Source organism: Erpetoichthys calabaricus, chromosome 2, assembly GCF_900747795.2.
Source record: "Erpetoichthys calabaricus chromosome 2, fErpCal1.3, whole genome shotgun sequence".
Taxonomy (NCBI): Eukaryota; Metazoa; Chordata; class Cladistia; order Polypteriformes; family Polypteridae; genus Erpetoichthys; species Erpetoichthys calabaricus.
This window is the reverse complement of record NC_041395.2, coordinates 158686188-158758276: the sequence shown is the minus strand read 5'-3', so window position 1 is coordinate 158758276 and position 72089 is coordinate 158686188. Positions and strand designations below refer to the sequence as shown.

At 34.3% G+C, this 72089-nt stretch overlaps 2 protein-coding genes across 4 annotated transcripts; one reads left to right on the top strand and one right to left on the bottom strand.

Annotated features, from left to right (window-relative positions):
- Nucleotides 1-33668: 33668 nt before the first annotated feature.
- Nucleotides 33669-37871, bottom strand: LOC114646480 (zinc finger protein ZIC 1). Its single transcript, XM_028794692.2, has 3 exons — nt 36648-37871; nt 35879-36042; nt 33669-35324 (listed from the first exon to the last, which is right to left on the bottom strand). The coding sequence occupies exons 1-3, from the start codon at nt 37612-37614 to the stop codon at nt 35127-35129; spliced, it is 1329 nt and encodes a 442-aa protein (XP_028650525.1). The 5' UTR covers nt 37615-37871; the 3' UTR covers nt 33669-35126.
- Nucleotides 37872-42875: 5004 nt separating this feature from the next.
- LOC114643711 (zinc finger protein ZIC 4-like) lies at nt 42876-54262 on the top strand. Of its 3 annotated transcripts, XR_007934071.1 has the most exons (4): nt 42876-44180; nt 50385-50869; nt 52270-52390; nt 53800-54262. XR_007934071.1 is itself a non-coding variant. In XM_051922439.1 (3 exons), the coding sequence occupies exons 1-2, from the start codon at nt 43037-43039 to the stop codon at nt 50819-50821; spliced, it is 1581 nt and encodes a 526-aa protein (XP_051778399.1). In that variant the 5' UTR covers nt 42876-43036; the 3' UTR covers nt 50822-50869; nt 52270-52987. The 3 variants fall into 3 exon arrangements, 2 of the variants coding, with proteins under 2 accessions (XP_051778399.1, XP_028648063.1); XM_051922439.1 differs by lacking the exon at nt 53800-54262 and having other exon boundaries at nt 52270-52987; XM_028792230.2 differs by lacking the exons at nt 52270-52390; nt 53800-54262 and having other exon boundaries at nt 50385-51767.
- The last annotated feature ends 17827 nt before the right edge of the window (nt 54263-72089 follow it).

The window sequence follows — 72089 nt, the reverse complement described above, 5'->3', positions numbered from 1 at the left end:
TTGGCTTCTTATTATGACAGTCATTAAACAGAGTAGCTGATTAGTTAACAGAATGTCTGTAACATCATCTTTAGGAAAGACTTAGGGTAAGAGGTTTTTTCTCCTTTCTTTTACAGTGCTAAAAAAGGCTAGAAATCAATAACCGTGGCCATTCATCAGTAATATTGAAAAGCAAACGCTAATGATACTGCTGAATAAACCCGGAAAAAGCAAGTGGTGAAAAAAGTTTGTAAAAGGAAGTATCTGAATAGTTTGAAATCCATGTGCTTTCAGTGCTTTCTTGTATTATGCGTTAAATTAAAACAGCTGTTTGCATGCTGTGTGTTGTTTTTTTTATCATTTCAATGAAAGAAGGAACATGAATTTATTAGCTTTTACATCTTCATTTCTGTCATCTGCACTTATTAGCCTCTTGTACAGGTCCTGCAGACGTTGTGCTCGTGCTTGACGTAATTTTTGAGAAAAACTGGTTTTCTTATAAGGAATGCATAAGTAAAATCTAATCATTTTCTTTGGCCATATTCTTGTAAATTCACAACATCTCATGCACTAACTACTAATTTTTAATGCTGAAAAACAAATATTTGTTTTATGATAATATAATGAAACATCAGATCCATTGTTAAAAAATAAATAAATACAATTTTTCTTCACATTCAGGCAAGCCAGTTTCTATATAAAGATCAACTTTTGACAAATCATAAGATGTTTGTAATAGTGCAGGTAAGTCCTTTGACAATATTTTTGTCACACAAACTCCATATTGGGTATAGGTAAAGAACAAAGGCATGTTAAATTAAGGCTTTGAGTATTTTATTTTAACACATGGTCTGATTTGACTCTGCAGTGTATATTGACCAGTTTTAATACCGTTTTATTTGCAAAATACAGACCAAAAAGATAAAACACAAAATTACATTAATTATTGGTAGTGTTTCATTTTTTTCCATTTTTGCTGTCTTATGTTGGCAGAGATCAAAAGCCTATACTAGTAGTAATGGCTAGAAAGCAGGAAAATAAGTCTGTTGAAGTGTATTATTATGATTATTATTATGTGGTCAGTAATCCATTCCTTGAACCCACAGTTGAAAGGACAAGCATGAGACAGACTGCAATTCCATGCATCACTATTTTTCTTCTTCTTCTTCTTATTATTATAAATTAAAATGGGCAGGGTGATGTTTCCTGTAATGAGAATAGTATGGTAGAAGCAACACTTAAACATACAATAAATTGAAATGTCCTTCAATGGAAAAATGAGTAACATACTCTATATAATTAGACCATATACCTTGACTTTCTATTGTATTTTATGGTACTCCTTACTGCAAAAACCACCTAACCAGTGTTTTTACTTTCTTGTATATGAAGTACAGTAATCCCTCGCTATATCGCGCTTCGCCTTTCGTGGCTTCACTCCATCGCGGATTTTATATGTAAGCATATTTAAATATATATCGCAGATTTTTCGCTGCTTCGCAGGTTTCTGCGGACAATGGGTCTTTTAATTTCTGGTACATGCTTCCTCAGTTGGTTTGCCCAGTTGATTTCATACAAGGGACGCTATTGGCAGATGGCTGAGAAGCTACCCAGCTTACATTTCTCTTTCTCTTGCGCTGACTTTCTCTGATCCTGACGTAGAGGGATTGAGCAGGGGGGCTGTTCCCACACCTAGACGATTCGGACGCTAGTCTAAAAATGCTGAAAGATTATCTTCACGTTGCTATCTTTTGTGCAGCTGCTTCCTGAAACGACATGCTGCACAGTGCTTCGCATACTTAAAAGCTCGAAGGGCACGTATTGATTTTTGCTTGCTTGTTTTTCTCTGTCTCTCTCTATCTCTCTCTCTCTCTCTCTCTCTCTTTCTGTGCTCTTGACGGAGGGGGTGTGAGCTGCCGCCTTCAACAGCTTTGTGCCGCGGTGCTTCGCATACTTAAAAAGCCAAACAGCCCTATTGATTTTCCTCTGCCTTTATGACAGTCTCTGCGCCTGACTCCTTTGAAGAGGAAGATATGTTTGCATTCTTTTAATTGTGAGACGGAACTGTCATCTCTGTCTTGTCATGGAGCACAGTTTAAACTATTGAAAAAGAGACAAATGTTTTTTTGCAGTGTTTGAATAACGTTCCTGTCTCTCTACAGCCTCCTGTGTTTCTGCGCAAATCTGTGACCCAAGCATGACAATATAAAAATAACCATATAAACATACGGTTTCTACTTCGCGGATTTTCTTATTTCGCGGGTGGCTTTGGAACGCAACCCCCGCGATGGAGGAGGGATTACTGTATAGTGAAAGTATTGTAATTGTCCAAACATTCGATGTCGAGATTTTGATGAATCTTGATGTTTTAGACCTCCTTGAGTCCGAAAATACCATTTTTGGAATTATGTCTGTGTGTGTGTATTGTGACAGATAGGGGGCGCTATCGACCCCTTGACCCCTAAGACCACACGTCAGACACCAGATAAAAGTCCCAAAACTAAATTTATTATTATAATAATGTGCACAAAACACTTCCACCACCACAATACTCAATAATCAACAGTACACTAAACAATAAATCCTTCTCTCCTCCCAGCAGCTCCGTCACACTCCCGGCTCACTGCTGGGATCTCCCACAGTCCTTTTATAGTCCCTGACCCGGAAGTGCTTCTGTCGCTCAGTCCATGTGATTTCATAGCACTTCCGGGTCAGATGAAGACTCCTTCTTTTCTTCAGCCCGGAAGTACTTCACTTCTTCCGTCCTCGTGACGAGGTAGTACTTCCGGGCTATAATGAAAATATAAATTCTTGTGCCTCCCTGCAGCGTCCCCTGGTGGCCCCCACGGTATCTAGTAGGGCTGTGAAGGAAAATTCCAACGTCCATGATGCCCAGTGGGAATTCGGGGCACCTCCATGTTGCAGGGAGGACTCCACCTAGCGGCATGGGGGAATTGGCCGGGATACACTGCCAGCCATAAATCACAGTATGTAAACATGATAACTTGAGTACACTTTCAGTTAGGTCAACCAAATTTTGCATACAAGTATTAGGTACAAGACGTAGATTTTTAACAACTTTTGGCCTATTTCTGCTAATTGGAAGTGGTACTTTACCTTTCATTCATGCAGCTGCATTGTCATATTTAGTCAGCTTTACTTATATAATGATTGTTCAATATATTATAAATTTGGTTTGATTTGTTGTTGAAGGTTCTTTAATGTACATAATATAACAACTATAATCATTGTCTTTCTGTTTGCTCCTCAAATATCCATCCCCATATCTGAGTATACAAGAATGTTTAGGGGAGACCACTCCCGATTTTTTAGATTAGACTATGTTGTAACAATAAATAACTTTTAATAGCAATGTAATTGAACAACATGTGAACTGGATTGGATTTAATAGAAAGTAAAGAAACTGGATTAGGACAACACACTTGCTGGCTTCCCACAGAGAAAATTACTGGTCTTCACAAAACTTTGAATTTTTTTTTAATACTCTATACAACGTGAAAAAAAACCATTTGTAGTATTGTTAAAAAAGGCATTGTGTTCTTGGAGTGCCCAGAAACTGTAAACAACTGTGTGTCAGAAGTGAGAAAAAAAGTCACAAAATGTCACACATATGTGGGGGATTATTATGTCAATGCTGTTAAAAATACGACAGCATTTAGTTTAACTGTTTTAATGTCATACTGGATGAAAAACTATGCTAACTCAGCAACTATTTTCTATTTTTTTCTTTATACACTGATAAACAAAGACAACGTCCTTAAGGAAATTAACTTTACATGGCTCCTTTACCCATCATTTATAAAGACAGGTTACAAAACTTTAGATGTCATATGTATTTCAAAGAATATTTTTGCATGATGGTGGCAATGAACACATAAGTTAGATTTCCTTTTTACATAAATTCATAATAATCTGGTTTATTCAGTTTAAAACATTTAGAACTCAGTGAATGTTCCTAGTGTAACTTAACAACCAAAATTGTTAAGGGTCATTGCTTTAGATGTTTGTCATGATCATTGGATTATGGCTGTAGCTTTAATTGTAAGATCTAGCTTGATCTTTTATGGGAGAAAAAACAAAGAAAATATTACATTACAAATTACATTTTTTCTTGTAATATTGACTATAAACTCTTTCCCTCTTTTATGAAGAAAGATCTAGATAGAGTGGATTGTAAAGGTATGAGTTGGGCTAGTGTGACATTACTGTAAGAAGTGAGCAACATTCATTTTGCCCAACAAGAATAAATAGTTAATCCAATATAATCAATGTTCCCTTTCAATGTGTATGCAATTTGGAATTCAACAGTCTTTTGTAACTTCTCTAGATATTATTATTCAGAAACCATTACTGCCACATCTCTTTTCATACATAGTCTATATTATCCATCCATTCTCACCATGCCCTCCCCTTAATTTTGCTGAAAAGAAATACATAAATTAAAGGATAAGGTCAGCATTTTGAAGTTAAAGTTATTTTTTGATAATAATGGCATACCTTGATTTGCCACATAAAATTTTTCTTAATTAAGCCTTTTACTATTAGGTAATGAAGTGTTGAACTCTGCTGGACCTTTTATATATTGTAAAACCTCACAATTTGTTTCCTAAAAATGAAATGGAAATGCTGTTTTAACATACTTACAAGCGTTCCTTGGCTGAAAATGGACATATTTAGTGAGTTTTAAGGCTTTTCTTTTGCATATGCACTGGTTTCCCACAGATGCCATTTTAAAAAGCAAGGCCAGGTATTTACTTTTTAATCTATATATAAAAAAAGCTTCAGAACACAATTTTCCATGCCAAATTAATGTATGTACTGTTATTGTGAAAAGTAACTTTGACTTCAAAAATACTGAACTTGCCTTTTAGCATATAACTTGTAAAGAGACAAAAAGCACAAGATAAAGGGTCTGGGACATTCTGAGGCAAACCCTATATATTAAATGTATGTAAAAAGCTTAAAATAAAATGTGTGGTATAGTGCAAAGTTCAGATGTCTTTGAAATAATCAATTGGCCTGTCCAAGATGGCATTGTTTCCCCTTAAGATGGATTCTGGGAGGAAGAGGCGGGTCCAGAAGGTCTGACCTCGGATGTGACATCATGGTTGGAGAAGTGTCAATCTTCCTTTCTTCCTTTCTTTTCCCACTGTACGCTGGGATCTTTGAAAGGGAGGGACTTTAAAATGTTTTTATATATTATGGAAATGCTGTTTGAGTCCTCAACACTGATCAATATTTTTTCTGAAATAGAGGTAGGTGGGAGCCGAGGGAAATTGGGCAGGTTCTGCTTAACAAACTTTCTAATTTGAAGGTAGTGCAAGAAATGTGTGGCTAGAAAATTAAATTTGAAGTATAATTGTTTGTAGGATGCGAAGACATTGTCTGTGTACAGATCTCTTAGTGATTTAATCCCGAATGTTTTCCAGACATTAAAAACTGCGTACGTTTGAGAAGGTGGAAAAAGGTGATTCTCGTGCAGAGGTGCCATTTTAGGTATTTTTTATGACAGCAGCAGTGCTGCTCTGTTGTCATCACATGATGACAGGAATTCACATCATTCAACAACATCACTTGAACAGTATTTAGGATGGTGGCCTCGTAATCCAGGCATCCAAGTTTCAAGACAAACCTTTTTGTGGTGCAAGACATGGTAATGATTTTAAGGTATTAATGTTTTAGTAATGATGAAGTTGTGCACTGCTTTTGGCTTCATTTTATTAATGTCATTGTTCCATTTTGTAATATTGTTTTTTAATGTGAGCCATTATTTTGAGATTCAGAAAAGTCTGTCTGTTAGGATCGCTTCTGTTTGTTACTTCATAATGACTGGAATTTGTAACATTACAAGTCATTATTGCAATGGCATAAATGTCAGCATTGCAAACTTCTTTGTTTTGCAGTTTGTGGTTAGAGTGCTGAGTATTTCCAGTATAATTAATTACTATTGCAGGTAATTAGGAATCTTTGCAAGTATCTTTTGACAACAAGTTTTGGTTAGTGTTTTGGGTTTTGACAATTGAGCTTTTTTGGCATTCTGGCAATTACTTTGCTCTTTACTTTTGACTATGTATATCCTCTCCTTGTTTCCTGATCGCATCTTTAAATCTAATTTTGCAATTTACCCACATTGGCCAAACCTAAACATGGACCAGTTAAAATGAATGACAACAAAAAGCAGGGAGTGCAAACAGATCAGACCAGTTCAGAATACATGGCCTCATTTCAATAAATGGCTTTAGAATTTAATAACTTCAACCAAAGGTTAGACTCCCTTTCAAACTCTCCTCTTCCCCAGTATTTGTGGATATTCAAGAAACTTTTTATTCCCCAGACCCTACTGACAGGTCAAAGGTAGCATCATTTTGTTATTAGAAAATAATTAATTGGACTGGGTGTCAGACCCTAACGATTCCAACTTCACTTGCAGTTACTCTTTTGAAGCATTTCCATGAGAATTTTGAGCTGGGATGAACTACAAAGAAGGAATGTGGTGATTAATTGGCCAGTAGATTTTAAACAAGATAGGAAAACTTATAAACAAATGTATTGTTACATTTAAGATAATTGCAGCAGATGTGGATTGAGAATTCACAAAAAGTTTCACTGTGAAATAATTGACAAAATCAAGGACAACCTAGCTACCCATGACATGGACAGTACTTTGTATGATATCGATAGCTATGCACTTAGGATAGGGATAGGCGTAAGGACGGCTAAAAATCCTGTACAAATCCAAAATGGAATTGGGAAAACCTCAATCAGTATTAAGGAGTATAAAAAGCATATTATAAAAAAAAAAGTTTTTTATTGTGGTCGATCAGAACATATGGTACTCAAGCTCCAGGAAAACTTAAAAAACAGGGGTCTGTTTCAAAAAAGGAGATTGTATAATCATGCATCTCAGAACAAATTAATAAAATAATACATTAAATTTATATAGCACCTTTCCCAAGCTCATGGTGCTTGAATTCCAACTTGCTATAGAGCAATTTTACACCAGCGGATTAGCCTGTTCCTGTACACCAGATTTAATTGGCTCATGCAATCCTGGATAAATGGATCTTGATTTAACACGCATTCACGGCAAAAAATATATACAAACCCTCAAGATGATCATTGATTAGCCGATTAACCACTGACTACAAGTCTGAGAAAGAGAGGGAACGACATTCACTCCAGCAGGGTAAGAGATAAATAATGGTGGCAGTGCAAGAAGGTTATTGGTACATCCAACAAAACAGGAGTAACACAGCATCAGCAGCCAAGGAAAAGGAGATGATGTGGAGGAATATCACTGATAACAGTGAATGCATAAACAGATAATCAGTGAAATCCCTGTAAATGTTGTGTGGTAAATTGTTGAATTGTGCAAAATGAACTCCTGATGATATTACTCTACTTGAAACATACGCCCTCAAGTAATTATTGTATTCCATCCATCCATCCATTTTCCAACCCGCTGAATCCGAACACAGGGTCATTCTATTATAAAACTCCAAATTTAAAATACATACAGTAAATGATGCAGTTGTTTAAATTTGATTGTCCTACCTACAGCTCTGTGGAGTTGCTCTTGGATGGTGCTTATTTATTTCTGTCTGGGGAACATGTCCTGTGCGTGCCCCTATGTGTGTGCCACTTCTATGTTAGAAACACTTTTGTGATTGCTGTACCAATGTATGTGGCATCTCCTATGTTGTGTGGAAAACCGGGGAATAGGAAATATCCATGACTTATACTGATGTCAGCTAAAAGCTAAAATGTGTGCCACTGAAGATGTCACATTTTAGAAGGTTTCTCATATATATTAAAGTCTCAGATGTAAAACAATAAAAATTTTGCCGACTCCTCTCTAGTCATAGCAGAATGTCTGATTATGGTCTGGTAATGTTTTTAGTTTAGCAAAGGAATTATGTTTCTGTGATGATTGTTCAGAGAGGGTAAGATTTTTCAACATTTAATTGGTGTTTTCTGCTTCTTAAATAGTGCAGCTGGGATCAGCATTTCTGGCAAGATATTTATGGACTTGATTTATTTATTTGATTTATTTATTGACTTATTTTATGATTCAATGCTCTGCTTCTTAATTATTAAAGCTGCAAAGCATTAATCCTTCAGATTATGCTTGTTTTTTGCCGGTTAGTTTCAGAGCATTGGTTGTCCCAGTAACTGAGCTGGATTTCATCAAATCCTTTGGCCTCATGGATCACATAATTCTGTTTTAAACTGTTTCTCAAATGCAGGTTTGGCTAAATCATTTTTTTATGGAAAAAAAACTACTCCAATTTTTGTGAATTTCGCAACTTACTTTAATTGGTTTTAACACTAATGCTGCTTTCTGGAACAGGCCCCCAAAAAGTCCAAACTATGTTAGGGTTTGTAGAATGGGTACTTATAGCCAAACCCCTATGGAGAATTTCCACTACAAATGAATACATCTTGCTGACTTAGATTCTAAAGTTGATAAGAATTTTATAAATTGCTCAGGTGGCTCAGGTACTTAGCAAATATTTTCTTAAAGGAAGATTTCCATCTTCATGGGTTTCTAAAATTCATTATTTTGTGCTGCGTTCCTCAAGTAATGTAATGCTTCTGGCATTATTTTTCTGCCCAAGATTTGCACTAAGATTAACTTATTGTCTTGAGGCCATCCCTATGGCCAGACTGAACACAAAGAAAATTTCTTTACCATACAGCTATAGACTTTTATCAATCTAATTGTGTGCCCTGTTGCTCTTAGCAGATTTTCATAGAACATATTGTTCCCAAAAATGAACAGTAAGTAGAAGAAAAAAGCATCTTTTCAAGACATAAAAGTGACTGTAGATGATAATTTTTAATAGGGTTGAAGATAACAGGACATGACCAAGACATACCTTGTTGTTTGTTGTTTGAGCTTGTGTATACTTTATGCAGCAGATCAAATGCAACATCTACAACAACACCAGTCTTGATCTTTGCTATGGTTCTCATCTAGTCTTTGTCAGACCTGGGGGGTATTTTTCGTACGTGGATTAGTCGTTTAGCCGGATGTAATTGTTGACGATTTGGCCTGATCCTGGATCTGTCGGTTTTTCGAAACTCTTGCTGGAAGTGTTGTCATAGCAACACATCCTAATCCTCAAGCCTGCTCGGAGCAGGTTTGTTCTACGTAAACAAGGATGAGTTTACACACGTAATCAGTGACGGTGCGTGGAAGTCATCCAGTCATGGCTTTGCCGTTCATGAATGAGCGACCAATAGATATTGGTGCGCAAATTATACGAAGAGAATTTCATATAGAGAGGGTTTTGCGCGATCGGCAAGATCCTTTCTTGCTCCTGGAGGAAATTCTTTTCGAAAGATACTGCTTTAGCTGAGGGGGAATATTGTACCTCAAAGATTTATTAGCACCTTATATTCGAAGTCAAATTCAGCGAAGTCGGGCTCTCACCACCACACAGACAGTATGCATTGCTTTGAGGTTTTTTACTTTTATATACTGGAGGCGATGCGGAAAATCTAACTAAAAGTGCAGTTTGCCAGGCAGTTCATAAAGTCTGTTTGGCTCTGAAATATTTCCTTCGGGTTTTCATAGTGTTTCCTGGACACCTGCATGTGCAGACAATAAAAGAGGCGTTTCATGCCATTGCAGGTAGGTAATACACAGGCTAAAATACCCACAGTTCCATGAAGAATCTCTCAATCAGCCTAACATTCTCATTACCAAGATTTCCAAATGTGATTGGGGCACATGGGACTGATCAGAGTGGAGTCTGATCAAACATTATTTGGAAAATGTACCTCTCCACCTGATGAATAATCAGACACAGTGTCTTCATCAAATATTTGACCTTTGTCAATATCTCATTGGTCAGACACAGGTTCAAGGGATATGACATTCCCTGCAACTGACCCAACAAAAAAGAGGGCTATATAGAACATACCTATGGCACACATGGAGGACAAATATATGCAATGACCATCCTTTACCTGAAATGAAGTGACCACTGCATCCTGCCACTGGTTCTGAGGAGGAGCTTCCCCCTGGAATGCCCTCAGAAACAGGTCGATGGGCATTTTGCTGGAGACCCAACTCTTCTGCAGGGGTTAGGTCTGGACCGCGTGGACCTCCACCTGTTTTTTGCTTGTCTGCCTTCTTATTAGCTTTAAAATTAATGTTTTTTATATTATATATGATTATTTATGTCAACAATTCTTTAAATAGTTATATACCAATATTTACCAGTTTGAAGTTTATTCTTGTACTTCACTTTAACCTGTTCCCATGTTCTCCTTGTGCTCACGTTTGATCTGGAATTATGACATATTAAATAATAATTAATCTGACACATAGGAAATGAAACGATGCATTCAGTAAGTACAATGCACACTACTTAGTGTTTAATTTGTCAGCCACTTTTTGCTAGCCGTCTTTTCTGGTTTGGGCTGCTTTTGCAGTGTTACCCCTTGTGCATATTAAATCTTGAAATTCTTCATGTCCTTTGAATAAAAGGTCTTGCGCTGCGTGTGTGAAAAAAAAATGCGCCCGTTCTTTCGTCATTTTGTTACAGCCTATCAAAGATAGCTAGACTAATCTAATACACGGCTGCGTTTGAAAAACCGACCTATCCCGGATGAGTTTCACTGGCATTAACTCATCCGAGATGAGGCACCTGATCACGGATGATTTAAGCGATGTACGAAAAATACCCCCCTGGGCAGCACAGATCACATTGTATTCCATTGTAAACTTACCTGTCAGATTTGCTTCCATGATGGACGAAAGATAAAAAAAGGTTAAAGTCGAAAATTGGTTTTAATAAAGACACTTCAGGACAGTTGTGAATATACTAATTGGGGTTTTCTCTCTGACAGAACAAAACAGAGGACAGCTGTGATTCACCAGTACATACCTTAAAGTACAAGTAAACATATTTCTGCAAAGTTATACTAATGTCTCTTTAAATGTTGTGCCAGCAAAGATGAGAAGAAAAGTGTACAAGAGGGATTAAGAACTAGTTTAAGAATATTATGCCAAGGTACACAGAGAAAAACTGAACCTGGCAGAGTTTACAAAGAAATTACTGTCCATAAGCCCAGTAAACTCTGTTCAAAGTGAATGTCCTTTTGCAAATAATCTAAAGTAGTTTCTACTGCTGAGTACATTTTAATGATTTTATTTTGGCAAAAGCAACCAATAAAGTTAATGATATTCCATGTGCTCTAGATATTAAAATATATATATGCTTAGAATACACATCAAAATAACACTGGGTACATGTGGCAGCCATGATGCATGCTCGTAAGCATCTGGGTGTGAAGTACAAGCCAGACCTTAGATGGTGAAGTGGTGAGTTATAGTTAGCCAATTAGAAAAGAGATAATTATTGGGCTAAAATGACCAGGCTGTGGTAGTTTACCAAGGACATTGGGATACACCCTGCTCATTATGAAAGATGCCCAGGGATCTTTTATGACCACAGAGAATCATGACCTTGATTTTCCATCTTGTCTGAAGGATGGCACCATTTTTACAACACAGTGTCCCCATCACATGTGGGATCCATATTCAGACCACAGCGTAAGCACCCTCTGCAGGCCTCTCTAGCACCTCTTCCAGCAGCAACCCAAGCTTTCCTGGATGGTCTCCCATCCGATCGCTGGCCAGTCCTGAACATGAAATGGGTTCATGTGAATTACCTGATCTGAAGTGCATGTAAGACAAAACAGACACTACCATCGTAAGATTGTGTTCTGTCACCTGTACTGTACATTTTGTACACAAATGAGTTCCAGAATTTCTTTCTTGTGTACAGTCTTAAAATTGCCCTTTATGACATACACCAGGCATTCCTAAAATCAGATACCTTAACCTCACTGTTAAGTGAAATGTCAGAGTTAATATGAAAAAAGTAAAGAGATGGTTAGAGGTTTCAGATAGAATAAATAGATAATAAATTGAACAAGCCACATCTTACAGAAAATTGAGAATCTAGTTTAAGAACCAATGATTGTGTCTTGACTACATCTAAAAAATTACTAAAAATAGTGAGTTTTTCATATGTAAACACAAAGATCGTGTTACAACTGTTCTATGTATGTGTTTTGTAGAGTGTTCTTTCAGGTCTGTTTTTGGAGGCATGCATGTTCAAAATGAATTTAAATAAAATGGATTGTTAAAATAGTAGTAATTTTGTCACCATGTAAACACTGTCAAAATACTGTACCTGCAAGTGTACAGTGAAATTTTTGCTTGCACGTCTAAGTAGCAGGCCGAGGCCTTTTGGGATGATTGGCTATCAGCGGAACAGTCATTTTTCCGTTTTATTCCAAAAAAAAAAAGATTTGGCAAATCCCCTTCTCGAAAAAAATGTTTTTCAAATTTTCACAAAAAATAAAATCTAAATGATCATTTGTAATTTCAGTAGTTATTCAGTTTAATGGTAAGAAGTAGCTTAATATAAAATGTAAGGCACATTGTATATAATTTATTTCCCCTTCTTTTGTATATTTATAATATATTTTTACTATAAATGTGATTAATTGAATTTCCTATGAAGCATAGAAAAACTTGCCTTGTGATGAAAGAAATGATATTAGCCTTTCAAAATTAGAAATGGCATAGAGAAGTGAGAGAAAAGAAAGTGCAACCAGAAAAAAAACACACTAGCTAACACTATAGAATGTATGTACCCTCAATTAAGGCAAGTCTTTGTGGAAAATGAATTATAAAATAAGATGTGATCTTCAGTTTACCTGTTTCATGCCCTTGGGGGCCAGGTAATGGGAAACATAACATAGAAAGTATCTTTCAGAATAGGATTGAACTAAATAAACATTTTAACATACATGCTTAATAATATAAAGCCCACAGTAGTGTTGTTCAGTGAATTTTGCCAAAGTGTTATTCGCAGTGAATTTGATACATTCGTCCCTGTTCATCAAATTATTTACTAATAATTTGGCTGTTTGGGAGAACTTTTATCCCTATAATGCTTTGCAAGGCCAGCATGGACATCCCCGGAGCTGTAACGACCAACATTGGATGGGACCACCCCCAGGTATGTAATTCTGATTATTTGCATTATAGACTCTGTGGGAATTAGCTAGTTCCAAGTCAGTATAAAACAAGGAGGCGCGTACCCTATGCATACATAATTAGCCACGTGGAGATCAAAAAACAAACCTTGAAGGAGCCTGACCAAAAACACTGCAGACTCTACGAAATAATAATAATTACAACTTATTGCTGTAGAGAAAAGCCAAGCAAAATGACACCTTTTATTGGCTAACTAAAAAGATCTTTTTAGTTAGCCAATAAAAGGTGTCATTTTAGTTAGCCAATAAAAGGTGTCATTTTGCTTGGCTTTTCACTACATTCATAATGGATAACATGGTACAACACCCTAGTACAACTTATTGCTATTTACAAAATGATTCTGTTTTTTTGATAGAAGAAAAAGTGCAAAGCATCAGCACAGACAGTTTGGAGAGCCTTCAGCATGACTTCAAAAAAGAGAACGAGCCTGTGCTCAGCTTCGATCATGACACGCCACTTTGAATTTTCTGCCTTTAAAAGACCTGAGAATGTTTTCTGACTTTTGTCTACGACTCGGCATTTCTGCTTTGTTTTGATGAAACATTTAATTGTGTGTCTCTGGCTGCATTCTTTCTTCTTTGATATCATGGAGGCATGGTGTTGCATTAGTTGGCACTGCTGCCGCACAGCTCAGATCACCATTTTGGCCATATTAATCGGTCCAGTATAGTTGGCAGACATTTCCCTAGCCCTCAGGGGCACTTTAAGATGCGTGGTACCTTTATAATTCAGTCAAATCTAATTCAATTTGTCCTCCCTTGTTGACTTCAATGTATTTTGCTGAGGTGTTTGGCGATAATCGCAAACACTTCCGTGATTTCTCTGAACTCAAGTCAAAACAAACACAGTGTAGTTCACTGTTTGCTCCTCACTAGTCCACTGTATGGAGAAGTAAAAAATTTTAGACATACTCATGGCATTTTCTAAATTATTGCATTTTTGTTGTAATTATCTAGCTATTTGAGAAATCCTACATGGCTCTGCAAGTAGATTTCTGTGTACAGCAAACATAGTGGACATTTGATGTATTTTAGTCTTTATGGTACTTACTTAAGGCTTCCACACTTTTTGTGTTTTCTTTGCTTTTTTACTTGGAGGCAATATTCCTTAACTGAAAAGATATAGGGCTTTTTCTGGTGTTCTTGCATACAGAATTCAACAAGAATTGTCAGATTTTAACTTCAGTATGATTTTTAAAATGACCTCTGAGACTTAACCACAGAACACAAGATTAATTTAACTCTGAATGTGCACTGAAAGCTATATAATATCTATTTTAATTGTATCGTTAATATCACTTTATTGGGCCTTACCTAGATATTGTTATTGTACAAAGTAGTTAGCTGGCTTCATTCTATTCTTACTTGACTCAAAAAATTAGGAAGTAGTAAAGCCTATAGTTCAACATATAAAATACAATAAATTAACTAAAAGAGTTGTAAATTAATATATTTATTATGCCTCTGTTGTTGCCTTGTGTAGCATCAGTCAAGCTAGACTTTAGCCACTATAACCCTGAACTGTACTAATGCATTTTACAAGGGATATGAGGAAGAAGAAACTCTTTTATACCTATTCATTATCAATAGAAGCTATTATAATTGAAGCAGCACAGTGTGACTGTGGATATTGCAGCATTATTACAGAAGCAATGTTATGAGTTTGACCCCTTTGTCTGGTCATTGATCATGGGGATTTTTTGCATAAACAAACTGTGTGTCAATGTAGGGTTTCCTACAATACTTTAGTTTTTTTCCTATATACTCAAAAATGTGCGGATTATATTAATTGTCATTTCTAGTTGGAGTTGTGGGAGTGTTGCTGTGTGTGAGTAAGTTGGACCTATTTTGCAAACAGTAAGAATGTGGTAGTTTAAAGGAATAAGGGATCAGGAGTTTACACATATTTGGGAAAACAGGCCAGTGTTTGCTAATGAGAAGCCTATAAACCTACTCGTCAAAGCCAAAATACTATACTAAACTATAGTCAGATATTCAAAAGCAAAAGGTCAAGAATCTGGAACACTAAAATACAACAAAAACACCCTAATGGTTTAATTGAATCTGTAATTTGAAGAAGCAGAAAGAGCATAATGCTGACATTTATACTGTGGCAATTGCAGAGAATTTTTCAAAACAAAACAAATCATAGAAAGTCCTATGATAGAATGACACCCTGTCCAGGGCTGTATCCTGATCTGGTGTCCACAATTTTGAAATGGATTAAACTGAATTATGTTGTTTCATTAAGTCAGAATATTTACCTCAGTTTCCTCATTATTGATTAAAGCATAGGGTTGCCATATTAGAAAATTAGAAATACGGGACACTCTTAAAATCACTCTCTGTATTACTATATATATAAAATTATACATGCCCCCTACACACCCAGACCAATATATTATATAAAAGTAGAGACATAAGTTAAAAACATAAAGCAAAGATTTTAATGGGTTATGAGGAAAACAAAAAGTAAAATCATTTGAAAATTATTTACTGAAGGTGCAACTGCATACACCATAGTTTGCTTCAAAACAGCTTCTGCCTTTTTTGATAAATGTCCATTTGCTGGAATATTCATCACGAAATTTACACTTGCGTTTAGGCACCTTGGGATGGATGGATGGATGGATGGATGGATGGATGGATGGATGGATGGATGGATTAGTTTTTAAGTTAGAAAAAAGTGGGTTGTGGCAAGTAGTAATAACACACTTTGTTGACACTGTATGTTGCAATGCTGATACAGAACTGGGAGGTATTTTCCGTACATCGCTTAAATCATCCGAGATCAGATGCCTCATCTTGGATGAGTTAATGCCGGTGAATCTCATCCGGGCTAAGTCGGTTTTTCACCATTCAATATCTGGAAAATGTCCAGGATTAAAACACTAAAGGGACTTGTATATACAGTAGATATGTCTTTGCATGCTACAAACAATTACGCTTCAAATGCAACCTCAAAGCCTCCACTACTTCCAAGATAGAAACTTTGCTAAACAGAACCTACCCAATTTCCTCACCTTCCACCCTGTTCTATTCCAGAAGAATTATTGATCAGTCTTGAAGACTCAGATAGAATCTCTACAATTTATAAATATATTTTAAAGTTTCTTCATTTCAAAGACCCTAGAGTACATTGGGAAAGGTTCTGTCACTCAGTATTTCAGAAAAGGAGTGGAAGGCAGCCATGCACAGAATACACTCGACCTCTATATGTGCAAAGCATTCAGTCATTCAACTTAAAATCTTTAATCGAGTACATTTATCTCATTTAAAATTGTCCAAAATGTTACAATCAAGCTCCAGCCTCAGTGGGCCACATGTTCTGGGTGTGCATCAAATTAAAGACATTTTGAACAAAAATCTGTGCATGTCTATCAGACAGCCTTGGTTTCACAACCACTCCTAACAGCTGTGTTTGGTGTAATCTCCGTAATCTCTGCCTTAAAGTGGAGAAGGACAAACAAACTAACTAATTTCCTTTATTACATTACTAGCATGTAGACTTATCTTGCTCAATTAGAAGAATCCCACTCTTAAGTTAGTGGGTAACCGATGTTCTTTACTACTTGAATTAGAAAAAAATCAAATTCACACTTAGAGGATCTGTTCCAAACTTTTTTACGATATTGCAGGATCTAATCAATAATATTTTAGAATGTGTTTTCCAGTCGAGAAGAGTTTTCTGAAGTCTCACTGGCTCTCCAGAAACTCCACAAAATCAACCTTAAGAGAAAACTGGTGTCTCTTCATACCACCTCAGGAAGTGGTACATCACATTTGCAATGAATAAACACCAGAAACACCAGACTACTGACACAAAAAGTGACATTAAAAAGAAATAACCAGCTAAAAACAAACCAAAAATGTTTAAGAGGTGAAAAAAATGAAACATTCAAGGCATATGATTTAGTGTGCCCTGAAATGGCCTGGCATCCAGCCCAGAGTCATTTCCTGCCTTGAACTGATTACTTCTTTGGCTTTGTTCGACACTGTAATGGATAAAATGGGTTAGGAAAATAAAGGGCTGTATAAAGTTAATTAAACTTTTCTACCCATCGCCACTCTTTTTTTTTACCATTACCATGTAAAAGTACTAAAAAGCATTTTTCAAAATACCTAACTTCCATTATTAAACAAGAATGCTGTATCTATTTACAAATAATTTGTAATTGAAAACAAAACCTATAAAATGCAACAAAACACAAACCTTAGCACAAAAATGTCAAGCAATATGCATTATATACATATTTATATATTTTTATAAAGAAAATTATGTTATTATTGCATCTACATATCCATTCATCTACATCAACAGATAAGATTTATAATGAGCCAAAACTCATACTATATCTTAATTCTAGAGTTAGCATAAACTTACAACAAACAAACTACAAGATATCTTTGCAGGATCTATTTTTTTCTCTGGAGGTTTAGCTTATTTGATTAACTTGCTTTTACAAAATTCAGTTCCTTTAATGTTAATTTTACAATCTGACTTGGTGGAAGTTCAGCCATACCTTGTTTTAGTTTTGATGCGTGAAATAATTAGAAGAGTAAAACAGTTTGGCCCAGCTTCATATAACCATTTGAAGTTTTTGATTTTTCTTCAACAAAACAAGTAATATATCTTTTTGGTTGTCTTTACTGATTTTACAGACATGTGAAATGGTTTAATTTTGTAAGATGTAACTGCTTGATGTTATATTCATATTTATCTTATATAATCTTATAAATATATTATATACAAGATTATTTTAATTTTGACCACTTTCTTATTTTAACAAATTAGAAAATGTAAGCATAGCATAACATTCAAGTGAGACTTAGTTAAATGAGTTGAAAGTTGGAATAGTTTCTGGTAGTTATTTGCTTCATCAAAGAGACAGATATCACATTTTTGCTGTTTAAATATTTTGCTACAGTGGTATGTGTGACGTGTGATAGAGATTGCTCCGACAACCACGCTGCTTTTTATACAAGCAGGCATAAGCACCAGGCACACACACACTACCGTTTCAATTCCTCGTGTTGACTGCTGAGAATCTGTTTCTCTGACAGGAGCAGCTATCAGATGTGTAAAAGAAGAAAATACTGTGGACAAAATATAGAAGCTGAAATAACCTCTATGAAACTAAATCTAAAACAGTAAACTAACCTGTAATTTAGATTGTACAGAGCATTTCCCTATCAGCTTTAACAATAGGCAACATGCAAGAGAGAGTTGCTTTGGACATGATGGATTATAGTACTTGTTGATCTGTCCATCCTCTAAACCCCCTTATCTAGTGCAAAGGGCAGCTGGAGCCTATCCCAGCAAGCAACAGGCGCAGCAACCCCTGGACAGGGCACCAGCACATTAGAGGGTGAATAAACGCATGCACACACATTAGGGGACAATTTACCATTACCAACTCATCTGCATGTCTTTGGACTGTGGGAGGAAAATAGAGCAAATTCATACAGACCCACATGCAAACTTCATTCATAGTTTGGATAATTCTTACCTCATCACCACCAGACTCCTTACTATGAGGCAGCAGCACTACTACTGTGTAAGAGTATGCCTAACTTGTTGCTTATTATCATATTAACTGTGGCCATTAAAAAACAGGAAAAAATACCCTCTGTTTGAGACTGATTTTAATAACATATTACATCTGTTGGGGGAGACTGGCCACTGTTTAAAGTCCATCCATACACCCAAAAATTCTCTGAATTTCACTCCACATTCCACCTTAGTCTGTTAACTTAGCATTTTTCCTTTCTCTCCTTGACACGCCACACATTTACGTGATCAATCTCTTCTCAGTTGTTTTCAGCAATGCTTAATCTTCTACCTTCAGTAGTCGCATCTCACTGACATTGGTCATACTGTTCCTCACATGGTGTTCATGAACTTTTGTTTAAATGGCAAGGAGACTTAGGAAGTCTGAATGAGAAACAGACAGCAATTTTTCTTTCCATGTACTTCCAAACCTTGGTTTTACTGTTGTGCCCGCACCTCCACCAGCACTGAACTTTCCAACTTTCTCCAAAACAATTCCATTATCAATATCTAAATTTAACTTTATTATGTCATCATTCTGTGCCCCACTTACACATATTCTGCAAAGGTCACACTCATCATGTATAGACCATGGCATCTTTTATGCACTGACATTTGACAACCTGTGTATTGGATTAAGATTTTCCCAATATCTCTGCTGCTCTTTTACCTCCAGCCATTACCTTGATCTTTCTTGCATTTACCTTGAGTATCTTTGCTTCCAAACTAACTTTCTGTTTCAGTATCTTCTCCTTCAGTTTCAATTCATTTTGTGCCATTAATGTGAGATCATAAGCATACAAGAGCTTTCATGGCAATCCTTCACACACATCTCCGATCAGTACTTCCATCACTATCAAAAAGTTCAACAGACTCAGCATTCACCCTTTACCTCAAAATTGTCATTATTCCCAAATTCTGTCCTGACAATTGTTTGTGCTCCTTTATACTGTGGCACCCGGCTGGGGTTCCTACCCGGATGGGATGCCCGGGGAGACAGGATGATGGCTCATGCCTCCTCCAGACCACGAGGGGGTGACCGCCCTGGTTATATTGGGGGCCACGGGTACAGGGCTTAGAAGCTCAACCCTGTAGGGGCCCGTGGCCACCGCCAGGGGGCGTCTCCATGCCTGATGGACCCTGGACCTCAGCACTTCCGCCACACTGGGGCATGTCGGGTGGAAGATTGCCGGCGCACACCTGGAGCACATCCGAGTATGAATAAAAGGGGCCGTCTCCCTTCATTCGAGGCTGGAGTCGGGGTCTGAGGACCCGGGTCTGGAAGAGGACGAGGTCTGGAAGGAGAGAGAAGGAGGCGGTCTGAAGGAAAGGCATTGTGGTATTGGCCTGGACTTTGGGGGAGTCTGTGGGTTGTGTGGCACAATAATTGTAAATAACAGTTATATAATAAACGTGTGTTGAGTGACAAAACAATGTCTGCCTGTCTGTGTCCGGGCTGTTCCCCACAATACGTTGATTGACTTCTTGTCCTGAGAATTTGTGATAGAAATGGGGCACTCAGAAACTGGATATACACATGCATCATAGGTAAAGACCACACCTGTTCACAAAACTTTTTTTTTTCAGTAATTTCATTTTAAGAATTTTTTTGTAAACTTGATATGTTTGATATATTCATTTCACTTTCAAATTGACTTTAATTTTAATTTACATCCCTTAAATTTCAATTTTTAAATTCGAGTTTTCTGAAAGCATAACAAAACATAGGATTTGTCTGTGCCTTACACATCATTCACACTTCTCATATGTAGGGTATCTTGGAGTTTTTGAATCATGATATAATAACATATCTAATGGAGCTCAAATTTGCTTTTCAACAATGATGGCTGCTGGCTTAGTTTGGTGTATTTATTCTACCTTTCTTGTTTTTTATTTTTTTTTTCTAATGGGCTTTGACTGAAATGTATTAGTAAAGATAACCTAAGATTCATTCACTTTACACACTGGCCCATTAGTCACATGATTTATCCTTTGGACTCCTTGATTTGGTGTTCTGATCAGGGAAGTCAGCATCCTTGCAGGTACATGTTGTCCAATAACATCATTCATTCTTGTTTCCTGCCCTGTGAACTCACTCTTAAAAAGGAATAGAACACTATCCCCTTTTTTAACATCTCAAAATGAAGGTCATGTGTAATTTTGGTGTATACAAATGCACTTTTTATTATAGTGGAGAAAAAGTTTACTATGGATTTAAGTGAGCATTATACTTTTTTATAGCTTATAAACCACTGAAAGGGTGATTATTGCTCAATAACTGCATTTGGGCGCTTTATAGAATCTAAAAAACAAAACAATTTTTTTTTATAAATAATAAAATTTATGAATGTTGTGTATTCTTTTTAAGTTTCAAGTATTAACAGGAATAGTAAATACTATCTACGGATGTCAAACATCTAAAGTTATCAGGTAATTGCTTTCTCTATTTTAATAAAACAAACATCTACTTTAGCAGCAGCTGCTTTGTTGCAAGAATAAGACATCTTATTTCTCATGCAATTAAACTAGTAACTCATAATCATAACAAAATCATAAAAAATTAAGTTGTGCTATTTCATAAACTGTTCTAGAAACAGTGCATGGAATGTTGCTGAATTTATTCACACTCTTGCTTAGTTAAAGTGGCATTAAATAAAGGAAAATTGCAGTCTGACCTGCTGAATGTGCATTGTATTCATTTGGTTTAAAAGCATGTTAATTAAAAAAAATATTCTGGAGTATATGGAAAGTGGAGAAAAAGTGTAGTGTAATTATATGAATCCTAAATTTGCAATAACATTTTTAGAGATTTTTGTGTAATTTAAATTCCATGAATACAGTCTTTTTCATAATATAAGTATTAAATAAAACTACACATCAGTTAGTACAGTACTTACCATGAAGGGAAGAAACAAATAAAGTATACATACTGGAGTAAGAATGAAAAAAAAAAATTTAAAAATCAAGGACGCTATAACTAGCCAGTCATTTTTTTAACATCTACAGTATTCGGGTTAGTACCTCCAACTTCCCTAAAACCTGTTCTTCAAACATTGAGTTACCCATGTAAACATGAGGGCTAATATATAAGAAATGAACATCAGAAATGGACTTGGCAATTAGGATTTGTGATTCATCAGCACCAACAATCTGGCGGTACTGAAGGTTTTTTTTAGGCTTGATTACACAGCCAGACACAGAAATTTCATATTATTATTCATTTTCAAATTTTAAGTACAAGTGAAAATCTGGTTCATTTGTGCCATTTCTGAGATGCACCCACCTTCCCATTCATACATTACAGTTGTCTTGGTTACGATATACTTTATATTATCCATGGACAAAGTTCTTGTTTCATATGTTTAAGTTCTTATCATGCTTAAAGGATGCAGCCATTCTTTCCTCAAATGTAAGAGACTTTTAGGTAGAGATAACCCTGCTGCTGGTCACTACGAGCGCAGTGCTCATTTCATCTTTACTTGTTTTATGGTGAGTCCATTCTTGACAAGGAATTTATATTATATCCAAAAGACTAGCCAAGGCACACATGAACTTGAACGGTGCCGATTTAAGTAACAAAGTTATTGATTCATAATATCAACTACCTACCATAACTTCCCACAAATAAAAAATGTGATTACATAATAATGATTGCCATAATGAATAAGCAAACATTAAAAAAATATTGTTGATGATATAATGGGCCACCATACCTATAAGCAAAATAAGTGATGGTCAGTTCTTTACTGTAAAGTATATTCTCCTATCATAAGTATAAATGAAAGATATTGCATTCTGAAAAGAAACACTCAGGAGTAAATAAATGAAAACTAATAAACCACATTTACCAAATTTGGTTATAAACATGTATGATAAGTAAAAATACAAAGTGTGTTTATACACTTTGTCTGTTTGTGTCGACGTGATTTCAGATAGAAGTAAAATGTGGGATCTAAAATCACTAGTCATTGTCTTCTTGTATGAAAAAATTCTACTGATTTATATACAGCAAATGCATAAAAGAATTTTCACATGCCAACACGGATAGATAGATAGATAGATAGATAGATAGATAGATAGATAGATAGATAGATAGATAGATAGATAGATAGATAGATAGATAGATAGATAGATAGATAGATAGATAGATAGATAGATAGATAGATAGATAGTAGTGTGTAAGTTAGTGATGCATGCTTGCCTGAGAGTAAAAGAAAATATATTGTAGCCAAGACGATTTGTATGAACAAGTGTATTTATGAATAGTAAGTTATGAATTTACCTGGCTTAAAGCCTTCAAATGTTACACGGACAATGAACATTATGAAATATCTATCTTTTATAGAGGTATGGTTATGACAGTTCTTCTTTATATGTTTCAAATACTTCAAACAGAGATTAACTGTATGACATGTCTCAACAAACATGTGTTTTACTAATTGAGCGCTTTGGCTTCTAGCAAGTATATTAACACCCCAGTAAGTAAATCCAGAAGACAGGTAATTTGATTCAGTTTTTGAACTAAACTAATTCTGAGCACATTCCTATATCAAGATTATCTATTGGTATACACCCTTTTTGCCGAAGTATCTGAAGCTTAACATTACCCAAAACAAGAATGATGCAATTTTCTAGACACCTGTACTCGATTACACACTGTGTCTCTTGGGAAATTTCAAACCATATATTTTTGACCAACTGTACTTTGCATATCCCTTTGTTCCTTTCAATGAGTAATATTTGAGAGAAGTTTGTCTTATCATGGATTAAAAAATCAGTCCACTTACTTGTCTAAAAGAATCATTCATCATTCATAATTAAAATTACTTCTTAGATTTAAAGAAGGAAAACACTGTCCATAATTTCTGACTATCACTAAATGTATCTTAATTTTTCAAAATTCTTTTCATATTTGCAATTCCCATATCAAATGAATTTCTTTCAAGGAAAACAAATACCAGTCACTGTCAACCTCAATTAATCTGCATTGTTATACACACACAAAACACTTTATATATAGCATGTGTGTTCAGTTCCTTAGTCAATTCACCAAGCTGTCTCCCTGAGTGCAAAGCAAGAGTTTGTCCATATACTGACATAACCACATAAATCTTTGAACTGTTGGAAGAAACTACAGTATCCACTGATAGCTTATCATGACATTAGGAAATTAGACAAACTCCACAAAGGCCACTGAGACGGTTGGAATGGGGTTTGGAATTAAAACCAGGTATCTAGAGATGTTGATTCTTAAGAACTGCTTTGCTTATTAAATTAAGCATTGTGAAATTTCTTGAGTCTATATAATACTGTGCCTGAAAGAGAGTATCTTCTATACTCCAAAACTTAACACGGTAAGGATTAACTGCTATACATTGACTACAGAGTAGTCACTGCAGTTCTCACCTATCTTGTACTTCATGTTTATTGTTTCAATTTCTCATATTTTTATTTTCAAATATAATTTATAAATATACTCCTGCTTACTTCATGCATAGTGAATGTCATTTTTATTGGAGCTCCAAGTGAACCCGGTCAAAATGGAAGAGCCCACATAGTATGGATGGTGGTTCTTGTTCTGCAAACTAACCTAAAAAGGAGGCTGTAAGGGATACTTTTAACTCATACTTCATAACATCTTAATTGCTTTCAGGGTGAAAAGCTTGTTAAGTGTAATACTTTAGTAATAACCCTGTTATAATATTTGTCGGATAGCACATGTCAAATGCAATGCTGAAATTTCCACAAAGGATTGTCAGAGGTAAATCATTTATTATTATTAACCCATATACAGTTGTGCAAATCAATCAGATCAATTTTGATAGAGTGATCTTGAAATTAAACATTCCATATTCTTGTATTCACTTACATTTATTAATTAGGCTAATTAGGGATGTTATTTTGACTAAGAAGTTTAAATTTCACTTTTTAAGATTCTGGGAAAATTGTCAGAAACAATGTCAGTTCATCATACACATCCTTGAATGGGTTTACATTCCTGAAAATATGGCTTTTAATAACACGGTTGAGAATTTGGCAGTCATTTTGCCTCATGTTAACCTGAAACTGCTGATTTCCAATTCAGATGGTTTATCTTTACTTTTTGGCAAAACAAGCTAATCAGAAGTTAATAACATGGACTTGTCTTGTCCATATATATTATGGTAAGGTAAAACATCTATCTATGTATTCATTTTCAGGTAATGCTTCTTTGGCAAAACATTTTGAGGAAAATGCAGAGCTGGTTCTACGATATAGATAAACTACGTGGCTGCCAAGGGCAGCAAATTTTAGGGTTTGAGGACATTTTGTCAACTATGATAGATGTTGGAAGGGTGGTGGCTTTGTATGATCCAATCTGACTTGCAAGGAGGTGCAAGGGGGGCAACCATCCCAACACAAAAAGCCAATATGCTACTGTACTACCCAAAATAAAAAAAAATTAGCAAAAAAAATTTGAAACATGAATATATTATTGCTCTTAATGAAGTAAGCAAAGTACTTACCTGGACAATGAGCGTGCAATGTGATTTAGTGGCTAAGGCTGTGAGCTTTAAAATTCAGCTGCTGCTTCAATTCACTATGTAATGCTGTGTAACTCACTTAACCTGTCCACGGTCCGTTTGTAAAAAAATATTTAGAAATTGTATTATGCTCTGGTTTTGCAAGTCACCTTGGATTGTGTGTCTGCCAAAAGTATAATAATAATAATATTAAATTAACTAATTTAAACAAATAGAATTACATTGTTTTTTGTGGTTTACTTTCATTAAGCCTTTCATTTAATCTGACTGGCAAAAAGAAATTAAACAGGACAAATGACAATAATTATTACTGACTCTGTGTCTCTCCTTGAGTAACCAATGTGAGTGTTTAATAAAAAATAACAAAGGCTAATAAAAACACACATAAGCAAGAAAGACTGAAAGTGGCTACTAAACTGTTATGTTTAAGGTCCCACATGTGGGAAGACACGTCCCACATGTCTGCATGTGGTTTACACATTGTACCTGCTGTCTGCATCAGTTTTTCTCCAGGTACTCCAGATTTCCCTTTCCCATTCCAGTGACACACTATAGTTAAATTAATGGTTGACTCTAAATTTTCCCAGGATGTGTAAGTGACAGTGTGAGTATGAGTGTACCCAGTAATGAATTAATTCCACATTCAGGATTGCCTCTTGCCTTGCCTACTAACATAGGCTCTGGCCTCCTATGATCCTGAAATGAATTAACTGGGATTGAAAATGAACATATTATTCTCTCTAATAATATATTGTATTTTCAAGCATTACGTTTAAGTGACACAAATATATTGTTAGCAGGACTGCACTAGTTACATACAACTATATATTCGATCTTGTGCATGCACTGCTATAAACGTCTGATTAAAGTTTGCTTTTAAGACCCTACAACTCACTAATTTCTGAAATTATGAGTATATGCTATGTAAATATATATTATTCTTGTTGATGTCCTTAGATGATGGTGTGCTACTATCATAAACTTTCTTCTCCCAGGATATTCACTCACTGTTCTAATGCACAGTCTTTGGAACCATTTTCTTGCAAATATCCACATGTACAATGTTGTAATCCTGGCTCCCTTTGGGTACAATGTCAGAAAAATATAACATTCACTATTTTATGACTTTCACTTGTACTCATTTTTGGATGTTTACTTTTACCTTTTATAGTAATTGTTGGTTGTTTTTTTTTTTGGAAACTACAATATCAAATAAGTTGTGTCCTTCACTAAATGAGAGAGACATCAATTCTGGATAAATTTATTTCAGCTTATTAGAACAACAAATAACACCAACCAAACACTAAAATCACTTCCATGCTCTCCTTTTCTGCAGAAAATTAAAAAATCTTATACTACTGAATATTCATATTCCAGGGAGGTTTAGCATTTTTTTCAAATTCTAAAACATCCACCCCTTCCTGAATGTAATGCTCTAGCAAAGATGGCCATATGATGGATATACTGAAATATGAGCAATTTCTATGAATCGTGCATTTTAGGAGCTGCTGTTCTGAGCCAGAGTATCAAATATAGGCGCAATCTAGAATCTAAAAGCAGAAGGCTATTTACATACATGCCAAAATTCCAAGAGTTTGAAATGGCATTTTTCTTCTTTTTCTGTTTCATAGTGTAAGTCGTTCAAGTTACAGGGCAATCACATCTTGTCGTAAGGAATATGAACTGTTATTAGTGCTTGACATCTGATTTAATGCTGGGGTCTGCAATTCTGAATGCTACCTCGGCCATCATTGTGAAAAGAAAAAAGTTGGAGCATATTTACTACATAGTGAAAACACGGAAATAAAAAAAAATCTAGAATGTCTGTGATATAAAATGTACTCTTATTTCTAAAAAAAGTGAAATCACTCTACGTATATAGTACTATCTGATTATTTATACAGTATGGAAAGATTAAGTTTCAGTATTGGCATTTCTAGATGCCAATAAAATGCATTTTCATTTTTCAAAAAAGCAACAACCAAAAAATATAATGTCCACCCTTGTTTCATGTATTTGAAAAAATATGTACTTTTTATGTGCTATAAAAACAAGCTGTGCTTTCTTTAAGCTGTTTTTCAGTAAAAAGTGAACTATTGCATAGAAGGCTTTGTATCAATTTGATTTCACAATCTATCACTGCCAAACTGAAAATCTTTAAAAAGTAATGATTTCAAGTTATCACTAAAAAAAAACTAACAAACTGCAGAGTTAGAAACTGTGTATATAATTCTTGTTACTTGTGTAATAAAATCTCAAAAATGAAATCAGCATTTCTCAGAAGAGATAAATAACAGCACCAACATTTCTGCTACTTAATTGTAAGAGTCACTGTCAGTCCGTCCATCCAGATAGATTAACTTTTCTCCATTTAAGATTTTGCCAGTAAATTAAATGTTGCAGAATACACGTTTATGCTGCTCTAGCTTAAGCAATCGCCAGCTTCAAATGAGAAATACTGTTACACCAGTGCCAAATATTGCTCTGATTTTATATATATATATATATAAATATATACGTCCGAGGTGCAGTGGGGGTGCAGTGAGTGTGTACGCTTGATGAGCCCAGAATTGGGGCGAAACACGTGTCGCGTACTCTTTGCATTATTTTACAGTAAACTATGCTATATATATATATATATAAATATAAAATATATATATATATATATATATATATATATATATATATATATATATATATATATATATATATATATATATAAAAGCACCAAGAACTATTGAATGCATATGCAAGTATTTCTGTATTAGATATAACGTTACAGTATAAATGTTGACTTTAAAAGAATATTTATTCCCTGCACTTCTGGAATTTCCAGCATAATCAAATTTATATTGAACTTGCAAAACATATATACTTCAGATTTTTGAAAGATTGACTAATTTTCATCTATTGTAGATGAAATAAAGAGGTTCGGATCCCACTGGGTGAACATTTTTTCCCAAGTGTTTAAAATAACAATGATTGAATATAATACAATTAATAATAAAATGCTAAATAAAGACGTTGAAAGGGTACGCCCTTTGGTATATATTGGTTTAAACATTAAGGGATTAATACTTTAAAAATATGAATATTTGATCATTTTAATCACTTCTGTTAGTATGTAACCCACTTTCGTAATACATAATTATTGTAAATCCAAAATAATTAAACATGTACGTAAACTATGATTTTTTATTTTTTTAATTTAAGCTTGCTCTAAGTAGTGAACCTTAAAAGAACACCTGCTCTTAATGTATTATTATTATTAAAATTATACGGACTGAAATAAGGGAGGTGTTGACTCCTCAGTTACTAAATAATGTTGGTAATATACTATAAAAAGTTTATTATTTTTGATGTATGATTTATTGCAGGGTTCCCTCAAAGTAAACTTAGCACATAGCGTTTGGATTGTAGATGATCATAAAAAAAACGGGACCTGTTATTCGCATATAAAATACTGCATTTCAGCTGCAGGTCATGTCGCTGCCGTTAAACCTGCTGAATAATTAACAATAGTTGCAAATATCTGAAAGGGAAAAACGCAACGTAAAAAATACTAACTCAAATTTCTTATAAAATATAAAATATGCACCGTTTCCATGAATTTTGACGATATGCAGATTATTCTATTTTATCGTGATGAAAATATTATTCCCCCTCTTACTTTAACTGCTTAGCCTTAATGAAAAAAATTACCGGACAGTCACACGATCTAAGGGAACTGAACTTCATTCTGAGGTTTGCAAAAATAAATAAATAAATAAAGAGGGAAAAAAGTGGGAAAAAATAACTAAAAGTCTAAACAATGTTAGAAATATAGAGATAAAGCGAACGTTTACAAGGTCAATGGAGTACAAAAAAAATTGACAAAACTTTGACTATAACCAACACAAACAGCAACAACCAAGTGGCATATTGAGTACAGCTTCGTCGTTGTCAGAATGATCACAACTCGAAACTATGCGAGCGCTTTACTTTATGAATGTGCATTATTCTGATGAGCAGCAATTAAAATAACAGCTGTCCACAAGCTGCCACTTGCATGTCGTATAAATAAACTACTGACTGACTTAATAAGATTACTGTTGACACGCTAATAATAGCTAGATTTTGCATCTGAATTGCTATATCCCAAAAGGAGCTATGATTTTGCAATAGAACAAGTAATAAACTTTAGGGATAGATAGATAGATAGATAGATAGATAGATAGATAGATAGATAGATAGATAGATAGATAGATAGATAGATAGATAGATAGATAGATAGATAGATAGACTTAATTGTTTGGATTAAAAATGTTATTTGAAGTTTAAAGCTTGGTAACGTCAACGTGGAATAACTCACACTTCAAAATAAACATCGACATCTTCCATCTTTCTATTCTGTCATAATTATCGGTGTATTTTGGAGATCATGTGTCTGCCTTTTGTAGTTTAACCCACTCAGCCTATCTGAAAGCTGTATTCAGTGAACACGCAAATGTATTCTGAAGTCAAACTGAGGTCAGCCAAGAGGGCGAAAAAAATACAGTATTGTTTAAAGGCAACGCACCGCACGCACTCCCAGTGCCACAAGTACACAAAAATATGTATCGTGAGTATTTCACTCTGATATCATATACTCCGTAAAGCAGGGCACAAATAATATGAAAATAATGAAAATTCGGATCACCAGGAATAAACATTATAAGTAATAACGCTACGCTCTGAACTGGTCAAAGCAGTTCTTCAAGTACCAGGATCTGACTTGTTATTTACTGCTATTAAGGTTGCATTGTTCGATGCTACTGCGGAACCTTATCGTAATTATAAATTATATGATAAATACACTGTCTTAAATGTACATCGATTACACATTGCACAGATATTCAAATGGCTTTGAAGCATACAAAAACGAATCAACAGATACCTAAAAACAAACACACAAAGCAAACAATCACACAGACAAGCGAACACGCAAACAACATAGACATAAATACATACATACAATAATAAATAAATAAATAAATAGGGCACTTGTTCTACTTGCAGAATGTTCCTATACATACGTTGGATAGAATGACTAAACTGACTTGGATCTGTCTACTAACATGTTGTTTTAATTTGTACGCAATCCATTACGCACGTTCTTTTTACTCTTACCATACGACCAAAAGCATCGTCCATTTACATTTAAAAACGTCTTCAAAAAGGGCTTGCAAATATCACCATCGATCAGGGCAATCCTCTTAGTGAACAAGAACTGTGGAGAATTTGGCACTGTGCTCGAATTCAGATGTAGGTACTAATGTAATACGCGCAAATTATTTTTTAAACTATAAATGTGTACTCATTTACTCGCACATTCAACTAGGGTATTTGTACTTAGAAGCAGACAGAACAAATGACTGAAGAAAGAAATTATTATCGTTAATAGCTGTAGTAGTAGAAGAAGCAGTTAAAAATAACGTTTTGGAAATTAGTTTTTGCAAATAATTCAGTAATGTGAGTGAACTATTTCAAACAAACTTCCTTTCAATTTGTTCATTTGTGTTTAAAGAATGACACTGCCAATATAATATAAATTGAACACGTACTAAAAGATATTTTCGACTATATGATACCCTTTAGTAATAGAAAATGAAGGCTGACGTTAAAAACATATTGTGACATATAGGCAAAAGTGATTAATGATTAGACTAAAATGCTGCTTTTCAACTACAGTACTGTTATCAGTTTGCAAAGAATGAAAAGTGATTTGTTGTAAAGTAACACAAAAATTGTAAATCGTGCACTTTAAAAGCATTGCTTTTTTAGTTCTTGCGGTTTTTTGAGCTCTAACTACTTTTTCTGTATTTATGTACAAAAGTTCACTAAAACTGAACATTTTTCAACTGATATTATTATAAGGCTGCGGTCGGTGTAAATCTATATGACAGATGTGCATTCAACTAAATTTACATCGTCATTTTTTATTTTTCTCAGTTTAACGATTTTCATTATGAATCCTTTGAACAATTTCCTTTACAGATATTTACTTTAATATTAATGCAATTGTTGCGCTGGTTTCATTGTGTCATGCGTCAGTAGCAGTTTACACATATTCGCATATTATTCGTAATAAGATTATGGAAATGTATATTCAGGCTAAAATGTGCAACTTAAAAATGTTTTTATTAAAATCGTTTAGAGTCCATTTTAATTTGATGTATAAAGTTATACTCTCTAAGCTATAGCTTAATATGAAATGTATTTATTCATTTTTATTGGAACTGAAACACAATCTTTTATTTAACAAAAAGTGTGATAATAAAACATTTTAAACTATTTTAGTTTTATTTTTTTCCTATTGACGTTCGTTTAAATTTCAAGGATCTTTTCGGTGTGATCCTTAAGCTTCCACACCACTACGGCTACACCTAACCACAAAGTAAAAAATAGTAATAATAATTATAAATTCCTAAATATAATAATAATAATCGAAGCTGAAGTTTGCAACTGATGGTCGCTGACCGCATTCTGATTTGACAAGTTTGGCTAGTCTGTGCAGGTTTTGTCAAAATTTTACATTAAGATTAAAAAAAAAATTGCACTGGGAGAGCAACTCTTAAAACGTATTGCACAGAAGATGTATTCGTTAACTTTTATTCTGTTTTAACTTCCACCTATTAAAAAGGTCTGTTTTCTTAGACTGGTTATAAATAACATGAAATGTAAAGCATTTGCTGAATCTATATATATATAAAATGTATCTACTTGTTTTTATCTGATTTTCAACGTGTTATCATAGAGTTAATATTTTGTTGCCACGATACATTTTTTATAGTAGGACTACATAATTTTAAATTATTTATATAAAATTAGTTTGGAGCTTGTTGTTTTTTTCTATAGTTTTTGTAATTATTTATATACTGCATGTTGCATATTAGCACATATATACAAGAGATATACAGTTGTTTTATGTACACAAACACATAATACATAAACACATACTTGGGACAACCGTGTGTGTGGTGTGTGTGTGTCTGTGTGTGAATATATATATATATATATATATATATATATATATATATATATATATATATATATATATATATATATATATATATATATATACAAACATATAGATAATATGTGCAATATCTTGCAATGGTGAGCTATTCATCCATTCAGATTTTGACGATGAATTAAATTCTAATCTAAACTGAATGTTGTTTATTATTACCTCATACAACTAAGCCTTTATTATTGGTTGCTGACCTCTTAAGAATGACGTGCATAAAAATGATGACTTTTCCACTGCTGTTACAAGAAGTCATTTCCCCACTCAATTCTTCGAAACCTGCTAAACAGATAATAACAATTACTTCCACTGCCTAAGTTCAAAATTTAGTCCGTAAAGAAAGTGTTAAAATCGGAATACTACATAGTTTTGCACTAGAAGAAAAATCGAAAATAAATCGCTTCTGTCAATTAATGTTTACGTCATCTCTATACCTTTCAGTGTATAATTTTGATTTGAATAGGAAGTTCAAGATTACAGATATAAATTCTAGCACAATAGCTATTACACATTGAATTTTTATTATCTCCTTCAATAAATGTGAAGTAGACCTCACAGCAGCAGCAACCGCAGTATTAGTGATATTGATAATACTAAGAATTGTTATTTATTATCATTATCGACATCGTAATACCTGTAGTAACTGCTTTGTAACGGTTATTGTCATCCAGTATAGTACTCCATTGGAAGAACGATAGATAGATAGATAGATAGATAGATAGATAGATAGATAGATAGATAGATAGATAGATAGAAGACCAGTTTCTTGAGGTTTTTTTGCTTCTTCTGCTTCTGTATTAAGCGAGTTCAGTAAATAGATAAGGAAGGGGTGATAAACTGAATGGAATAATGTCATCTATAGAGTACCTTTCATGATCTGGGTCTCCAATTTTATATAGTAACAGTAAAGGAATAAAGAGCAAATACTGTGTGAACAAAATTTTTTGCAAAAAATAGTTATTAAATGAATACTTGAGCACACATACTTTCAATCTCTGAAGTCAACCCTCATGCCCTTGAATATACGACTAGTTGTGCAGTCGTCTTTTCAAACTGCTTTCCTTTCATTGTTTTGAGCTATTAAATGTCAGACATGTTTTCGACAGAGAGCTTCCTAAAACGCATCCCATCTCCTCACCAGCATTCGGCCAAGCTCATGATCACTCCAGTCTGTTGATGTATTGTCTGCTTAATGGGGCGGTCAGGAAAGCTACAACGAATAACAAAGCTTAACAGCTACTCCAACCGTAGCTAAGTTAGCGCTAACAGTATTGTTGCAAATCTATCAAGCTAAACAACGTGAAAGTGAATTTGTTTTGAAGAAACAAGCATTTAACAGTTATTAGACACGATCTGCAGTATTCATAAAGCCATGTCTTTCATAGTTTTGCTCTTGTTATCAGTCAGAATGGATTCCTGCTTAATTGAGTGCAAACAGAACAAAGACATCAAGGAAATCAAATTACACAAAATAATTTGTTTTACTAAATTTGATTTTGTAGAAAACCAATAATATACGGTCAAAGAGATAATTAAGATGAAAAAATCATAAAAAAACATTATTAAACAAGACACGGATCTTGATAAACAATAATGATCGCATATAAGCTATCATTTATATACCATATAACAAACCAGATTCAGTATTATGGCAAAGTCCCAACAATACGCTTTACTGTTACCCATACTTTAACACCGTAGTATATTTAGTGTAGCATTACACATTTCAGACAATATAAACCTTCTTTTTCTAATTGTTTAAATTATGGTAGTAGTTTTACTAGCATCTCACATAAATTCCTTATTTTTATTTTTGTCTGTTGGTTATTGTTTTCAATTTTAAGTTAAATTATATTGCTCTGTTTTTTTTGTTCATTCATAAAACGTGATATAAATATTAAATGCGTACCATAACAGTAGCAGCAGGGATTCTAGTTGTCATCAAATTTATATAATAGAGAGACGAGTCAACAGAACCCACAATAAAATGTTAAATTACAAAATAATGCACTGCTTTCGGTCTATTGGCTTAAAAATCATGCTAAATGCAGTATTGTTGTATTTATGTCTTTAATACTGGATAAAACGTAACCAAACATTTTTTTTTCTTTGTGTAAACTATTTTTTTTTTCATACGAACGTAATTTCCCATAAATATCGAATATTCTAACATGAGATACCGGCTCTTTACATGCGGATAAATATGTAAAATGAAATTATATACATATAGTCATTTCTTGCAATTGCCACTGTATTGAACAGTTTTATTATTAATAATATTTTTGCCTTTTATATCACTTATTACATAAACAGATTGACACGGAGTTTCAGGCTTTCACTATACGATTTATCGACATAACATTTAACAACAGTTTACTTCACTACTTAGACTGGACTTTGGAACGAAATGTCTGCACTGTATACAAAAGCACATTAATACTGGTATTTGATTAGGTCGACGTGTAGACTGTAGTAATACAGAGTAATTCACATTTGGTACACATTGACTATAACATTCTTTTCATTCAGGACTAGTAACCGCTTTGCTTAATTATAAACCATCTCCCCTTCCCATAAACCTAGAGACCACATTTTCACAAAGTCCTTTAAACTGTAATATAACTATTTACAAAATAAAACATTACATATTTAAACTAATAAATCTTTATTTACAGAACAGGCCGCTACCAGCGGATACATGCAATTTGAGACCTCTTTCTCATTCGCAGTTCTTGAAGCCCTATAAACTTGACATTTGGCCTAAAGGCACCCCGTCCATGCATTGCGTACCTCTTTATGTTACACAGCCTTTACAAAGAAATTTGGTTTCTTCTGGATTTTTTCGGTCCACTTTTATGGGCGGCTTTAGTCTTTGACTCCAAGCAGTCATGGATCTGCAGTCTTGTTTGTTTAAATAGTTTTAAACATACCATTCATTAAAATTTGACGAGAGCGTTGTGTGACTGGACGTATGATGGACTGTTGATGATGCAGGGGATATGGAGTTGCTGCTCTGGTTTTCTGTTGAAGGAGACACGATTGTTGGTGGGGTGGATGATTCGTAACCAGAGCTTGCTGCTGGAGAAGGCTGGGGTCCTTGAGAAGACGACTCGTGAACCTGTAAAATATCGAAAAAAAATTAATACTTGCCCTATATTCTTGTACGCTGCAGGGTGACTGAGCCCATTTCAATTTAACATCGTATTATTAGAATACTTAAATTCGCCATGATATGTAGCATTTCACTTCTGTTGACTAATGCTAAATGAAGCTTTTAAGAAAGTGCAAAAACACGGGACAATTAAATTATAATTAGAAATGTGTGGCAAACCGCTAAACGATCCAACATAACTTTTGCCACCAACGGATACACTGATGTGCTAATATACTCTAAACAATGTTAAATTCAGTTAAACATATTCAAATTTTATTATTATCGACATAGCTTGTTTTCATCTAAGATTGTAATTTGATTTTGCTCAAATTAATTAAAACAATTATCACTAACAAATAAAAAAACTTTAAAACTATATTCAGTATGCAAGACAATAAAATTGAACTATATTCATGTTAAATATATATGTTACATTATATATATATGTCTGAGCCCGTGTGTCAACTTGACAAAAAAAAACTTTAAAATAATTGAATTTTAAATAAGGTTTAATTTACCTTCATGTGCTTTCTGAGAGAACTGGGGTGAGTATAGGATTTGTCGCACATTTTGCACAGATAAGGTTTGTCAGAGGTATGGACGTGCATGTGTTTCTTTCGGTCGCTGCTGTTCGCAAACCGCCTGTCGCAGCCTTCAAACTCACACTTAAATGGTTTTTCACCTGACAAGACAAATAATAAACACCACTTTAAAAACAATGAATAATAAACGTAATGCCATACTTACCAACTCCGCACAAAAAAAAATATCAGTTTCATAAAATGCTCCACATAAATGTGGTGGACAATTTAAATCTGTTTGCACTTTCCAATTGAAGTACTCCTTTGTAATAGTACATTCAATTACTCGTGTACATCTGCAATAAATGTATAGCCGTTTCAGGCAATATGTTATCTAATAAAACATTCGGTACATCTGAAATCCGAGCATGTCTGCTTGTTCGTCACAATTTGTATAGATTAACATTTAATTTATTTTAAATGTACAGTACCATCGAGCGGTATAAAACTTAGTATATCATCATTCAATAAAAAATAAGTGATAGCAGAATAAATACGACGCTCTGTACTTAGAGATATGATTCCTTTATTATTTAACAGCCTTACTATACAACATAAATTAATACATAACTATACTTTTTTAAATTGCTTAAATAACAGTCAAGTCTCAGGTTTATTACATAGATAGATAGATAGATAGATAGATAGATAGATAGATAGATAGATAGATAGATAGATAGATAGATAGATAGATAGATAGATTTACCTGTGTGCGTTCTTTTGTGGATTTTTAGGTTTTCTGATCGGGCAAACACTTTACCGCAGCCAGGAAATGGACAAGGAAAAGGTTTTTCACCTGTGTGGACTCGTATGTGATTTACAAGCTTATACTTGGCTTTAAATGGCTTTCCTTCTCGTGCGCATTCTTCCCAAAAGCAGATATGGTTGGCTTGCTCTGGTCCCCCCACATGTTCCACTGTGAGGTGAGTTACTAGTTCGTGCATTGTGCTAAAAGTTTTGTTACAAGACTTTTTCGGGTTTGTCAACTGTTCAGGTTCTATCCATTTACAGATAAGTTCTTGCTTTATTGGCTGCCTCATATAACGAAAAAAGGCCCCTGCCCCATGGTGTGCAGCCATATTCATGTTCATGGGTCCGTAGCTGTGTAGCTGGGTCGAAGCATAGTGGTCTGATCTGGGGCTTGTTACCTGGCTGTACTGGTCTGCTCTGCCATACATGTCTCCGGAAAAGCCTAATCGCATTTGACTGTTAACAACGTTGGGAGACGCGTGAGTTGTCGCCTGCTCGTGAAGTCCCGGGAAAAGCAAATGTCCAGTAGCATCTGTGTGTCCATGGGGCCCCGCAAAACTTCCCGCGGCAGAGGCAAACAGGCTATGTTGGGCGCTGGCTGCTTCACCAAATCCCCGATTTCGGAAAAGAAAGTCCCGAGTGGAATTGAAAGCTGCGGTGGAATAAGAGCTGACATGAGAGGGGTGGTGATGATGCCCCAGCGCTGCCGCTGCGTACCCCGGCGCCTGGGATGAAAAAGCCGTTTGACCAGATGCAAGATCGTGGGTACTGTGGTTGATTTTAAAAGCGCCCATCCCATCAGCAAATGGATTTATCCCCAACCCCACTTCTCTGTCGGTGACATCGCCTGTTGAGTGATGTCTAGAGGATCCGAAGGTAGTCACTCCTATGGTAGGGTACTGTGGTCCCGCGTCCAGAAGCATCTTTTTTGCCGCTGAAACGACTTGGGAAAAATCAAAATTCTCACCACTGCTTTTCTGTGATGTTACTTACTGTACGATAGCTTAGTAACTCCGTTCAATATAAATTTTGAGGACGCCTTTCTCCCCTCTCCCGTTCGTTAACTGCGAACGCAAATCATGCACAATATTGTCTTTTGCGGTTTATCTTCCTGTGGAGAAACTTTCACCTCCTCAGCCAGGCGGTGAGCTCGAGACTGATAGCCGCAATCATTTCTGCAGATAAATGAATTGAAAAGACAACACCGTCCCCCTTGATGAATGGGAGTAGCGGAGAGGGATCACGTGGATGTGGACTTTGCCTCTCATTGGAAGACTGCCGCTCCCCCTACTTTAAGAGACGCTCCAACTAACAGTTCACGGGCCTTCAAGATGAACCGGATTGGTCAATTGAACTAATCAATCGCAGGTATTGTAAGGTAGTTGACAGTGATTTTAGTCAGCGAAGTGAAAAACTGGAGAAAGTTCACAAATGTGTGGGTATACTATCGAAAACATTCTTATGCGCAAATAACAGCCTGCGGAGTCTGCACCGAATCCCTAAGCCAAACAAAAGCATATTTTATGCGATCCATATATGAAAGGCGTCCAAAATACTTTCATTAGCAAAGCTCGCGCATGCGAGGAAGAGATAAAGACGGTTTAGTATTTTAAGTATGAAATAAAAATTGCGCTTACTCCCTTTTCCAAATTTGTTAGCGTCGCACTTTTTGCTTAAAAAGTGGGCGGCACAATCTGAAAAACACAATGAGACTGAAAGCTTACATCATTCTAAGCGTACTACACGAAATGTGTTAAAGCGTTAGTAGAGCGCTTTTGTAAATAACAAACAGAGGTTTCGTGTTTATTATTAAAATATGCTAAATCCATACTTAAAAACGAAAGAATTTAAAAAGCAACGAGGCCACATTTTCAAATAAATACTTTTAACAGTTTAAGTCCTCTCTTAACAGCCATATTCTTTGTTACTGGAAGAACAACCAGAACATATAATTGCTAAAAAAAAAAAGATACACACACGTGGATATTTATCTGAAAAATACGAAGCCTCCTAGACTATTGTAATATTCTAGACGTGTCTAATTAACTTTGTAATTGGTGGTATATAGTTCGTTACAATGGAACTCTCTTTAAAACGTATTTGCACCCAATTGCTAACATCACGTCAGTCAGCAAAAACGGTCGATGTTGCGTATCTGTATTTTGTAACGGTAAGTAAGAGTTCATTTCAGAGCTCATATGTATGCTGTACACTACACTGGCACACAAGGGCATGAACATATTACTTGTAATTGTATTACAAAGAAAGGTAAAAAAAAAAGTAATATATGCAAAATACGATACGATGTTTGGGATTACGTTCAATGATGTATTAAACTACGTTTAGTTAGTTTGTATAATATCAGTTGTGAGCCGCGTGGTTTCATTTCCCTTGTAATCGTTTGGAATACATTTTAAAGTAATGTACACAACCGTATTGGGGGTACTAAGACTGAAAGCATTCCATTGTTCTTAATTTACTTAACACACTTCCTCTGAAGAGTGCCCTTAATGACTGCATTATAAAATCCATGCATTAGTAACTTAATTTTTCTACTTGACATTATATTTATTATTTTTATTTAATTTACTTTGCTTTGCACTCCAGCATTATTAGGAAACGAGTTCATATACAGCACAGCGAGTAGTAAAGTTGTGGGTTGCAGAAGTTATCAAGTGGGATTTGCGGCGCTCTCTGCAGGAAACGCAGTCTGCTCGAGTTCAAAGCCACATGCACCGACGTGACATATAAGCCATTAAAATATCATCCTGACGGCTCATTTCTGCTTCATCATACATTCCCTAACTGTTACCAGAAAGCTTGAAAAGAAGAAATGAAGGATGATCGTTTACTTTCATTTCCAAATGACCTTTTACCTGAGCTGTAAGATACCTGAAGAAAACCGCGAGTCTTCAACAGGTGGAAAGCGGTAAGACAAACATTTTTATTCCAAGATTTTCTTTTTCTTTAATTTTGATAAATTAGTGTCTTTGGTCAAACTTAGGGGGAGGTGGGCGGGGGTTTCTGGAAAGGAAGAGGGGCTGTACGGGGTGTTTAGGCTTTTGTGGTACTCAGGCAAAAATGTTGCCATAAAATTATTTTTATTATTATGTTTTTCTTAGGTTTCAGTGATGATAATCATGGATCTGATATAAGCCATCATAGCGTAAGAGAGCAAAATACTTATTTTTTATCAAAGAAGAAAATATCTAGAATGAGTACTAACATATTTAAAGGTGCAAAGAAAGACCATGTCTTACGTGTTTTTTTAATGATTTACCTATATGACATTCAAGTGTATTCACAGTTAGCATTCAATGCAGTGACTTATAGTTATTTAAGATTTTTCATATTGTACTCATATTATAACCCTTGACCCGTAAACGACCACATGTGTCACTCATTGATGACAGCACATTATGTTCATACTGTTCTAAGAGATTTCAATTGTTTGAAACTAAGTATCTTGTTGAATATGACGCAGAAGAAAATTTTGTATTTTCAATTTTTAAATCAAGTCTGTCAGTAATCCTATGGGGGGAAAAATAGTATTCTCAACATAAGCTGAAATGAAATGCAGAAAAGTATATTCGACGTATGCAGTATATTGGGCATTTAGTATACATGTACAATATATGTATACTACAGTTTAAGCAGTATAAGAGTGTTATATGCATTATTACCGCTTCGTGAAAGATAATTGTCTTTGTAAATACCTTAAATTAAATTCAGTTTTCAGATACATTACCATTATTCGTCCCCTTACAAAAGTCCTCCACCCCTCAGATACCAATGTTAATAATACATTTTATAACAACGTAATAATCACGAGGCAAGCTGGTGCTTAAAAAATTAATTTTATTTGAATGTTTTATTTGATAATTTTCCAGCATACAGCATGCATGTGAGAATATGTACATATTGTACATGAAGACATATTTCTGCAGTGACACACCAGAAAGGTAACAGACAAGAAACAGAAAGCGGTGCGCATTTGTATGTTTTAGATGGACACTTCGTCTTCTTTGTTGTATTCAGGTTTAGGTTTAAAGTTAAAATATTCGTTATGTAAATCAAAAAGGAAGTACGTACCTTAAGCGAGTTAGGGTGAGACTTACTCACCATTAACTCGAAATTGTTTATTGAAGCTTTTTGATGCATGTCTAAATATTAAATGCGCCTGCAATAAGTTTTTAAAATTCCCAATCTGCTTATACTCTTTTCTTTTTTTTTCAGCTTGTATAAAATTTAATAACATGATCGCATTTTTGAAAAGATGTACTCTACAAGTCTAGTATTTATTATTTTTAAGCCGAAACGTTATTTATGTTAATATTAAAATTAATTTCCTCCAGGCTACATCAAGTTAACGCAAATAATATCGTATACGGTTTACATTATCATCCAGTGTTTAAGTATGCTTTAGTTTTAGAAGGCTATCATACTTTAAATTATTAATCCAAAAATCTTTTTTCTCGCTTTAAAGATTGTTTCCATACAATTCATTTGGAATTGTTTACTAAAGAGAAACACCTGAGTGTTTATCCTTAATCAGGTACCAGAGTGTTTCAAGCTAATTTATTGCCGTCACATTGTTGTTACAATACAGTTAATGTTATGACCAAAAAAGTATATGATAAAGGCATAACAGTATTTAAATTTCTGTTATTTACATAGAAAAAGAATTAGTCCAATGACTGATTTTATCTAAACGAAACTTTTCTCTTTACCATTTTGATTTTAAGAAGATGTGATACAAGCATATTTCAATATGTTCTTAAATGTAGATAGAGGATACATTATTTTTGAAATGAACAATACCTAAATCATAAAAAACAATGCAGTATTTTAACATGGAACATTCTTAAATGTTTCATTGACAATAAAAATGTAAATGACCTTGCGTTCATATCAGGTACTCAATGAATCGGATGAAAACAGGAAATATATAACATTAATATATTTCTCATTTCTTATATTTTTATTTGTTTAGAATGAGTATGTAAACGGCCTGATGACGCTATTATAAACACGAATTATAAAAACGAATTATATTAAGACGTGTAAATTAAATATTCAAATTAACATTACGTGTACTGCAGTAATGTTTGGCCAGTTTTTTGTTTCCCTTACTCTTTACACGATATTAATTTTTTTATTTAGAATTGCTGCAATTTACGTAGGTTTATTGTTAAAAACTTTCTAAATTCTTAGCTAAAAGCCCCCCACGTATTATATATTATTTTACACCTTCTAAGCAAGTTCTGCTCATTTCACCAAAAACCTTGGTCAGTTTAAACTTGGGCCTTAAATCTAATAGAAAATCATGGCGGTAACAAGTTGCTTACATTAAACCTTCTAATGTTTTAAAATGTTGCCTGGCCTTTGCACAATTTAAGCACAACAGAATAAATACATTGAAAAGTTAGAGGTTTGATTATGTGAACGCCCTGGAAAAATTGTATTGGGTATCGGGTATATGAATGCATGATTTACGGGATCTCGTGCAAGTCCCACTGCTTTATTTACGTTTTAAAAAGGCATCTGATCAGCTATTTGTAAAAGAAACTACGAGGACTTAAGTTAGACGTTAACATAACACGTACATCCGCAAACAATGATTGTGAATAAAACACCTATCGTTGCATACAGTTTTAAACTTTAAAAACGTTTTTAACATGTAAAAGTTTTGTAATTTGAGACGTTAAACGAAGACAAAGGGCAATCGCTACTCACTTTGTAATGTTTTCTGATGCTAGCACCGTGGATATTGAAATAGAATTAAATAACCCTATCTTAAAGACAACCGCCTTAATTTTTAAAAAGTATCTCCGTCGAGTCATTCATGAATTTTTAAAGTGCTGCTAACATCATTTTTTATGCGTCGATATAGCTTGTTATTGTTAGGCGGTGACTAACTGATTAAAGTATTAGATGTAAACGCACAATACCCTTTGCATAACAAAAAGAAAAACACTTTTTCTGTTGCCTTGGGCTCTGCGCAAACTCACTTGCTACTTGCTGTCACTGAAAACATTTTTCTTCACATTGGAAACTGTCACAAGTGACGTCAATCATCCTGCGTTCGCCAATTAGAAAGCTCGCTGATTGTTCAGCTCCACAGGCTGCAGCGCCATCCTTGAATCTCTATTCAGTATCTCAAAGCGTCCTGCTGCTGCTTGTGAACCGAATGGGATTCCACGTAGGCGCTGAGACTGGCTCTAAAGTTTAGAAAGTTTTTTTTTTTTTTAATACATATAGCTATTTATAAACATCGATATATTATTAATAATTGTTGCCGTTGTTTAATCGCTATCGTTATTTACCGTTATTAAAATAGGATCCATGAGCGTCGATGCTTTGGGGAGCGTGATGGACCCTACGCTTTCTAAACGGAACACGACTTTGAGATTAGTTGACTTGGCAGGGGCTCACCACCATCACCATCATCAGCATGCCCCTCAGAGCATGACAGGCTTCCCGGGGTTCAGCAGCCATCCCCACTCAATGGCTCACACGCACCCTGGGGAGATTACTTCAGAACCCTGCCTGGGGCCAAGTCCATTCGGGCCAGAACACATGGGGCATGCTGCGGCCCTTAAACTCAGCCCAGCCCATCATTATCCCCACCACCATCACCAACACAATCATCATATGGCAGGCCACACTGAAGTTGTCTCCAGTCAAACAGGGGCGTTTGGCCCAGTACAGGCGACACCAGTCCCATACTCGATGCCACATACAGCCCAGGCATTATCGGCAGGTAGGGATTTCCTTTTTCGCAGAGACTTGACAGCTACAGTCATGCCAGGGCTTACTGAACAACATCCCGGCACGAGTTCTCACCACGGAATGTTTGTCTCAACAACAGGTAGCTTCTCTGGACACCATGGTCTTCACTCTGAAGCAGGAAACCACACAGTCTTTTCTGGACTCCACCACGAAACGGCTTCTCACGCAGCTCCAGGTGGTCACGCATTGAATGGACAAATAAGGTTAGGAATACCTGGAGAAATGTACGCTAGGACTGATCATTTCAGTCAAGTGACAGGTTCCAGGACTGATCCGTTTACTGCTTCACCTCTGCACGGCTATACAAACTTGAACCTGAATATGAATTTAAGTGCACACCACCATGGACCAGGTGCGTTTTTCCGCTATATGCGACAGCCGATCAAACAAGAACTTATTTGTAAGTGGATGGAGTCAGATCGGGCTCCAAAGAAACTTTGCTCTAAAACTTACAGTACGATGCACGAACTGGTAACGCACGTCACAGTGGAGCACGTCGGAGGACCAGAACAAGCAAATCACATTTGCTTTTGGGAAGAATGTCCGAGAGAAGGAAAACCATTTAAAGCCAAGTACAAACTTGTAAACCATATCAGGGTACACACGGGAGAAAAACCTTTCCCGTGCCCCTTTCCTGGCTGTGGAAAAGTTTTTGCAAGATCCGAAAACCTCAAGATTCATAAAAGGACACATACAGGTCAGTAGTTGAATGACTATTACGTATTCTTCATTTAGTTATTGATTATTTAGCCTACATTAGAAGAACAGAGCAGCATTTTCTATTTGTTAAGGCTTGTTAAGGATCTCCTAGAATTGTAATCCAATATGAATAAACTTTCAATGTACAGCTAATTTACTCTTTAATTGCAACTGGCATTTTTGACGTCGGGATATGTTTAACATTATATATTCAAACTTATTTCTATTCGGGGCTATATGCATTGAAACGTGCAGTGTATAATATTAAATTGTTTTATTTTTCGCATTAAAACAGTTGCGTAAGATGTAAAAGAGAATGTCGTTTATTTACTTTTGCTCGGGAAACGCGGTAAACAGTATTACAGATTGTATCAGTCTTGCCCCCTGGGAAACTTAAGTCACGGTTTTCTAGGCCTTCGGGTAGGTTTGATATGACACTGGAATTATAAAGATAACATACTTTACCACAATCTAGAATATTACTGTTTGTAGAGATGCCATTTTTTAACTATTTCTTTAATGATCTTCGATGCTAGGAAAAGTGAACAGCTCTCTTTCCTAATTTGTCATGTTTGCCCGCGAGGAACTGGAAATCTTCTAACGAGTGTGCGGAACTAATCAGTATTGTATTTCACATTCTTTCCTTCAAACACGAAAGACTTTCTTTCAATATACTTATTTGAAATTCCCTTTAATACGTAAATTCAATAAATCATATATCTTCTTGAAACGTACACCTGACAATAACATTTTACATAAACATGTAATTCTGGGTACTATAGTACTAGAAATACAGAAGAAAAAAAATAACGGTGACGGTTCCTGTGAATATGTTCAGCATAACATTAAAATAGATGTATCTTTAGAAGTGAATGTAGAGCCATAGCCCTATATGAACCACCACTATAAATCTTATACAGGTTTGCTCAAATAGCCTGCAATACGTTATCAAGGCTGCGTATGTGAATTCGTCACACAATTTATAGAACTTGCCATACACATTTCACACCTTTAAAATTAAAAATATTTAATGTGATCAATGTTAGAAAGCTACAATTATTGCGTCTTGTTATGCAGTACAGGTGTGGTGCGAGTATACTATTCCAAACTACATTCTCATTTCTTATACACTCTAAATACAACACTGATAATTCAATATTGGGCGGTACCGCAACAAAATAATTGTTGCTTGAACAATTAGGCCCACTTCCCTACTTTTTCGTGTTGTTCTTTTGTTCATTTTTCTGGATCGATGCACGTTTAATTTTGATAATCGCATTTACAGTAAAGTCGCGATACACTGTGTGTTACAAGTGTTAAAAATGGCCGACAATGATTTTAGCTGTTTTTTTTTCTCACAACCATTACACTGCCTGCGGTTATTAAATATGGTGCATTTCAACAACAGTATATATATTTTTTTCCATCTTCATCATCATGAGATTATTTAACTCAGTAAACAAAACTTTGCACATTGAACGTACAAATGCGTTTAAGTTGTATTTTATTTTTTTATTTGAGAGAAAAAACAATACATTTGTTTTACTCATTGTATAATGTGAAAGAAAAGTTTGTTCATATTGATTGCGGTGTATTTTCCACTGCATTTAGAAGAGGAACAGCAAAGATGTAATGCAGCAATGTTTTCTAAACTCTCGGGAATAAGCGACTGCTTTTGCTGGTGGTTACCGCGTCCTCCAGACTGCTCAACCTCTGTGTTTATGAGTGTGGGTTTCCCATGGGTCTCCTACTTATAACTTGCTTGTAGTACACTAATATCCTTGATTGGCTGCCTCAACCCAACAGCTGAAGGTCAAATTGTTCCTTAACGTGCGACTGTAATTAGACAGCAGTATTAAATACTTTCAGATGCGCTTTCTGATTAATGCTAATGTCTGCTGTTTCTACTGGTGCATATGCATGAAAAAGCAGGATTATTTCTTGAATCCTAGAATAAGACATCTCCTGTGACTTAAAAAAGTTGCCCTTAACTAATTTAATAACCAAATCATTTCTAAGATATGCAAGAAGCAACGTCAATCATTACTTGTAAAATAATTGTACTTGTTAGTCTTATCAGCTTTCAGTTTAGAAAAAACAACGTTGCTGTTTAATTAATTCTGTGTCTTTATTTATCCGTTTCAATAACTTTTGTCACAATAACTTTTACATAAAGTTGTAGTGAAACTATTCTATCATATGTCAAGTATAAGTTCAAACATAAAATCTAAAATATAAAGATTTGCCAAATCATGGTATAGATTTTTTATTTAAATATGGATGTGAATAATTAATTTATAAATTAGGCAACTCAGTGAAAATAATATTCTACATAGACGTGTATACCAGAATATATTCTTTTTTTTTACTACATGTCTGAGATAGTGATTATGTGAGCATATTGTACTTGTCATTTTCCTGTAAAGACAACAGTTTTTATCTATAAATGCCTGGCAAAAATATCAAAGAGGAATCGAACATTTAACATAATTTGGTTTTGAGAAAGGGTAAAGTAGTGTGGAATCATAAACTGAAAAATGCCATCTACTGTGTACAAAAACTGAAATGATGGTAATTTAAATCCTGACTTTTTAAACTAATGTAGCAATGAGAATGGTGCTAGGAAGAAATTTATGTTGGCTGCACCATTCTCCAGTGCATTTCAATCATCTTCAGCATTATTTCAGAATTTCTTGATGTGTTCAGAAATGTGGCCTTATAACCTTTAAAGTCTGATTGAACATTCCTATTGGCTCAGTATTAGTTTTATAAAGTGGGATGCTTGTCTTCAATGTATTGATATGCAATACAGTTATAACAACTTCATAAAAATGTTTTATTGTTGATGTGCACTCACTATTACTAGAAGAAGACATAAAATTAGTTGATTTTGAATGAATGTATGCTGTAAATTTTGTCCATGTGAGTAAATGAAAGTTCATTCCTTATATACTGCATATAATTATTTTTTTAGTAAATGCTAATACTTTCAAAACTGTAAAATTATACAAAAATACGGATCAAAGAAAGTTAATTAATATTCAAAATCATTAACACATCACTTTGAACACAATGAAGTAAAAAAAAAGGTGCCATACTAGATTGTATGGGTAAGACCCTCTGCCCTTATTGACCATGTAGGAAGTAAGGAGACTGGTGTCATTATGGATACAACCACATCAATTCATTTTAAGGAGGCACAAGGTTCAGGGCCTTAGACTGGAAAAACAAAACAAAACTCCAAAAATATAACAGGTACACTGCAGTACAGGTTTTAGTTGGAATCACTCCAGAAAAAGTCAAGTAAAGAAAAAGTCTATTTCAAATTATAAGTAAAATCTTCAGCAATATATTCACAACCTGGTTCAAACAGGCAGTGAAGAACTTGAATTTATAACAAAAAAAAAAAGGAAAGGAAGACTCAGACTCTTTAGTGGAAATGTATGTGTTCTTTCTAATGTAACCCCATTGGAGTTTTATCATCTAAATCCCTTGAATCAAATGCAGTAGTCCTATAGATTATCCATCACTGAAAAAAAAACTGTAAAAGTGTTGGGAAAATGGATGAAGGAAAGTTATACTTATGCTTTAGTAGAGCAGTGATCCAGAGATGAAAGCCAAAGATACAGTGAAATGATAGTAGAAGAGGAAGATAAATGTCTGTGAATTTGGTCTTGAATGCAACAGTAGTTTTTTGCAGGCTGTGAAACCAACTAACGTGATAAAGAGTTAGTATAGAATGTTGTAAATTCTTGCCAGGAATATTTCACTCCAGTTTCAGCTCACATTGGTGACAATCCATACAAATGTAATTATTTTTCTACTGTTATTTGCAGGTTTGATTAAATGTAACTCCTATTGATTTTGAAACCTTTATTTAGAACGCAAGTTGGTTTTCATTAAACTATTTAAACATAAATGTGCATATTTTAATTATGGTTTAACAAATACTACTTTTTGTGTTGAATATGAATGACACTATGAGCTCAAGCTGATTACTTATCTTTTCTTTGCTACCATAATCTTTGCTAAAAGAGCAGTAGTGAAATGAAAGCGTTACACCAGTTTAGAGAGACCACACCTGAAAATATGTTTCCATTCAAGGCATGACTGACCAAAGAAGCATGGCATGAACTAGCAATATGCACGGCAGTCTGATGTGGAACCACACACTAGACTGAATTAAGTAAGGAGGGTGTTGCCAGTGCACACACCGATTCCATATATATGTTTGTGTGTATGAATACATATATATGTGTGTGTGTGTGTGTGTGTGTGTGCGTGCGTGTGTGTGTGTATGTGTGTGTGTGTGTGTGTGTGTGTGTGTGTGTGAGTGTAACCTGTTGCATTCAGTCTATGGCTGGCTCTTTCCAAGGGATAATGCTGGTCAAGAAAATATGAGCATTAAAAATATACAAATAACAAAGACAATTTTAGGCCATTTGGGCAGAATTACAGTATATTTAGACACACATGAGTAGTGGAATATATATAAAGGCACAACAATTGAATATCGCAAGATATGCAATATTTAATAAACCAAAGAAATATGCATGGAAGTTTTCTTATGATGGAACCTTTTATTATCAGAGCACAGTCTAAGAGAGACACGATCACAAACATGGCGGAGACATGAAACAAAAATAAAATGCATAGAGAGAGCTATTATGTTAATGGTAGTTTATAAATGTGGTGTAATTTGCCTTCACATATGACGTTCATGTGTAGGAAAAAAAAATACTGTTTTGGGAAGGCACAAAATAAATGTGGTGGAATTTACCTCCTCAAATGATGTGCATGTGTAGGAAAAAGCACAAAAAATTGTTTCGGGTAAGAACAAAATAATTTCATGATCACAGCAAGAATCGACAACAAAAACGTCCTATTACAGCAGTGCAATTAAAAAATATATTTGAACTGAAGTTAGAAATAATTACAAAGCAGCTGGAGGATCATAGCCAAGGAACATTCACATCACGTAAATGGGTGCTAGAAGTATTTAGCAAATGGAAAATGTGAAGCAGGTGCCTTTCTAGGGGGTACAGACTTAAAAAAAATTCAAAACACAATGCATTTCATCTTTAAGAACTGACTTTACATATGTCATGTATTATTTCATATTTATGGTAGTGAATTTTGTGTGATTACTTTGAAACATTTCTTGCATTTAAGCTGATTTCTAGCATCACTTCCAGGTGCATTTGCTGGCACATAGTATTCATTAAGTTGCTCCTGTTTGTTTAACTGGTGTGGTGCTGTGTTGAGTATTACTGTGCAATATGCACACAACAGTAAATCTCACATATTATAGGCACATATATTAGGACGACATGATGAACCACTTATAGTAACAGCACTAAGTCACCTCTCAGTGGCTTTTGTTGCTTATGCTTCGTGCAGATTTTTGGTATTGTTCTGTAGCATGTCATATTAAAAACTTCCGATATGTCACAGTTAGAGAAACTTTGTGGGTATCTAATAATGGCATTCCTTTGAACAGAATGTGATGCATTTGTATTGCTTGTTTAGATGGGGAAAACTACACTACAGAGTTAGTTTACAATTTGCTCTAGTTTATAAACCAATCTACCGGTATGCCAGTGGTAACTGCTACAAGGCAACATCTACTCCTGTATGGGAAGCAATAACATAATCCAATAGACTTTCTCATGTTACTTTTAAAAATACAGCTAATCACCATGTTTATTTTTTTGTGGTTATCATTTCAGCAGTCTGTTTCTTTACATATGCCATTTCCAGTCATCCCCTTTTGTTTCCATGATGTTTTAAAAGTGTTCAGGTTGATAAAGGTATGAGAACAATACACACGGCCTGCTATTTACAAAGCACCTCATATGCAGCAATCTCATCAAATTTCATTCAAGTTACTATTTCCTGTATTATGGGACCTTATAAAAACTCATCCTCTACCTTGTTCATTTTAATGAAGATTTTAGTACTTTGAATAATTTTGCAAACATTAGACATTCTTGTACATTTTCTTCATGTAAATATTTGTAACTAGCAACAGTAATGCCTACATGTTTAGTATGTAAAATGACCAAACACCTGGTATATGTTCAGTACTGCCTCACTAGTATATTTTTGTATGCACTGAGGTTTTTAGTCTGAAACATGGAACACATTATATCTTCTATACTGCAAAATTTTAACAACTCTTTAATTTTTCTTGTTTCTCTAGGGGAAAAGCCTTTCAAATGTGAATTTGATGGTTGTGATAGACGTTTTGCTAACAGCAGTGACAGAAAGAAACATTCCCATGTGCACACCAGTGATAAGCCATACAACTGCAAAGTGAGAGGCTGTGATAAATCCTACACACACCCTAGTTCTTTAAGGAAGCACATGAAGGTGCATTGCAAGTCTCCACCTCCAAGCTCGGGATATGAATCTTCAACTCCTTCTTTAGTCTCTCCTTCCTCTGACTCAGGGCGAGACCCAGCTTCATCTGCTCATTCTGACCCACTCTCTTCCTCCCAAACTGCAAATTTAAGTGAATGGTATGTGTGTCAGAGTTCTGGTACAACTGGAATTCCAACACCTCCAAGCAACTCCTCATCTCCTGAGCCAGAGGACAAGCGTCCATACAGAAACTCGGCACCACGGAATATGTTTTAAACAATCTCTGAGAGTCCTGGTACAGAATAGCAAATCTTTAACTGAAAGGTGTGAATCTCTACCAGTTTGATTTTGTCAGCCTTTATAGCATAAATAATAATACCGGCACTGAAAATTTTAATTGACAATTTCAAAAATGGTCTTCATAAAGCACAGTTCTGGCCACAAATTTATAAAACATGTAAGACAAAGCATTTTATGTCTTAATCTCTTTTTTGTATTTTTTCATTTTTTTTCATTACCATAATTTATTTTTTCACTGAATTTTGCCCACATTTTTGTATTATTGAACCAAAGTGTTTTCAAGATATTGTATATTTGTAAATGGTGATGTTCTCATTTGTCAGTGGTTAAACTAATTTTGTAAAGTATATCCTTCGGCATTTTTTGAAGAAATGTATTTTATATTGTTTGCTACAAGTTTGTATAAAGGTAATATTGAAATTTGACCTATTAATGTTCCATTAAAATAAGTATCCTGTTTTATGTATATGTTGCTGGAGTTGCCTTTAAATTCTGGCCCCATTTTGACTAGATTTTGATTGTTTATGAAAAGTATATAATGGTTGTTTGCCATAACTGAATTTGATCTTTGTGAATAAAGAATTGTGTTTCTGTAAATGTGGAAAAACACTAGCTATAACTATTTTTTATTGTTTTATAGTCATTATTTATTTCATCAAGGAATTATTTGCGTAAAAAATCCAGTTTAAGCATACTGCCAAAACATTTTTTGCAATGTTGTAAAGTCGCCATCTCACTGATTTCTTCAGAATGTGTACCAAACTGCCTTGTATTTTGTCAGCATTTTATAAAAACGTGTATTCATAGTGTTAGTATTGTCAATACGCAGCTGCTGTGTATTGTAAAATAAAGCATTTGTTATAGAAAAAAGCTAAACTGTATTAGACTGTATGATCTATCTATCTATCTATCTATCTATCTATCTATCTATCTATCTATCTATCTATCTATCTATCTATCTATCTATCTATCGCCGATTTTGTATTTAAAAATTACTTAATGACTAAAAATAATTCTTAAATTGTTTAGCTGTTGATAAAGAATATGTATTTACACACACAGTATACTGGCACAGGAGATTACAAAATTACTGAACAGCATGATTTTTTCTAATGCGATCATTCGAATTTACGTAATACAAATAAAACGGGAAAAAAAGAAACGAAAGTGGAGAGTATCATAAAACATACACGCAAACTGACTGCAATTCTTTGAAATCTGAAAACGCAACGTTATGTCCATTTACAACAAAAGCTAATATTAATATATTCGAGTTTACATAAATATCATGTAGAGAAGGAAAATACATTTGCTCTTTTCTTACATGTTTTTGTACGTGCTTGTATAAGCGGTACATTTTCTTTTATATAAAAATATGAAAGATTACTACGTTTTATAACACATATCCAATTTTCTCCTTATAGATTTGCTTCAGTGACTCAAGGTAATCTAGGCAGCGACAGCTGAAAAGCTTGAATATTCTTCATCCGACATCAAAGACAAAATCTACAAAGGCTTATTTCTTCGCAACGGTGCATCTTCATGGTAAGTTAGGATTTCAATAGCAATAGGGGAATCAAACTTTAAAAGTAAAGACTCAAGTCTAGAGCCAGTAGAATCTTTTCAATCAACAAGTAGAAAATGTTTATTCAATTGTTCTTACCATTACGTTTCAATCGCACGTTTTTAAGACATACTTTATTTACATCTCTGTAATTTTTTGATACAAAGCTAGTATGCAACTCTTTTTTAATTATAAACAAAGAAAAGATCTTATTCTGGCAAAATTCCAGATTACCCTGCCAAGCAATTACAACTAAAGGTGAAATAAAGCGTAAGATTCTTGTGTTTTTGCGGAATGAAAGCACTTACTACGCTAATGTTGGAAACTTCATAAATGACTGGTGTATTTTTAACCACAGAACAAAAGACCGTCCAAGCGCCGAGTTTGCTTTTGAACAGAAAGATTTTTCGGTGTTTCTGCTTTACACGATGCGGTTGTAGTTACAATAATGCAAGAAGATACTTCTAAATGAGATGCAGTTTCCTAAACCTTATTGCATATTTTTCTCTTGACTTTATATCTGCTTTAATAATAGCAATAACACCACAACGACATCACTATAACAACAATAACAACACTAATAATAACAATAACGATTGTTATTATTATTATTATTAATAATAATAATAATAATAATAATAAAAGTTTATTGTTTAGTTTGCATCACTAGGGCAGTTTTAGCATGGTGTGTTGCTTTCGCTACCTCAGGGCTCGCATATTTACAGTATTAGACATTTCTTCTAACCTGTACTTGCCTCGTCAAATCGTAACGATTTTCATTGGGCTTATTTTACAACGCATCCAGGTGACATAGATAGATAGATAGATAGATAGATAGATAGATAGATAGATAGATAGATAGATAGATAGATAGATAGATAGATTTGTCCATCATGTCCATTTACCTTAGAATAATAATAAGCAGGTCTTTTCCTCTGACACCTTTTTTTTTTTTTGCTTACCACAGATTGGTGTATTAAGATTTGTGTAACTTTGACTTCTTGAATACTGCTTAACATCACTGCCGGTCTGTCTTTTGCCTGTAGCGCTTTCTTTTTTATTTATATTTTTATTATGATAATTCAATTGTTATTGCAGATAAAGAAGTATATCAGAACAATAATTAAAATGAATTGCAAGATTTATAGAATCATTGGGTCCGAGCACAACAAATGAAAAAACTGATATTTGTTGCCTGAATTATCACACTTACTGGTGTAAACGAAAAACGCAATACCTCCATCCTTCTGAAGTGTATCAGGTGGGGGGTGGGAGTATTCGAGTTTTTCGTTTAGAGGTTGTCTTGTTGTTTATTTTAACCAAGTACCCTAATGAATAGGGGAAAAATAAACATAGTGGAAAAATAACCAAACAGTTGATTCCTCTTTAGTGCCTGCCCTTGTGGTTGAATAATAAGGATGGTCCGAACTCCATTGAACCAAGGAGTCTTTGAAGTGGGAGTTATTATCTGAAGAATTCCTCATCGTCGTCTAAACAACGTTGATGAGACGGAAAGCTCTCTTTGTCACCGATCAGTTCTCCTTCTTCACTGCTTTTAAGATTAAACAACTGGGAAAGACACAATGAAAGTGGAAAAGGAAAAGGACATCCCAAAAATCAAAACACAAAAGACAAGAAAAGAGAGAGGGTTGGGGGGAGTGGGGGGAGTGGGTGGCATAGCAAAGAACTTCATCTATCTATCTATCTATCTATCTATCTATCTATCTATCTATCTATCTATCTATCTATCTATCTATCTGTCTGTCTGTCTGTCTGTCTGTCTGTCTGTCTGTCTGTCTGTCTGTCTAAAATTTAACTGCACAGTATCTTTTCCATTTATGTTGGTTCCTTCAAGAAAGAATGGCCTTCTCATGAGACTTTTTGACGTTGCATTAAATTGGAATGAATAAAAATGGTTTCCTTTTACTGTTTCATATGAACAAATATATACCTATATTAAGTGCAATATGATTATCTATACGTATTTGTTTTTACAGTAATTAATATCTATGTTAATTGCCATATATCTGTTTTTAAACGAGTCTTGCGGATAACCCTACTTCTATACATTCATATGTATGTTATGTGTGTGTATAGCCTCGTTCATTTTACATTTTTATTTGTAAATTCCATGTAAAACAGTTAAGCCTTGCAACCAGAATGAGATAATGATAAGAAGAAAGAATCTGACCTTTTGACGTTCTGTAGGTATCACACTTGACTATAGTCAACAAAGGAGGAGGCTCTCGGACAACATGGTGAGAGACGTGTGGCCATCATTAGTGGCCCTTTTATTGACACGGGCTTTTCATTCTCATCTTTGACAAACCATTTTGGTGGGATTCATCCCCTGTTGCTTCCTATCATCGACCCCATCACTACTTCTTGAGAGCATTAATTAACGTCTATTCATTGATAAACGCTTACAATGCTGCGATGTATAGACCAGAGCAATGACCTTTAACCAGTTTCTTACTTGCAAATAATAATCTTTACAGTTTAGAGGTTGGATTGGTCTATGTGCAAAAAAATTCACAACCCATCCCGAATCAAGCAAACAACCATAATGAGAAACACTATTACAAAATCGTGACTTCAAAGTTTAACTATCATACTCAATAGAGATATATTTAGTACCTAAACACGTCAATAAATAATAAATAAATGCCCGGTGTCTCTTGAAAGACGCTGTCGCCATATCAATTTATAATTTTACAATATGACTATACTGACCAGGAATATTTGAATATGGTGTATTCAGATGAAATAACGAAAACTCAACATCTACAACTGCATCACAACATTTTAACTTAGTGTCAAGTTTTCGATTAAATACGTATTTAATTAAAGTGTTATTTTAATCAACGGTATTTAATTTTTGGTCCCTTTTTTAAGTCCCGTTTAAAATGTACGTGCTATAGAACTAAAATGCTATTAGCATTTTAGTCTGGTGGATTCAAACTGTCCTATATTAATATATAACTTTTAAATTATTTACAAATGTAAGAGAAAAGAGTTCGGGAATTAATCCATTTAGCTATCTCAAGAATGAAAAATCTTTTGTTTACACGAAATGTACATGATGTTTCTCAGAAAGCCAGCACGTTGTACATTTGTAGTTATTGTATTACAAGCCAAGAGAATAAAACTAAAAAAAATATTTAGATCTAGCAGTTGTAGTAGTAGCAGTTGTAGTAGTAGTAGTAGTAGTAGTAGTAGTAGTAGTAGTAGTAGTAGTAGTGTCGTTAGCTTGTAGCAAACTGAAACGCTATCATTTATCATACATGGTATTGCAGCCTCACTTAACCGATGTGAAACGGCTCCGTACTTGGTGCAGAAATAGAACACAAATGAAACCTTATGCTCTGCAATAGTTTTATTTTTAGATATTTTAGACACGTAATTGTTAAATGAGCGCATGGCAAAAAAATATACATAAACAAATGCATATTAAACACATACATAAATATGTGTAAACATTTTGGGTCAGATGAGCATACTCACCAATTTATTTAGTTTTCTAAAATACATACAAAAGTTATGGGTGTTTTATAATTCTGGCACTTATCTGTATTAACAGCAGCGCTGAAAGCTTACACTATTCTTCATAATATTAAGTCCATCCTTTTTCGAGCCCGTGTTAAGGGTCGCCGGATAGTATTAATTATCCCAGAAAGCTATAGGCACTAACCTAATGAAAATGTAAAGTGCATTTTAATATAATATTTGAGTAATCAGAATGAAAACATTCTGTCATACTTCCGTTGATTCTGGTCGATGCCAGCTCTCATTACCCGTCAGCATCCTCTCCTACCACAGTCACCGCACGTATATACACCTCAACTCCTCCCAAGTAGTGTGTTTGCTTTAAAGATTTTGTACGTTATACGGTTAAAGAGGTTAACGTCGTAAAATAATTTCGTAACGCGCCATATTTTATTCAGATTTCTGTTATGAAATGCATGCAAAGATTAAAATTTACAAAATGATATAAACACAAAATGAATTTTCACTGTACATGAAGGAAACGGATTATTATTGTCGATTTTTTCTTTTATATTTTTCTGCTACAAAAGAAAACTGAGGCATTTTCAAATTCTAATTTCTGAAAATAGAACGTGACCTTTCAAGGCTGTTATAGAATACAGGGACTCATTTGAGTGTGAAATATCATTTCATTGTAAAATAATGGAAGCGGTAATCCTACTTCCGGAAACTGTCTTGCATTATTTAACAAGACCGTTTTAATAGGGGATTAGCAGGGCCCTAGAAAAGAATTTTTTCGCCCATTCAATGACTTATTTTATATTATAATTACTAGACTTGGAGGTGTCCGCATTAGTATGCAGAAACGGTCATGCAGGTGCTATACTAATCTTTTTCTTTTTTAATTAGCAAACGGTATAATAACATAGACACTTAAAAATTAAAGGAAGGGTATTTTTATGAATAAAGACTTTTCTTGAATTACTCGGACACCGTATGAAACCGTCTTTTCTTCATATCACATAGCATTTAGAAAAATAATTAGCAGCTCTTAAAAATACACGATCCCAGTAAGGTTTGCTTGTAGAATATGTAGAATCGTGGAATTAAATTATGAATGCGATAGAAGAGACTAACACCGTAAATAAATTCACAATTAAAAATTATATTTCAAAAAGTTTTAGTTATAATTATAGATCAAAAATTAATGACAAAATATAATGCAGTTAAAATGATCGTTGCTTAAAATCAATAGAATGCAATGAGTTTTGCGTGTTTTTGCCTTGTTTATACCTTTTAAGCGCCAATCCAGTGAAAAAAACGCTTCACTAAAAGTAGAACAGTAAAAATAAGGGCTTATGTTATTCTAATCTCCTGATCAGCTACTTTCAAACTATAAAGTATGCCAAAAGAAAAGACACGATACATGTCAAAAATAACTGCAAGGAATGTAAATGGCAGACATTTGAAGAACAGTTGCCTCGGGTGTGGACGTTCTGTGTAATTCAGTAAGTTTGTGACCTCTTTTAAAACTTCTTACCCAAGTCGTTTATTTTTTAAAAGCTATTAATGAAAATAAATCAATCCAGAACTGCATAAAGTGGTATGCTAGTGATCAAACATCCATTGCATCTGGATGTATTTAGTTAGCTAGCTCCGAAGGTATGTCTTAATTTGCGCATAATGCAACGTGCATTTTTTCGCGTAAACGAGTTTAACTTTGTAATATGTGGAGAAAATATTCATTCCGCACTTTAAACGAGCACTCGCTGAATTATTTTACTTACTTGCATGAAAGGCCTTTTTTTCATCAATGTAAATCAGGCTTTTAGTTATAAGTCGAACACTAATCTCTAACAACCTTTACATAATGTGGCAGAATGTGCCACACTACTTCGCACCTGCACTTTGAATGGGGTCTCCCTTTCAATGTGAGACACGCTTGTTGGCCTTACGTCCCAAAGCAGTTGTCTGAATAAGTCAGGCGTCCCGAATGCCCATACTTGTTTTCTCTTTCATCTTTGATGTGAGATTTTCCTCCCTAATTTGTTCGTATAGATTGTAACAAAACTTGATCTTTTGAAAAGTAAAACGAGAATAAAAAAAAAAAATCTCCTTGTACAGCATGTAAAGTGGCGGGTTAGTTCATTTGATAGTATAATATTTTAAAAGAAGGTACTTCTAAATAATTTGTCACAAGTGTTAGAAACAAAAATCTGGTGCTTTGTTTTGACACCTGTGTTACTAGATCTTTAAAGGGAAAGTAATTCTCATCGACAAGGATATAATTTAACTCTTTGCTGTACGTCTTCAACTGAAACGAATTATCAATAAAATAATTATTGCCATTGTAATCTATCTATCTATCTATCTATCTATCTATCTATCTATCTATCTATCTATCTATCTATCTATCTATCTATCTATCTATCTATCTATCGTACTCATACAATGCCACAGGACAGTCTCTTAATTAAATAACCTCACAGAATTGTTTGGCTTTGTCAGAGCATGCACCTCATATTGGGACTAATGTCTTTCTAAGTTTTTGCATCGAACACTACATGAAGTGAAACACATGAGATAAAGCAAATGTTGTTGAAAAAAAAATTACTTTTGCCTGTGGCTGAAGGGTGCATGAAAAATAAACAAGAAGAACAAACAGTGCAATATTTCGTCATACTTCGTGATTCTAGTTTAAGGTGTATTTTTTTCCCATTGGTTTTAGAAAGGATTAAATGTGAAAATCATGATCTAGTAAAATTAGTTTCGTTTGTAATTATAAAGTGCTGAAACAGCTTTCCTGAGAACATTCATTGTTAAATAGTGTATGTATATTTTGCCACTTTATTAGTTTGTATATTTAGTGTAATTTTTTTTAAACAAATTTCTAAATATTCATTTCACATTCGCACAGTACAACCATCAGTATACCACTTAAAACAGCAACAATTGCAAGCAACAGACTCACTTATTTACCAAAACTTATACATCCTTCATTAATATGGAAACGTAATCCCCTGTTAATCTTTTAAAATCAAGTGTTCCAACACTAAAATGGCACTTTGGGATAAATCGTACATGAGATCAATCATTCGTAATGCAGCAAGGTTTAGTGAAGAAAAACCTATTTACACCTTCAAATGAAAGCTTTTCAGATTTATATGAAAGGGTTATATATCACCGAGAACAAATGATTATGAATTGGTAAACGCGCCCTCCAGCGATTAGCTCTGCGATGCTATTTATCATTTCTTAGTGTTTTTATCTATTTTAAATCATCTGGGAGAAAAGCATGACGACCGGGGAAGAAAATAACACCACAGGAAAGTTTGTTTTCTCATACAATATAAGTCACCAAAACGCTCCTGGTCGAATGTAAAAGGGATCATTTAAGAAATGCTGCTTAGATAATAACACCGTTCTTTAAAATTACAAACAGCAAAATTGTGCTAAAGTAGCAAAATGGGGTTTGTTTTGTGTAACTGTTAAAATGCATTGATTGCACTGAGAACTGACATATTAGCAAGTTTTGCAATCCTTCTTTGGTGATCAAAAACTCCTTTGGATTGAATAAATTACTGGACGATCTAAGAATCAAATAAACGCACAGGACCATGCACCAGATTTAAGAATGAAATCTTTAGTAATAGTGATACTGGGGAATTAGTAGTAAATACGTTTTTACACCTAAACGTCTGGTACGTTTTATAGTTTATGTTTTTAAACTATTATTCGTTCAGCATATAATTCCCGTAATGAGTGTAATTAGAAATTATATCACCTTGAAGAATATTTCCTATAATATATTCTAGACAACAGAAGAAAAATAAAAGTTGGAACTCATTTTATGGTCGCAGTGTAATACTATATACGTTCAGAAAGATGGAACAGTCAAAGGGGATGCTGTCCTGCTGTTTGAATGCATTCAGATCCTGTTCACCCTGCCTTTCTGCCCTGACCTTCATGAACTTCTGGCCAAATGAAAAATCATTAGTTAATCGTAACACTGACACCGTTATTGAACGATCAACAGTTTGCAAAAAGGACATGAAAGAGTTGAACTTTTGAGAGTATATCATACGTAAGATGCAAATGAGTGTAGTCTGTACAATATCTGTACACACTCTTTCAGGATGAAGTGTACAGTTGTGAACATTTATTACACTTTCATTTGAAAACATAGATCAAATAGCAATTTAATGGATCCGTAAGCATTCCTAAACTCTTAACATTAAGCCACGTAAAATTTCCATCGTTAAGTGAGCGGAAAAAGGTGCCTTAGTAACGCTTCGAATTTTATTTCTTCATCAGGTTTAGGGAGGTATACTTTCCAGGCAGAAATGGTATTTGAACCCTTTCTTCATTTCTGAAAATTTTTAGGCTAATTGAAGAGCAATTTGAATTATACTTAAATAACTGACAACTTGAAATACTATATTGTGATTGCTGTTAACAAACACAGCTCATTTTCAAATGATTAGCCATATTCTTCCAATTCATTCAGAAAAGAATTAATGTAAATTTAAATGGTTTCAATATATTTTGCTGGTATACTCAAATACACATAGATAGATAGATAGATAGATAGATAGATAGATAGATAGATAGATAGATAGATAGATAGATTTGTCCATTATGTCCATTTACCTTAGAATAATAATAAGCAACTCTTTTAGACAGATAGATGTGGCAGCATTGAGCAATATAGTGTATTGCACAGTGTTAATTGATTAAAGTTATGCCTGTTAAACGTTATACATTATTTAAAGCCATCCTACTACTATATAGCACTCCTCCTCCTCCTCCTCCTCCTACTACTACTACTAATAATAAGACTTTTAATAATACTAAGAAGAAGAAAAAGAAGAAAAACAGATAAGAAAACTGGTAAATAATATGGCTGTATGTGTCCGAGTTTTTTATTTTAGACAATCTCTGTAAAATTTTCTGCTTTAATTTATAAAAACGAACAATATTTATAAATATGAAGTCTTAAAATTCGGATCACTTGAGTATAGAAAGACTTAATGTTGTGAAAAGGCAATTTAATGAAGTTCTATAATTTATCATCATAAATTACTGCGAAATGCATATACACATACATTAAATGTAAAAAAATGCAAATCGTAATATCTAGCATTATGTTATAAACCATTGGTTTATCTGCACTATTTCACATGTCAAATGCACAATGTGTTATGCCAAGTGAAAACGCAGTTTGATAACAGATATAATTCGTGTGTTCAGTGTAGCAGTAACATAGACTTTGGGTCATTTCTTCATCTCCCGCAGAAAAGACATTATCCTTTCATATTTACATACTTTCTAATATTTGTCAAACAATCATAAATTATAAATTAATGAAACGTTTGTCGGTCTGCGGAGATGAGACTAATGAACACATTTGCTTTTTGTGATTTTAGGCGCATCTTTGTTAAGTTTAATGTCATCCACTGTATCACGCCCTATTAAGCTTTATTAGATTTGCTATCAGTTCCTGCTGCACTCATGTCCTGGTAGCTTCATCACCTGACAGGCTACAGGTACGCAGTCTCACATTCTTGGCAAAGTAAGAACTTTTTCATTACATCATGAATCATATCAATGCGTCTACTTCATCAAAGTGAAATAAACGCACGGCAGGGAAGAAATAAAACATAACAAAAAGCTTCAGAATTAAAAAAATAAAGTAATAATAATAAATTAGGAAAACAAAGTGGAAAATTGGAAAAAGTTCTAAATGTGAAAAGCTTATCTCTGATTTACAATGCCACTATACAATAAATTTGTACTGTCCTGGACGAAAATAAGCTTTCAAAAATCTTTAAAGCAACTTAAAAACGATCACAGATATAAAGTATGTGTTCCCTTCAGTATTGTTTCGTTCACAATAACCCAAACGCATTTTATTTCTTTGTTTCTGGAAAAAAAAAAAACAGTTTGCCTTCTATATGTTGAAACAGCAAATCTTTACTGATTTGACAGATCTGAGAGAAAAGCAACCCTTTCTGTTAAAAAAAAACAGTTTTTACTATTTTTTATTTGAAATAAAAATGAATTTCAAATGCCTGTAATCAATTAAAACGGATGAAAAAATGATAGATAGATAGATAGATAGATAGATAGATAGATAGATAGATAGATAGATAGATAGATAGATAGATAGATAGGCCTGCATTTTAGCTATCTTGTATTTAATTAATTAACAATCAATACAGATTATGGTGATTTTCTGTTATGAATGTATATAGTGATTCTCTTGCTCTCCAGTGCAGAATAAGATATGCAAATATAAGGATACATTAACGGTATAAATCAGCAGGCTTTGCTTAATACTTTGCCAAGCATTTTAATCTGACAGCCTTGAAACAAAGTCAAGAAAGACATAAAATCCCCAGACAATATCTAATGTAATCAAATTGAATTTTATTTGGCTCGTCTGTGGAGCAGACTTCATGACATAAATACCTAACACCGCAGTCACAATGCATCTAAACCAATTCTTATTTTAGAATTGACCTTTACTGTAACTATGTAGAAATACATGCATTTAAATTAATCATATGTGCCATTTTTTCTCACTAAATGAATAATGAAACTTGATCATTTAAAACGAATATCTTTACATTGAAGCTGCATGGACATATTTATACTAGATATTTTTAAAGACATACTCTGTTTTACAATTAAAAGTAACAAACTTGTTAACAAAGACAGATGGTGAACTATATTTGGATAACAAGGCACACAGTTCAATTTTGAATGATTCATAAACCATGCCATAACAAAAATGGGCTATAATCATCCCAGATAAGTTGCGAGATCCTAGCACAAACTGAAGAAAGCTATCACTGGTGCAAATTAAAATTAAGGAGATGCTAAGATATTGTATTTGAGTCCAGCTTCTTTTTCACATGTGGCACAGAATGTTTCATGGATATCAAAAGTTTCAAAGTGGACACACAATACTGAATGGGTTCTCCTGGAGTGCTGCATAACTTGGCGGTGGATTCACATAAATAATTTTTTTATTGTCTTTAAAGTAAGCATGAGCATTATAGCCATGGACATTTACATATACTACCATTTGATTAAGTATTCAAAGACTGCAAGGTAACCTTTAATACATAAGTGGCCCAGTCGTTCTCTTTGTTGTCCATTTGGTAAACTGCTTATTAGAATATAGGACTCCTCGTATAGTGGAAAAAAAATTCAGTGATGGATAAAATATGAAAGATGCGGCATGTCTGACCTGTTACAACTGAAATTGTTATTGGGATGAATATTTTCAGTTAGACTCTAGATTTAAGCTTAGTCTGTCTGATTTCAGGTGTGGAAAAAGGTGAGCCACTTATAGTTTGAAGAGAAATTATGTCATATTTATATTTTAGTGTAAATAACTTGGGAGAGTCTTCTTTATTTAACATAGTAGATACTGAAATTGTTATTTCCAGAACCTTTTTGTTAGTAAATCCCGTTTTAATCGAAATGTAAGCAATTCATAAATATCACCTGTTTTTTTCTGTATTTATTAAAAACGTAACTATCAAAAATATGTTTACCCGATGTTGGAAGATGCCAAAAGAACTTCAGAAAGCCAGGAAACAGACAAACCTATTGAACACGCGCACACACGTTTTTCTTTTAAAAACAATGTCCCCTTTACTATGGTAAACATATGAAGACGTTTAAAACAGGATTGCAGTTTCTAGTTTAACGGTAGTGATTTGTAAATCATGATAACTTGTAGACTTTTGTTAGACTTCAAAAAAACCACAGGGCACTGTGGTGGTGTGAAGAAAGAGCAGAGCAGCTCAAACTTACTGGTCATTGGTAATAAAGTATTCTGGAGATGTAAATTAAGAAAATAGCATAACATATCTACCTACATTGTGGAATCTTTAAATACTGCATTGTCCAAAAATACTGTGTATATTTTAATGACTGATACCAACATGAAAATAAAGGACCGTGCACAAAACTACATAACAAAAGTATCATAAATATGCAGTAAAGAACACGATTTGCCATCAATATTAATTTAACAAACATAAGGGGATTAGGCCCTGAATGCCTTGAATAAACGGAAAAGTTACATTAAATCTGTGGACGGTTTAAAATGTATATTAGCAAATGCAGTGTTGAAATTTTTTTCCCATAAAAGTAACTAGAAATCGTTTTTTCCTTGTAAGGATAAATAATTATATCACACAATAGTGCACTTTCGCATTTTTTCCATCTACAATATACATATATAAATTAATAACGTTGTAAGTTGTTTTTTTTTCTACGACTCCGTAAGTGATGGCGTAGCACTTCATTATTTATGAATATTCGGATTATAGCTTAACATTCCTCCCCCACCGACTACTAAAGCTTACCCACTCCCCCCCCCCCCCCCCCCCCCACCTCCACCCCCAAAAATTATAATATGTCGACCACTGTGACATTATTCGCGCTTAGGCTAGCTTCAGAATGCATCTAACACTGCAGTGTATATTCCCAGGTGTCTGAGGCAAAATCTTCCCTTAAATACTAGGAATATATTTTCCCCTGACCGTTTCACTAGCTATTATTAAAGTATGAGATGTCGTTCTAGCAAAGGACAGCGTTGGCATTAAGACACCACTTTAGTAATTTACACCTGCACAGGTGTTTCACTTTGTTAAGGCTGTTTCTAAACCTGTGCAATTCATGGGTGGTCATTTTAACACTTTAGATGTACTCATTAACATTATGTGAAGAATGATCCGAGGAGCAAAACCAGACGGTTCAATTCCCATTTAGTTACTTGCGTTATATCGGTTTTTATTTGGTGACACTTCTGTTTTGATACTTAGCCCCGGATAAATGCCTCAGATGAAGCTATACTGCTATTATTGCCTATCCGTAAATCCATCATCCATCTATTATTAACCCGTTTATCCCGTTCACGGGTCATCGGGACTCACCCTTAACATTGGACACAAGGTGGGACCCAATCCTGGACGGGCCGCCAAACAATCACTCTTTATAACTTCTTCTGCCACTACTTACTACTATTATTCCCACAACAACATCCTGGCTTATTTTGTTGAGAAATGTGCAGTTAATAGATTTAAAACAAGAAACGATTACAAAAACATCGAGTCACACATTTAGAATGCTGATCGCGAAAATGTCATTTGCTATAGACTTAATACGTATTTACTTTGTTGTAATCAGGTCAGGCAGGCTAATTTTTAAACATAATGAACAATACCACTAAAATCACTTTATTCTCAGATTCCAGCCAGGGATCATTTCTGCATGCAGTGCAAGGTCTATTTTTGCACGTGTGAAGCAGGAAACAGCACTACCTGTCGTTCATTAAGACAACAAAAACTCAATGCAGAAGAGAGGAAGTTTGACTAAACCCCCTTGTTATACCTGCAGTGCAATTAATGTTACTTGCACAACTAATCCGCCTTTAAATGTTCACTGCTTAGCATTCGTAACAAGAGATTCCCCAGCTAAAGTACACCCCACAAATCCAGATAGCGAAGAAGAAAAATAACCCTTAATGCAATCCTTTCATACACAAATGAACACATTCCATCTCCTCTTGTCTAATGACGATCTAGTTTGAAATGTAAGGCTTAATGCCACATGGAAGCACATAGTAATTTTTTCCTGTTGGTGAAGCTATTTTTGCCAGGAGTGCACATTTTTATTATAGCATGAGAAGAGACCTAAAACGCCTAATATATAACCAGAGTATAATGTCGTTGCTGTCACTTAATATTCCCCTTGTAAGTAGACGCCGCTGAAGGCTTTCAATGAAAAGCAAATTGAGCTTGAAAACTGAAATGATAATTTTTGCTCACCTTCATTTTATTTTGAACTACAGACTGTTCCTTTAGAATCTGCCTCTACTATACAATATGTGATGTTGATTCTGTTGTACCTTTGTATTATGTGCGAATTCAGAGGCGCTCGCATTCTTAAAATTTATTCACACAAATCCAATAGGGTTAAAACATCTATAAGCAGCCTTCAGTTTTTCGAGTTTCCGCTCTAAAATGTTCCTTGAGGATTTCCTAATGAATGAAGGTCTACAGCCTACATCACCGTCGTATAATAAACTGCTGCCCTGTTGGCTGGCTAGGTGAATCAACACACTCTTGAGCTGAAAAGGACTTGACCTTTGTCTTTATGTTCCCTCTAATGTTTGTCTAAAACACAATCAGCCTTTACAAGAGACAAGCAGAAGTGTGACACTGCCTATTGAACAGATGGATGTTCGCTGCCACACAAAATACTAGGAGGCATTTTGAATAACCCTTGGTATTTGTAAATCTTTGTAAATGTTGACGTGATTGCGTGACACTTTAGAGGCAAGGAAGAAGAAGTGTGACACGATATATATATATATATATATATATATATATATATATATATATATATATATATATATATATATATATATATAAACCTACACCAGTGTCTATTTAGTCTATTTATATGTGGGCAGCTTTGATTCAGTATTGTATGAAGCGCAATATATTGTTTGGATTCAGGGATGTACCCTTAATTAATTACTTTATAGATCTCGCCAATTACAGCCAACGGAATTTTTTTTTTCAGTTTGTGTCATGTTTGCAATGCACTTAAGAAAACAGACAACTGCACGGTTACTCTAAAAAATATATCCGAACAAATCTGAAAAGATACATTAAGGAATAGTATGAATTGTCTTGGGATTTTCTCCGTGTCATTCTGCTTTCCTACTGCACTTGAAAGCCGCGTATATTGGACTGATTGCCAACTTTAAACTGGCGCATTGTTAGTTAGACTGGATATGTTCGTGAAAGTGACCCACGATGGACTGGCGTCCCATCCAAGACTGGTCCTTGCTTTGTGTCCGATCTCCCCAGGATAGGGTCTGCTCCTCGCGACGTTAAAATGGGGTCAGGAAATGAATGAACAGATATTATGCTATATAAACAGATGAAACTGTCAAATTAATTTTCTTGACGCTTCGATGACGAAATCTCCTGGATTTTTAACACGCTGCTCATCAGCGTTAATTACATGCAATATAAAGGCTATCACCAGAAAGCTTTAATGTGACACACTTTAAATGATGGTGCATTTTTGAGCTTTTGCTTTGCCCTTATAGCCGTGTTAGCGATGGTGAGGGAACAATAAGAGATGGCTAATGAACACAACAAACAAACAAATAAAAATGAATCAAAAAAGGATCAGCCATTAAATCATTTTAATATGCACAATAAATGACTTCAGATATTTAGAATTTGGAGCTTTCACAATAAACGAAAATAATGAAATGACTATAGTCATTTGATATACTTCTTCACATTGGCTTTTTGCAGTAACTGTGATTTATGAGTTTGTAAGTCTGCATATATATTTGTTCTTTCTATTTTGTTAGGTGAAATGCATAGCTCATAAGTTCCTCTGATCTCGTTCAAATTGTAGTATCCTGTTGTTTGGTCTCTGCATTGAGCTACACCAAGTATGTATTATGCAGTCTATGAAGACTTATCAGAAAAGACTCAGTTCTAATGGTTACATTTCAGTATTTAGGTGAAAATAATATTTACATAAACAAATAATCTATTAAGATTTTGCAGACTTTAGTTAATAAGGATGACCTGTTCTGTACTTTAAGTATTTAGGGAGACGAAAGAAAGAAAAAAGAAAACAACTTTCAATTTATGAACATTTCATATTTAGCTTTGATTGTATTTACTGTGACAGACCTTTGGGCATAGAGTCATGAATCCACACACACACACACACACACACACACACACACACACACTTACAATGCACTCAATAAACAATTAAAACAAACTCTCCAGAGCTACATCAGTAGAGCTATGGTGTCATTTTAAACTATAGCAATTCTACATCTGGTGATTAAAAATTCAATTAAGTAAGATTAAACTCCTGGGTTTCTACATGTGCTCTCCCCTGGCAAAAGAGAGTAAAGGAAATCAGAAATCAGACTTTTTGAAGATATAAATGGGTTATGATGTATTTCAGGTATTTCAAAAATTGTTCCCTGCTGTAAAAAATGCAAAATCCTAAAAAGAAAGGATTTGCGCCACATCATGCACATTTTAAAAGCTTTTACTTCATACTATAATTGAAGCATTTCATAAGAGGAAATTCCTATAAAAACACATTTGCTCACATTAAATGGGGAATCTTTATTTAGTTTTTGCATTACATATAAATGTTTTTTTTTTCCTTTGATAACAAAAATGCATATGACAATGTCACTAATTATCACTAATTTTATTCTACAGGCCAATTTTGTGCACCTCATTTTAATGGAATAAATGTATTTCATGTTTACATAGTAAACATATCATTTATGCATTGTTGCCTTTTGATTTCTTTTTTTTTTTTTTACATTTCTAGGTAAGGACAGACTTGAAATCAACTAGTATACAAATGGCAACATCTTCTTAAATGAGACAGAGCCACAAATTAGGTTTGACATTTGCTTGTCTACCTTTTAACATGGATATGTGTTTCTTCACCCTTGTCTGAGCTCTGTAACACCTGCTGTGGTTGCTTAGCATAACAGCTACTATGGCTTCTAGCTTTGTCAGTCTATCATAAGAAACGCACCTCCACAGCTTCAAGATGCTACTATACTTTTCTGTTAGTCAAGAAATAGATGTCAAAAAGTTTGAGGTACAAAATGTTGTAAATTTCGTAGACACGATTTGAGTTTTCTCAATAATTTACTGAAAAAGGCATCTCTGTTTACTAAGTAACATGTTCTAAGATCGATATTAGCAACAAACATGGACGATTATGAATCTTAGAGCATATGCATAAAATCTGCTTACATTATTTAACAAAGAGTATCACAAAAGCATCCACAATTTAAAGGAAAAAGAGGAACTGTTTATAAACTGAACATTTATTAACAGTTTAATGTTTGGAGCTGTGTATCACAGTACATGTCCCTATTTAATTTTTAGGTCTTTTCAAATATATTTCTGCAATTATTGTAATTGTGTCAATGTAAAATTTAAAACAAAATAGAATTATGAGGCTGGTAATTTTGCTGTAGTTGTTTTTGTTGTTTATTTTTAATAAACTCTACTTCACTTAGCATTGTATATTTTCAAATTTTCAGATAAAATGTATGACCGAAACTGAAATGCTACTAAAAATTGATTTTTTAATGATAAAATACAGTGGAAATGCTTATCACTGGTAATTATTTTATAAAAATCACAATGGGATTTTAATTATTTTGGTTGTAATTCAAGTTTCTGATGTGTACATAATGTTATTAAGAGTCCCACAATGGTGTCAGTGAGCAAGTCACCTGGCCTGTCGATGCTTAAATAGCAATAAAAAAGTATTTCAGTACAACTGTGAATACTGCACAAGTAAAGCGTCTTTGATGTGCACTCTGACACACTCTGTATACACTAGAGGTTGTTGCTTTCCATGTTTTATACTTGAATTAAGGCTCTGAATATACATTGCAGTATCTTTAATGATCTAAAGTAAAGTGCCAAGTTCAGTCCTATATCAATATGAGAATATACTCCTGTTTTATGCACAAATTATATTTCAGAGGCATTTGCAAATTGCCATGAAAATCCATGTAAAGGTTTAAAGTTCTGAAATGGAAAACTATTAAGACATTTGGGATAGCACACTAGCTTGAAAGTTGCTGTATAAAATAGGGTTTGATTAAATGAACTATAATATATTTGTTTTAATTGAGAATTTTAGAATATTTTGGGTAAGAATAGCTCATTAAAATCTTTTTGTAATGTTTTGTTTAAGCTTCTCGGCATTTGTTCTTTTAAATAGTTCCAAATAATCATAGCAGACGCATGTGGTCATACAATCTAATTAAAAAGTAAAAGCTCATTCTTTTCTAAAGTTAACATGAGATTTAAACATGAAAATTAGCTGCTGCCTTTATACCTTTTATATATATAAAACATTGTCCATCACGGTCATAATCATTTCTGCAATAATTGCATGTTTCTTTCATATAATATATCTAGGATCTTCAATTATATCACCATAATATAACAGAGGTAAATGCCTGAATCTGCTTGATGTTTTACTTCACTTTTGACAGTTGATTTGTTTGCTTTAAATACAGCCAGCAATTTTTGCTGTTAAAGAAAATGTACTTTGCAATTGATATCACATTAACAAGCATGAATTAAGGATGTGTTCATTATTATCTAAACTGCTGAGTAATATACTTGCAATATTTATGTTTCATTTATGATTTTGTGGTGTAGAAAAGGTTTGGGAAAAAGGTTTGCAAAATCATCTTAAAAAAAGAGAGACACTAATAAAAGACAATAAATGAACAAAATTAAAATCAAACTGGCACTAGAAGAGTTAATTTCCCCTTGTACGTAAAATGCATATTTATCCCATTTTGAGAAATCAAATATTGTCAATGCTGTAATTAAAAGCCGATCATATCCTTTTACTATTTAAAAGTGCAAAATTCATTAAGGAAAATATCACATGGGGCATTGCCAAGAGTTATAACTAACTTTGCTCCTGTAAAGTACAATAAGTGCCAACAATGAAACAGTACCTAAAATTATGCCTGTCGCATCTATGCATGACAATATACTGTGGTCTGTTGTACACAGATAGTGAAATCTGGCAAGACGTTTTACATTGATATATTATTTGAAACCCATATTTCATTTAAAACCCATGTATTTCATATAACAAAACGCTTTGAATGGCATTGTACAATATGTATTGGTCTCTTCCAGCATGTAGGGAACACAAGTATTGTTAATTTTAATGAACAGCTTTGTTGAACAAAATAAAGCCAGTTTCTCAAATTAATGTAAATGTAGAAAAACGAGAAAAAACAAAGCAAAAAGTTGACTACAACTGAAAAATATTTAGTTATAAACTTGTGTCATACAAAGCTATAAAATCAAAGCTTCAGTAAAAAGTGGTCCAGCTGGTTTATCTCACAAGATCTGAAGACAGGCCATTGAATCATCTGTTTTGCTGTAGGTGTACAATGAGCTGATCTCTTCTTTTGACATGCATTAGGCTCTCATTTTATATGTCGAGAGTGTGCAACAGAGGCTCATTATGTTCTGACTTGCGGAAGACTGTGTTCTCTGTGTGTGAATGCAATGACACTGACATTCTGCATTAGCACCTATGATTATGAGAGCAATATATTCAGCATGGACAAGAGGCAGTGGCAGAACAAAAGAATAAAGACATAAGGATTAGAAATAAGGCACCATGACACAGATCATTTAAGAGAGGGAAAATAGAAAGGAACATATATGTGTCTGTGTCTGTGTGTGTGTGTGCGTGTGTGTGTGCACGTGTATGCACTGTATATGTAATGTAATTGACAGGAAAGGACAACTGCTGAATAATGGAATACTGACAAGCTAAAGGATAGCTTAAGCTTAAAGTGCATTACAAAATGAACCATGATTGTTTTAATGACTGTTATTGTGCAAATTTGCATTTATCAGTATTTGTTACGTGATGACACTGTAAAACATAATTTTTGTTGTGCGTCAGAGCAATAGCCATGCATTTTTGCAGAGAAAAATTGACTACTAGTGAACTATTAAAAATCTGTTTTATACATGTGTATTGTTATGTTATCAAAAGAACATCTGCTCTTCATGAAATGACATACAATATGTGATGATTTGCGAACCAATGCCAGATTTTCTCAGCTTTATTATACACCATTCCAGACTTTAGGGTCATTGCAAAACCTCTCTTGGCATCATGAAATGCAAGTCACAGGGCATACACCAAACATATAGCTACTAGGCCAATTTAGTGTCACCAACCAACAGAACTTGAACCAATATAAATGGGGAAAGTTTACATAGATACATAGGATGTGCAAGCACTACATTGACAACACCAGTAAGGGATTTGAACCCAGGACTCTGGAGCTACTGTATGTGTGTGTAGCACCTGTTGTTGGAAATAAGTGACTCAGTATTACTTTGTGTCTGTTGTGTATTTCATATTACAGTCAATAGTACTAGGGTATTATTACAGTGAAATATTTCACTGCATACCTGAATTGGATTAAGCAGGTTTAAATCATTTTTTTAATGTTTTGTTACTAATGTCAACTTAATAGCAATCTAATGCTTATTCTGAGCTATTTGATTTAAACATGTGTTATGAAAA

Coding starts and splice junctions, on each gene's coding strand:
- LOC114643711 (XM_051922439.1), top strand. CDS start 43,037: ATGAGCGTCGATGCTTTGGGGAGCGTGATGGACCCTACGCTTTCTAAA. Junction 44,181..50,384: donor TCATAAAAGGACACATACAG/GTCAGTAGTTGA, acceptor TTGTTTCTCTAG/GGGAAAAGCCTTTCAAATGT.
- LOC114646480 (XM_028794692.2), bottom strand. CDS start 37,614: ATGCTTCTGGACGCGGGACCACAGTACCCTACCATAGGAGTGACTACC. Junction 36,043..36,647: donor CCACAAAAGAACGCACACAG/GTAAATCTATCT, acceptor TTGTCTTGTCAG/GTGAAAAACCATTTAAGTGT. Junction 35,325..35,878: donor CTCTCAGAAAGCACATGAAG/GTAAATTAAACC, acceptor GATATTTTACAG/GTTCACGAGTCGTCTTCTCA.